Raw genomic sequence first — 72,089 nt, forward strand, 5'->3', positions numbered from 1 at the left:
GGACATTCCACTCAAATATTCAGTGTACATATTTATTTATTTTAATTGATTTTATTTTTGAAGTACATGATAGCAGAATGCATTACAATTCTTATTACACATATACAGCACAATTTTTCATATCTCTGTATATAAAGTATGTTCACACCAATTCATGTCTTCATACATGTACTTTGGATAATGATTTAGTGTACATATTTAAAACATTATATTTTCCTGAACATTCAAACTATAGTGATCAACAAATTAGCTATGTTTTCCTAACACTAATATTGAATCCATGTTTGAAATTTCTGCAGTTGTCCTTAAAATGTTCTTTAACACTGTTTTGTCCCAAACTAGGTTCTTTTTACTTCTTTTTATTTGTTCTTTTTAATTATATGTGACAGTAGAATGTATTTTGGCATATTATACAAACATGGAGTATAACTTCCCATTTGTGGTTGTACATGATGTGGAATTATACTGGTTGTGTATTCATATATGAACATATGAAAGTTATGTCCGATCATTCTACTATCTTTCCTATTCCTATATCCTCTCGCTTCCCTTCTTTCTCCTTAGTCTAAGCAAGTGAATTTCTATTCTTCCCTCCCCAACCTGTTATGTGTGTTAGTATCCACATATCAGAGAGAACATTTAGCCTTTGGTTCTTTTGGACTGGCTTATTTCATTTAGCATGATAGCTTCCATTTCCATCTATTACCAGCAAATACCACAATTTCATTCTTTTTTGTGGCTGAGTAATATTCCATTGTGTATATATACCACATTTTCTTTATCCATTCATCTATTGAAGGTCACCTAGGTTTGTTCCATAGCTTAGCTATTGTGAAATGAGCTGCTATAAACATTGATGTGAATGTAACTTTGTAGTATGCTATTTTTAAGTCCTTTGGGTATATACCAAAGAGTGGGATAACAGAGTTAAATGGTGGTTCCATTCCAAGTTCTCTGAAGAATCTTCATGCTGCTTTTCAGAGTGGTTGCACCAATTTGCAGTCCCACCAGCAATGTATGAGTGTACCTTTTCCCCCACATCCTCGCCAACATTTATTGTTACTTATATTTATAATTTCCATTCTGACTGAAGTGAGATGAAATCTTAGTGTAGTATCAATTTGCATTTCTCTAATTGCTAGTGATATTGAACATTTTTTCACTTATTTGTTGACCAATCATATTTATTTTTCTGTGAAGTGTCTGTTCAGGTCCTTTGCTCATTTATGTTGATTGGGTTATTTGTTTTTTTGGTGTTAAGTTGCAAACTAGGTTCTAATCCAGGACTATCTTTGCATCTGCTTGTTACAGTAAGTAAGGCCCTTTTATTTATGATGTTGACAAGTGGAAGGGAACATCCCATCTTATGGATCCATCTAAATGATTTCTTGTCATAATGTTCTTAGTTGACTCTTCTATGCCCTCTATTTCCTAAAGTGATAAATTAGATTTTAAGATTGGATTCAATTCAAGTTAGACATTTTTTTTAAAAAATTAGTTTTATATGGACACAATACCTTTATTTTTATGTGGTGCTGAGGATTAAACCCAGTGCCTCATATGTACTAGGCAAGTGCTCTACCACTGAGCTAGCCCTCAATTTAAACTTTTTAGCAAAGTTATACCCTAGGTGATACTGGGTACTTCATGAACCAGGGGATATATCTGATGATTCTACCATTAGTCATGCTAAGATTAACTTCTGGATTAGGTGTTGACAGTTTGACGCTTTCATGTGATTTTTTTCTTTTTCCTGTTGTAATCAGAGAAAAAAAATCTATGTGGCTGTTGTAGTATCATGCAAATTTCAAGAGATACATATTATCAGTCCATTTTTTAACAAAATATTAACAAAAATTTAACAAAATATCTGAGCACAAATAATATACAAAGAAAAGAGGTTTATTTATCTCACAGCTTTGAAAGCCAAAAGTTTAAGATTGAGTGGTCCCATCAGGTTGGCCTCCAGTAAGTGTCTTCTGGGGGTTGGCATCACAATGTGGAAATATGTGCAGGGGAGATCACAGAGTGAGAGAGGAAACCAGAGAACAGGGAGGGACCAGTTTTGCTCTTTTATAATAACCCAACTCTCAAGACCCAAGGCTCAAGGCCCCACCCAGTCAGTGAACTCACTCCAAAAGACTAGCATTAATCCCTTCTAAGGATAATGTCCCAAGGGAGTTAACTCCCACTAGAACACTAGATTCCACCTCTTAAAAGTTTCTACCATTGTATGTGCCCATTGCTGCTGGGGATTAAACCCAGGAGCTCCTGCATGCTAGGCAAGCACTTTACCACTGAGTTACCACCTCTTAATGCCACCACACTGGTGACCAAGCTTCCAACATAGGAACCTTTGGGAAACACACCCAGGCAGTATTAGTATTTTAGAGACACAATTGATCAAAAGAAGAAAAGGGGGCTGGGATTGTGGCTCAGAGGAAGAGTGCTTGCCTCACCTGTATGAGGCACTGGGTTCGATCCTCAGCAACACATAAAAATAAAATAGATATTGTATCCACCTATAACTAAAAAATAAATATTTTTAAAAAGGAAGAAGAAAAGGCAGGTACATTATTCAAGATTCTCCAAAGAAGCAGGATGTGCATATTTACCAAGAAATTTATTCTGAGGAATTTACTCACATGATTATGGAAGCTAGCAAGTCCAAAATCTGCAATGTGTGCCAGCAGGATGGAGATTTCCCTCTTGGTGTGTGTGTGGGGGGGGAACATCAGTCTTTTTTGTCTTGTGCAGCCTTTCAACTGATTGGATAAGGTCCACCCACATTAGGGAGAGTAATCTGCTTTGCTCAAAGTCCACTGACTTAAATGTTAATCTTAAATGTTAATGTCTCCAAAAACATTCTCAAGGAAATACTCAAAATAATGTTTGACCACACATCTGGGCACTGTGGCCCAGCCAAACTGACATATAAAATGAACAATCACAGTACAACTAGAGAAATGAAAAGTTGTGTTCCATTTGTGTACAATGAATCAAAATGCATTTTGTTGTCATGTATAACTAATTAGAACAAATTTTAAAAAATGAAAAAAAAATTAACAATCACAGTAAGGCTGAGATAGAACTATGCTCTGTTCTTACACAAATAATTTAATACTCAGGGACTGCATTTTTCTTTCTGTAGGAAAAGAAATGTGGGGGAACATCTCTAAGGTTTCTTCCTGCTCTAATCTTTTTCAATTTTTTTTTTGCAGCAAAATACACATAACAGCTGGGCACGGTGGCACACACCTATAATCCCAGTGGCTCCGGATGCTGAGGCAGGAGGATCATGCGTTCAAAGCCATCCTCAGCAAAAGAGAGGCACACTAAGTAACTCAGTGAGACCCTGTCTCTAAATAAAAAATATAAAATAGGGCTGGAGATGTGGCTCAGAATGCCTCTGAGTTCAATCCCCAGTACCAAAACAAAAACAACAACAACAACAACCAAAAACCCCACATAACATAAAATTTACCATCTCAACCTTCTTCTTCTTCTTCTTCTTCTTCTTCTTCTTCTTCTTTTTTTTTTTTTTTTTTGCAGGGGCAGGGAAGTGGGGGTGGTAGTGGGGATTGCTGAAGTCTTCTTTAATTGCTGAGACTGGCCTTGACTTTGTAATCCTCCTGCTTCAGCCACCCAAATTGCTGAGATTATAGTGTGTGCCTCCATACTTGGCCATCTGAATCATTTTTAAGTGTTCAGTTCCGTAGTATTAAATACATTCATGTTGTTTCAACCAATCTCCAAAATTGTTTCATCTTGCAAAAAAACCTCTATAGCCATTAAACAAATTCCCCATCATGCCCTCTCCATAGCCCCTGGCTCCCTTCAGGTCTTTTGGATATACACTCATAAGTGGAATGTTTGGATTATTACATTTCTTAAGGAATCTCCATACTGTTTTCCATGGTGGCTGCACTATTTGATATTTTCTCCAACAGTTCACAAATGTTCCAATTTCTCCACATTTTTATTATTTTCTGCTTTTGTTTTGGGGTGTGTGTATGTATTTATAGCAGTCATCTTACTGGGTATGAAATGATATTCCATTGCAATTTTTATTTGCATTTCCCTAGTGAATAGTTATGTTAATCAACTTCTCATATGCTTGTTGGTCATTTGTATACATTAAAGAGATGTCTATTCAAGTTCTTTGCCAATTTTTAAGTCAAGAAATTTTTGTTATTGTTGAGTTATTGGAATTCTTTATTTATTTTGGATACTAACCATTTTCAAATATATGAGTTAAAAATATTGTATCCTATTCCATGGTTTGCCTTTCACTCTGCTGATCATGTGCTTTGATGGACATAAACTTCTCTCAAACTGTGAAATTTGGAACTGCAATTCTTTCTCCCTTCTGTGGTCCATGGCTACAGCCTGAGGACCCTCTCTTTTCTCCCTTAAATAAATGGTATTCCCATTTTACTACCTCTTTGATGATACTTCCTTCAGAATTTTAAGTTCTTATAACTAGAATAGACCTTAGAGGGCTTGTATGACCTCATTTTACCCATGAAGAACCATGCCCATTGTTAGAACCGAGCTGGGCCCGCCTCTGAATCTTCTCCCTGTCCATCCAGTGTTCTTTCTGTTCTACCAGCACAGCCCTTCTGCTCGGAAAGTCTCCTGGTTGCTCTAATGACCTTGTTAGGAAACATAATCAATTACAGAAAAAGACAACCAGGCTGTTAAAAGGGAATTTTATTCTATTGAAACTCTGTTATGGAAGTATGCGTGTGTTTATCATGGGTCATCTACTGACATATTTATAAAAACTCTTTGTCTTCTTAAAGAGGTACAGACAGGAGGTCATCACTTTTATCTGCCAGCCTTTATCCCTCTTCTTCTGATTAAAGCACACACTGGTTTTCTTCTGAGAACCACTCCTTCCTCTAAATTTAGTTCATGTAGTTTGGGTGGAGTTTCAGGAGTGGGAAGATGACTCAGTCCAGAAAAATCAGGGCATTCCCTCCCCAGCCACAGGGACTGATTAGGAGAGAGGTACTTGACCACAGGTCACACAGGAGAACCAGTCCTAGGTCTTTTACTAGACTATTTTCTAAAGAGGACTTCTTTCCCTGGGTATTGCTAAACTGGTAGGTCATTGATGAAACTGCCACCTGGGAGGAGGCTGCTACTGTTGGAGCGTCATCGGGAGGGTCAGGCTGAGAGGTGGACACACTGGTTCCTGAAAACATTGTTCGATCTCGCCTTAAACCAGATTTTTTAGTTATATGAGCCAAAACATCTTTCTTTTATTTATGTCACTTTGAATTGGTTTTCCATCACTAACCATTAAATGAGACCTAATTATCCCAAGTTGTGTTTTAAGATATTCATATAAGTTATCTGGAAGATAGTATAATTGAAAAACAAAGGGTCGAAAGGGCAAATAGTGAGATGATATTAAATTATTTTAGGGCTGGGGATGTGGCCTGGCATGCGTGCGGCCCGGGTTCGATCCTCAGGCACCACATACAAAGATGTTGTGTCTGCTGAAAATACTAAAAAATAAATATTAAAAAAATTCTCTCTGTCTCTTTAAAAAAAATTATTTTAGTTAATAAAAAGTTGCCAGTTATGGTGGCACATGCCTGTAACCCAGTAACCCAGGAGGCTGAGGCAGGAGAATCACACATTCCATGCTAAGCAACTTCATGAGACCCTGTCTCAAGAGAAAAAAGATGTGTGCGCATGCGGGGGTGCTGGAATGTGACTCAGGGGTTAAGTGCCCCTGGGTTCAAACCTCAGTATCAAATAAACAAAAACAAAACAAAGTGAAATGGATAGGAATAATTCTGCTGGGAAATTCTATTTCATTTTTTTTTTTTCCTTTTTGGAGCTGGGGAGCAATCCCACAGGTTCATATATACTAGGCAAGCACTTTACTACCGAGCTACGTCCCCAGCCAGTTTTCTGCTGGAAAATTATGTAAAACTATATTAATAAGAAAAGTGACTGTGGTCAAGTTTCAGTGTAAGCAAGCAATTGATAACTCAGGAAATAATTTATATTGTTTATAGTATGACAAATTGTAAGGCTAAGAATGAGAGTCATTAAAGGTTCTTCAAGAACACATTGTACAAAGATGCTACTGTTGCCCAAACATATTACAAAAGCATAATAGAAATAAAACAGGTAACATGATGTCTCTTGCCATTGCATAGAACCACAGTGGTCCAGCCCTATTTGATCTTCCAGATCAATTCTCCACCTTCTCTCAAAGGATGCTCAGAACAGTTGACCTGACTATATCAGCCATTCCTGTTTCTGTTGACTTCTAGTGATGCCTAATGAAGTCCCCTAGCAAGAGATGAGAGGCAGGCACTTATTCCCCTGGCTCCCTCCTATTGGGGTTTCTTCAGAATGGCTGCTTCCCTCAACCAGAAGTCATAGAACTGGGAGCCCTCTCTATGTCACTTTTGAACTCTCATTTTCTGGGCTCAGGTCATCGCTGCCTCTCCTCAGATCTAGAGACATTAGTGGCCCTGTGTATCAGTACTTTTATTAATCTTTCTTCAAATTGCCTAATTTGCATGTGCCGATATGATGTGATGTAATATGTCATTATTCACATCCTAGGTCCACAGTCAGAAAAATCGCACTGCATTGTGGCCACTGAGCCTCACAAAGAATACAAGCAAAGTAGGACAAGTCTGAAGGAGACTAAAGTCTGAAGTGATCAAGAGGCCAGGGGTGTGGGGCTGGGGATGTGGCTCAAGCGGTAGCGCGCTCGCCTGGCATGCGTGCGGCCCGGGTTCGATCCTCAGCACCACATACCAACAAAGATGTTGTGTCTGCTGAGAACTAAAACATAAATATTAAAAAAAAATTCTCTCTCTCTAAAAAAAAAAAAAAAACAAAAAGAGGCCAGGGGTGAAAGTAAGAACAGCCATGCAGCACAACCAGAATGTGGTGCCTGAGTATGAAATCTGCAAATGAATAAACTTATAGATTCAACTACATAATAGAAAATCAGTAGTGGGAACACATCTTGAATCTAGATGTGTTGAAGCAAATAAGATGAAGTATTGGGATGAAGGTGTAGCTTAGTGGCAAAGCAAGTACTTAACATGCAAAAGGTCCTGGGTTCCTCAGCACCAAAAAATAAACAAAAAAATAATTATTATTTCATGCAGAGGATTGGATTGTATTCTTATGAAAGAGTGGTATGATCTGAAAGTAAAAAATCAGTTCCAAAATTGTTTAAATATACAAATGAAAGAGTTTTAAGGCACCAAGGGAAATGTGAATTTTGAGGCTAATATCAAGATATGAGAGAAGTCACTGAGCTGGCTAACATAAAACTGGCCAAACAAGTCTTATATTTAATAATCAAAAAAATCTTGAACATAAACTGCACACAGTGGGTGCACACTTGTAATTCCAACGACTCAGGAGGTTGAGGTAGGAGGACTACGAGTTCAAGGCCAGTCTCAGCAACTTAACAACACCATCAATAGTTAAGCAAGACCCTGTCTCAAAAATAAAAAATGAAAAGGGCTATGGATGTGTAGCTCAGTGGTTAAGTGTCCCTGGGTTCAATCCCAGTACCAAAAAAAAAAAAAAGAAGAAAAGAAAGAAAAAAATCTCGAACACAAATAAAACTTGGAATAGCTTTACATTTTTCTACTTTACTTGACCCTTCTGAAAACACATATCTTATAAAATTCTTTTGCCTCTTTCATTTGAATTGCAGACTCCAAACTACCATCTATTTGGAGCTTCATAACTTGGGTTCATGGACCCAAGATATCTATAGATAAAACTCTTTTTAAATACAGTTTATTTGTTCTGCGAATAAATGAGACTTATTTTCTTCTACAATTAATAATCAAGATTCTGAGAGGTACACAGGCTTTGCCAGACTACCAGAAGAGGGGAGTGGCACAGGTAAGGTGACAGTTGCCTATGGACCAATCCAGCAGCCTGGGCTGGAGTGCAACAAAGAAGCACCCAGTGTCTGCTGCACATGTCTTATGAGGATCCTGGCTACCAGTTCACTTCTTACTTTGTGGAGAGGCAAGGGTCCTTCTCTACTTTGGTCTGAAGGCAGAAAGCAGAGGAGATGGAGTTGGACCCAAACTGACAGGGCCTTCACATCCCAGGGTCCTGATTGGTAGGGTGAAGCTGAACTGGAGGAACTGTCTTCTAGGTAGAACACCAGCTGTCATTTTTCTTCTTTGCTTGCTGCTAACATAGACTCTTTTTTTGCCTCCATTCTCTGATCCCATCCTAGATTACTGGATGCACTTTTGGACCATCACACCAATGGTTGAGCCTCTTCATCCTTACCATGCTCTTTGGAAGATACACAGCCACTAGCCCACTTGGCCAGTCATTGTTTTGTCCTTAGTAATACTCCATGGCATGCCCCGCCACCGACTCATTGCTTAGACTATTGTCATACATTAGCCAATAAATAAATATGAATTATCTTTAATCTTTTATATTAATTCATGATCATTAGTAGATACAACAATAGAAAATAAAGCTAACAATTTCTTAAGTTAAAACATTTTAATTGTGGGCTGGGGTTGTAGCTTAGTGGCAGAGTGCTCGCCTCACATGTGTGAGGCACTGGATTTGATCCTAAACATGACATAAAAATAAATAAATAAAAAATAAAGTACATCTACAACTAAAATATTGCTTAAAAACATTTTAATTGTACATATTTATGGGGTACTATGTGATGTTTTGATACAGGTACATATTATATGGTGCTTTAATCAAGTCAAACATTTCTTAAACATTCATGGTTAAAACATTAAAAAATCCTTTATTCTAGCTTTAAAAAGGTACCTTGGCATTATCTATAGCCACCCTAAAAGAAAAAAAAGAAAGAAAACATTTTAACGTGTTTTTAACCAAAATTTGAAAGTAAAATCTTGACGAAATTTAGGCCTGCAATTTTTGAGTTGGAAAATTTGGACTTGATATAAATAAGGGTCATAAAAGAAAATCAGCAGCCAAGTGCTGTGGTGCATACCTGTAATCCCAGAGGCTCGGGAGGCTGAGGCAGGAGGATTGCAAATTCAAAGCCAGCCTCAGCAAAAATGATGCACTAAGCAACTCAGTGAGACCCTGTCTCTAAATAAAATGCAAAATGGGGCTAGGGATGTGGCTCAGTGATTGAGTGCCCTGAGTTCAACCCCTGTACTCCACCCCCAACCCTGCAAAAAAAAAAAAAACCCATAAAAGAAAATTAGCAATTAGTGTATCAATCAAGATACTTTCAGTTGCAAGGAACAGAAAACTATATTGTCTTCAAAAAGGGAGAAGGAACCAGGCACAATGCCTCATGCTTATAATCCCAGAAACTTGTGAGGCTGAGACAGGAGGATCACAAGTTCTAGGCCAGCCTGGACTACTTAACAAGAACCCTGTCTCAAAATAAAAAATAAAAAGGGCTGGGAAATGTAACTCAGTGGTAGAGGATCCCTGGATTCATCCCTAATACTAGGAGAGGGAAAAAAAAAAAAAAAAAAAAGAGGTGCAAGGGAAGGGATAGAGGGAAGTGTTTTAATGATTTGTATAACTGTAAAGTTCACCAATAGATCTTAATTTAGTTTTTGTGGCCACATCTACAAATGGCTCTGTCCTTAAACCAGACTTTCTTCATGTCAGCAAAATGGCTGAAGTGTTTCCAGGCTTCACATCTTCATACCACACTATTCGAAGGAAGAGGTGGGAGATTTGCTTTCCCAGAATCCCACTAAGTCTTTTTCCAGCGTCCATGGATTCATTTAAGTCCTGTTTCTTCCCTGCAATCAAAAATTTTCTGATGAGGCCTAAGCTATGGTCCCTACTTTAGCCGGGGATGTAGCTAACTTTCTTCAACACCCCTGGGTTTCATGGTGAAGATGTGGTTACTGGACAAAAGTTGAGGTGTCACCAGGAATAAGGAAATGTATGTTGGGGTGCGGGGAGCAACTCTAAGGTCACCTAGCATGGCAGGATCTTAAGTAAAATTTGATATAGATCTGATACAGATCAATCAATGAGGCAAAACTTAGTTTAAAAGTGTAAATTTTAAAAAATGATTTCAAAAAAATGATTTCAGTGAACAATATTTCAGTTAACCAAAAATAAAAATGGATAAAAATGGAAATGTTTCAAATGAGTGGCATGGAAAGACGATGAAGGAGTTAAATTTTAGTGGGGTTACTTTCAGAAAACACATTCCCAATGAAAGTAATCAATGTTGGTAGAATTCATTTGAGATATTTGGGTTGAAATCCTCCTTGAGGACAAAACAGTAGAGATCAATCTGTTCTCCAGCCCCTTACACTGACTCCAAGAACCCCCGCCTCTGTGGGGTGCACATGAACATCTCATTAATAATCCATTTTGGTTCTGGGCTCAATAAACACAATGGCTTGTGGGTTGAGGCATTGAATTTTTTCACTGTTTTGAAAATCATAGTAAGTGCTTGCTTCCAGAGCACATGTCTACCCTTTAGACAATGCCTGGAGGGCAATTCATTTGCAAGTCTCCCCATCCTCTGGAAAATAATTTGGTCTGGTTGGATTCCTGGAATTCATGTAGAAATACTGGAGAGATCTCTTGCAATTTTTTCTCCCACCGTGGGTTGCCTTTTCCTCCAGGCGTTTCAGTTCTAAGAACATTCCCTTTGACATGACAGAGAAAACAGAAGCAAAATACGAATTTTGAGGAGTTCTGCTTTCTTCGTCACCCACCAACATGACAACATTGACCGCAAGCAGCGTATTCCTTTTTTGCTTTGAATATGACTTTATGAAGCCCCTCACAGGCCCCAGTTCCTGTGTGGCTTTCACTTTCTCAGAAGCATGATTGACATTCATTCCATCTTCTTAAGTTCATTTGGGGTCATGTGTCTGTTGGGCCTACGCTCACTTTCTCTTCCAGTCAAAGAAATAGCATCTGTAACCAGGTGTGTTCTTTAAGCCTCTTCCCTTTTGTCACTTGTGGGAAGCCATTCTGACATGTGATTGGGTGGCTCCCGTTAAGGGTCTGAGGCGCTTTGGCTGTGTCGAAGCTTTCCCGGGCCTTTCCTGATGAGAGAGCCCATCCGTGTTGGGGTGTGCCTGACCACTGACCCTGGGGACCCAATCACTGACCCTGACCTTGGAGTGCAGCCCCCCCCAACCTTCATTGGATGGAATTCTCCCCTGAATCTCTTGTTCCCCAATAAAAGGCTACTCCCAGGCGTGTTCAAACTCTCTCTCTCCTGCTAGCCCGGAGTAATCCTTGCTGCCCTGCTGGGCGGTTAGAGGAGGGAACCAGAGAGGGGAGCCGTCTCGGACCTAGCAATAGAAATAAGGTAACTGAGTCTGTGTGTTTTATTTCCATCTCTTCCAACTAACTTTATGCCTAGAATCTCATTAATGAAACCATTGCGCAGGCCGCATGGTACAGTCACTGACTGACCATCTCACAGATAAAAAGAGTGTCCTAGGAAGTTACTAAGGCTGGATGGGGATGGAGCTCAGTGGAAGAGCACTTGCCTAGCATGTGCGAGGCCCTGGGTCCAATCTCCAGTACTCAAAGAAAAATGTAAAAAAAAAAAAAAAAAGTAACTAAACTCTTGAGCATCTTTCTAACATTTCAAGCTGAACTATTTTCTTTTACTTGTTAAAAATCCAATGAATGTGTCTTTCACTATCACAGGCTTCTTCAGAAGACAGTTGCTTTCTCCCAAGCTTCCTGTCACTTCCACTCTGCCAACCAATTCCTCCTTTTGGCCAAATTTAGGTTCAGAGTGACAGTTCCCCTTATTACTTCCTCTGCTCTGTGGCAAATGATATTGTCAGCAAGCAATAATAATAGCTAACATCAATTTCGTTCTTACTGTGGGAAGGACAGGTGCAGAGCTGCAAAGTACCTTGCTCAAGTTCATCCCTCTGGTGGGTGGAACAGCATGAACATTGCAGCCAGGATCTGACTCCAGAGCTCAGGCTCCATCTCCTGTGATGAGCACCTGTCTTAGTCTGGTTTTAGTTTCATGGATTTGCAGCAGGCCTGAGGATGTCAAGGTCTCTTATCAGCCAATGGAGATCTCTGGTTCTGGACCATTTTTGAGATTTGGATGGGGGAGGGGGTTGTGGTCTGTGTCTTGCATCTGCATGGGAATTCTAGTAATGCCCACCACAGCATCCTGTCTGATGTCTCTCTCTCCTTCCCACCTCAGCTTTCTCTTGTGATCTATGACCCAGCACCCCCTCTACTCCTTGTCGGTTTCCTTGGTTGCATCCCTGGGTATCCTTCGTCCTCTTAGCTGATGATTCATGATGACAAACTTTTCTTAAATCTTTTCTCCACCTGCCTCTGGATCATTTTAAAGACATGTCTGGCAAAAAGTGTACTTCTAGGGACCCCTTGATTAGTGGAAGACCTGTTAATCCTTGAGGGCCCCCCAAATGGTTGTGCTCTTTTTAATTCTCCTAAAACTTGATGTTTGGGGAGTGTCACACCTTTTGGGTTTCTTAAGTAATCTTGTTTCAACTAAATTGCTGCCCAAAGCTGCTTTTGTTCCCACAGTCATCGGGAGTACATCAGAGGTTACCCTAAGTTACAAAAACTCCAACAATCACAAGATGAATGATGAGCACTTATTGAGCTTTTTTTATTTTTGTACTGGAATTGAACTGAGGGGCACTTAACCACTGATCTACAGCCAAGCCCTTTTTATATTTTATTTTGAGACAAGGTCTCGCTAAGTTGCTTATAGCCTTGCTAAGTTGCTGAGGCTGATTTGAACTCAGGATTCTCCTGTCTTAGCCTCTCAAGCTGCTGGAATTACAGGCATGTGCCACTGTGTCCAGTTTATTGAGCTCTTAATAGGTGCTAGGCACTGTTCCAAGGGCTTACTATGTTAATTCATTTAATTTTCATAACAGGGCTATGAAGAAGATACTGTTATCAATGGTTTACAAATGTGGAAACTGAGGCACAGAGTGGCGATACAACGTATCAACAGGTCATTTCTGCTGATAATTATCCATTTGGGGCCTAAAATAGAACAAAGTCTATACAATCTGTTCTTTTCATAAACTTGAGAATGAGGTGATCCTAGATGGAAAGTTTATTTCATGTTTCAAATACGTCAGGTCCTCCAGCTTTCTCTAACATTCAACTCCTCTTCGAAATGCTTTCATGTCTCAGTCTCACTGAGTTGTTTAGTGCCTCACTAAGTTGCAGATGCTGGCTTTGAACTCACGATCCTCCTGCCTCTGTCTTTGGAGCAGCTGGGATTACAGGTGTGCACCACTGAGCCCAGCCTTTCTGAAGAACTCTATCATTTAGGTGACTCAGTTCCCTCTGGATGGTAGACACATTTTTACTTTCGACAGTTGAATGGCAGTACTCATTTCTCTGAGGGTCTGGAAGCTTTGCTCATAGCTGCAGGCAATGTAGTTTAATTTGAGCAAAACAGATAGCTATCATTTCTTTTTTTTTTTCATTTTTTTCTTACTTTTTTTTAAAAAGAGAGAGAGAGAGAGAGAGAGAGAGAGAGAGAGAATTTTAATATTTATTTTTTAGTTATCAGCAGACACAACATCTTTGTTTGTATGTGGTGCTGAGGATCAAACCCGGGCTGCACGCATGCCAGGTGAGCACGCTACCGCTTGAGCCACATCCCCAGCCCTATCATTTCTTTTTTTAAAAATATACATACATTTTTAGTTGTAGGTGAACACAATACCTTATTTTATTTTTATGTGGTGCTGAGGATTGAACCCAGTGCCTCATGTGTGGTAGGCTAGCGCTCTACCACTGAGCCACAACTCCAGCCTCCTGATAGCCATCATTTCTTTCCACTAATTCTAGAAAAAAAAAACTTTCCAAAATCCAAATCCTCCAAATTTTCCAAATCCCAGTGCCTTCTGCCTTCCTCAGTCTCATCTTTTCCTCATCACCTTCCTCAACTTCAAGGAATTGTTTGCTCATTTATTTTTCCTACTTGAAGGGTTGGTTTGCAATTGCAAGCAATAGAAAGTGGCTCTGGCTCACCTAAGCAGGAAAGGAATTTGTTGGACAGATATTGGGTAGATGCCAGGTGAAGGATGGACAGCTAGATGATCACACGGGCAGCACCAAGAGGAGGTGGGCAGTGTAACCACAACCACAGTCAAACCAAGGGGATGGCCTGGTTGGAATCCTTTATCACTGTGGCTGCTGAACACTGTCTCCGGTACTTTTGCCACTATTGTCTGAGACACTAGAGACTGCTGCTGCCACCACTGAAGCCAGTCAGCATATTTATATCACTTACTCCAGATCCATGTTCTTGGCACATATTCAGGAGGTTGAGCCTGGATTATGCAACCATACCCTAATTTCCAAGGGATATGGTTGTGTTTCCCAAGACCACACAAGAAAATGCTCCCCTAAACAGTAAAGGGGCTTAGATGCTGAATATACCCCCAAAACAAATATTATCAGCAAATACTTCCTATTATAGATCCCAGCCCAAGACACATAATCCTCTTTTCCCTAAACAAAAAATGGGAGTCATTTTTGCTCTCAAAGGAATAAAAGCACCTTTCTCCTTAATAAGGAATATCAACTTCCTAAAGTTTTCTGACATCAATAATGTATAATCAATTTATACAGATCACAAAAAATTATGAATATTTAAATATTTACTATATTTATATATTATAGTTATATTTAATACATTATAATAATATGAAATATATACTTTGTTAATATAGTATAATATAAATAATGTATATTAATGATCCTCTTAGCAATCATCTCCAACAAGGGATTAAGGACAACTGTATTTTAGATAAGGAATCTATAGCTTCAAAACATAATATTTAAAACATTTAAACAGTTATCAGAAGGACAGACTTCAATAGCAGTGGAATATTTTTACTTCAAAAAGCCAAATATATATTTTATGAAACACTCAACAGCAACAAAGAGAAATACTGCACAACTTCAAATAGTGAGGTGAAATTGGGTGTGGTGGCTCATACCTATAATTCCAATTATTCATGGGAGTGGGAGACGTAGGATCACAAGTTCAAGATCAGCCCAGACAACTTAGTAAGACCTTGTCTCAAAATAAAAAATATTAGGGGCTGGGGATGTTGCTCAGTGGTAGAGCACCCCTGGGTTCAATCCCCAGTACCACACACAAACAAGAGGTTAATATGTTGTGTCATTATTTAAATAGCTTTAAGATGCTGCTAGTTAAACATCAAGTTTTCTCAAGGTCATATATCTAATAAATGGCAATGCCAAGGGGGGAAGAAAAAAAATGCTGCTTGTTGCATTAATATACCATCTGACTTAAATTCTAATAGTTGGGCTCTTTCTTTCTCTCACCTTCTCCCATTTCCCCTGCTCTATAACAGACACTGAGAAAAGACCATGTGAGGACACAGAAGGTGGCCATCAGCAGCTAGGAAGGAACTCTCACCAGAAAATCAGCTGGAACCTTGATCTTGGACTTCCAAGTCTCCAGAATTTGGTGAGAAGTGGCAGGGACCTGTGGAATTCATAGCAGCTGCTAGTGGCATGGAACACCTCAGAGACCACGATGTCTCCTTTTCTGTTTGGTCACCAGCAGCTTGGGCTGAAGCCAGGGGACATCAGGAGCAAGCCCTTCATTCCTGATGAAGGCACAGAGCCTGAGGGTATTTTCTGAGCCAGGTGGAGAAGGTGAGCAATGAGGAGTCCCGTGGAGGAGTTTGCACACTACGAGCCAACATGGCACCAGGATCTGGAAACTTATGGCACCTCTGTCTTCTGGAATGCTGGGGGCCTCACATGTCTCCTTTGCCAGTGATGCATGCAGAAGACAGGGAGAGCTGGCCTTATCACACTGGGATGCTCTGCAGCCTTGAATTGCAGTCTAACTTTTCTTACAAATGTGTGGAAACCCACGTAGGCGTATCAGCTTGATCTGGAGGTAGACTTGAGGCCAGAGAATTTGCTCTGATGTCTCAAAATTTAAATTTAAATTACAGTAAACTTCTAAAGCATATGTAGAGCATGCACTCATCTGGTTTGTGGTGTCAGGAGCACTTTAAAATTTCGTTTGACTGGGGCCACCCTCGGGCCCACCCTCCTTTCTGTCCTTACCCCACAGCTCTCACCAGAAAAACATATACTGACTATAGTTTGGTAAATTTAGGACTAACCTTCCCATTTTATAGATGAGGAAATATAGGCTTAAGAACTTTAGATGAGTTGCCAGAAACCACACAGCTGGCAAGTGGATCCTCTCTATGAGCATTTCATCTTAAAATCCAGTTCTTTTCCACAAAGAAACGAGTGGAAGTTTACTCAGAGTGAAATATGCTTACACACTGCAGAGAGCTGACAAAGAGAATTCCAGGCTGTCAGGAAAAGCAGAGGATGGGGTTGGGGGCTCATCTCTCCGCTCCTGCTTCTGACACCAATTCTGAGATCCAGGAAGAGTCCCCTGCCCCCCAGGCCTACCTCACTTGTCTGTAAAATAAGTTTGGATGTCGTGGTCTGAGCTATGTCCCCCAAACTCACATGATAAAGTTCTAACCTCAAATGTGACAGTATTTGGAGATAAAAGCCTAAAGAGGTTAAGTAAGTTAAAGTAAGGTCACTAGAGAGTTCCTAATGCAATCTGACCAGTGTGCTTTAAAGAAGAGGCGGTTGGGGCTGGGGTAGCGGTTCAGCAGTAGAGCACTTGCCTAGCACGTGTGGGGTCCTGGGTCCTCAACACCACATATAAATCAATAAAATAAAGGTATTGTGTCCAAGCATAACTAAAAAAAAAAAAAAAAAGAAGAGGAGATTAAGCACTGACAAAAACAGAGATACAACCTAGAGAGGACACCGATAAGAAGGTATCTGTAAGCTGAGGAGAGAGGCCTTGGGAAAAACCAGCCCTGCTAACAGCTCTACCTTGGGCTTTAGTCTCTAGCACCAGGAGTGGATACCTTTCTGCTGTAGAAACTTTCTGTTCTGTGGTTCTTTGTCATGCAGCCTGAGTAAACTAATGTAAATGAGCCAATTCCATTGTGTGGATTTCCACAGCTGGAAAACACCATCCATAGAAAGCTTGCTGCTCATCACTTCGGACGCTGTGAACTATCCACGGGTCAGTTAGCTGGAACTTTGAACAAATCAAGCTGGGTCTTGCAAGGTTTTGAGCCCGAGATTTTAGAATTGATTTTGGTCCATTCTGGAGACTCACTCTGTTCCCCTCCTTCCTCACCACGATGCTGCCCTCTCAGAGGCATTCCATGGGAGCTGGTGGCTTCTTCTGTTCCAAAGCACTCCTTATGCTATCAGGTTTTGTCTGATGGTCAGGTAAATAGGGCAGAAAGGAAAACACAGCCACTTACGAAGTAGTGTTGAAAGAACGAAGAGAAAAATTGGCACGATTTTCCTGGGAGACAGAAAGGGAAATGACTGTCCTCTCCCAATTCCCATGGGTGCAGAGACAGGAGCTTTAGGGTCACCTAGTCCAGATGATGTGTTTTACAGGTGGAAATGAGGCTAGAGTGGGACAAAGCTCTGCCCCAGCCCAAGCTGGTTGCCTATATTCCCATCTCTTGATGCTTGTCACTAGACCAGACTCATTCCGGGAACAGGAAAGGGAAAAAGATTCTCTTGAGATTTCAGAAGTGCCCTTTGGGGAGAAGTCTTCTCTGAGCACCATGGCTCCTGTGAGTTTGGGTTTGTTAGTACTTTCTTCATCCTTTGTTGTCTGAGGAGCTCTTAGAGGCAAGCTAACTGCTGTCACCCATCTATTGTGTCACAACTATGAAGGGCAGAGAGAAACATATATGCTCACCTCAACCTTTCTGGAAATACCCTTACCACTGGCATTGTTTATGTCCCTCGCAGGACTGCAGAGCCAATTATACTTGTGCTTTTTTTGGTTGCCAAGGTGATGAGCACGGAGGACAGAAAGGAGGGTGGGCAGCCACTGTTGCCGATGGAAGATCAAGTGCAGCACTCCTCAGCCTTGGTATTTGCTCCTAGACTGCAGAGCTGCAGCCTGCGTCTTTCCACTATAGTGTGGTTTCCTGGAGGCAGCCTGCTCTGGGGTCTTTCTCTGGAGAGACACCACTACATATAGACCATGTTGGTGTCGCTTGACAGGCCCTCGAACATGGTTCCACCACTGATCAAACTCCCTAGAATTTAGAATGGCTCTCAAAAGATGATCTGAGCTGCGCAAGATGGCGCACGCCTGTAATCCCAGCAACTCAGAAGGCTAAGGCAGGAGGATCATGAGTTGAAAGCCAGCTTCAGCAATGGCGAGGTGCTAAACAACTCAGTGAAACCCTGTCTCTAAATAAAATACAAAATAGGGTTGGGGATGCAGTTCAGTGGTTGGGTGGCCCTGAGTTCATTCCTGATAAAAAAAAAAAAAAATGGTCAGATAAATGGGCCTCATGACATTTGTCAAATGGGGGTCTCACTAAGTTGCTAAGGCTTGTCTTGAACCTGTGATCTTCCTACCTCAGTCTCCCAAGTCTCTGGGATTTCAAGTGTGCACCTCCTCACCTCACCCAGCTACATTTGTCAAATGGAAGCAAGAACAGAATGATGAGAGTAGGCAGCTGCTGAAAGCCACTTGGTTCAGTAAGTTAACAAATATCAACCCTTGATCATTGGGCATTTATGGAGCACACCATGTCTCTGGGGCTTGGGGACCAGCATGCACAGGGTGACACAGCCAGGAGGGACTGAGTTGAGATTCATAATCACATCTGCCCTAGTGCAAAGCTGAGCCCTCTGCATTGAACCACATGTATCCAAGTGTCTCCCAGAGCCATGGTTGTGTAACATTTGGGAGGTCAAGGAGGGAAAGCAGGTTTCTGAGAAAATTTAGTAATTAAGTATATGTCTTATTAAAAAGAAAATAAAAACTATTATAAATTTAAAATGCAGAAGAGTAAAAAGAAGGAAAAAAACCAAATACCTACTATATTTTCACAACTAGAAGTTAGCTCATTACTTTTCAGCATATTGTTTTACTCTATTTTCCACTACACATCAGTTTTCTCACAGAGTTGTAATTATCCATTGATTGTAGCCTTCAGCAGACAAAAACTTAAGTTTTTCTCATTTTCTATTTTTATCACTAATACCTGTATAGTGCTCTGCATATGGATGGTGCTCCATAACAGGTTTTAAATACATTTGTAGAATAATAAAAAATTCTAATAGTTGGAAAATATGGTGACTTACATAAATGTATTTCTAGGTAACTAGAGAGTGTCAATTTAAGTACTAATCTTTTTCATTCTCTTTTTGAAATTTTAAATAAATTGTACATTTCCCTTTCTTACATTTAAGATACTGGTCTATGGGATTCTATTATTTCCTGGTTTGAGTTTAGTTATTTATGTATAATACCTTTATTGAGATATAACTCACATGCCATGAAATTCACACATTTAAAGTATACAAGGCAATGTCCTTTTTAGCATGTAGATAGAGTTGTGAAACCCTCAATACAAGTTCAGAATATTTTCATCATCTTACAAGGAAACCCCATACCCATTAGCAGTTACTCCCCAAACTCCCAGACTTAGGAAATTACTCATCTTTCTGTCTCTATTTGCCTATTCTAGATATTTCACATACAAAATAGAATCATACAGCATGTGACTGTTTGTGAATAAGTTTGTCCATGTTGTAGCATGCATCAGAATATTGTTCTTTTTATGGTGAAATACTATTCCACTGAGTGGATACACATTGGCCTTCTATTATCTGAGGGTTTCACATCTGTGAATTCAACCACCCAAGCATAGAAAAAAAAATGTTTTAAATTATGTCTGTACTGAACATGGACAGATTTTTATTACCTAAATAGTACAGTATAACAATTATTGATACCACATTTACATTGTATCAGTATTATAAGTAATCTAAAGATTATTTAAAGTATATGGGAGGGTATGTGTAGGTTGTATGCAAACCCAACATATTTTGGATGGGGGACTTGAGCATCTCTGGACTTTGATATCTGAGGGGAGCCTGGAATCAATTCCTTGAGAATGCAGAGGGATTACTGTACTACTGTATTTTATCCATTGATCAGTTGATGGATATTTAGGTTGTTTCCAATTTCTGGCTGACATTAACAATGCTTCTATGACCATATGTGTACAAGTTTTTGTGTGGCCATATGTTTTCATTTATTTTGGGTACCCAGGAGTGGAATTAGTAAGAATTATCATAATTCCCAGACTGTTTTCCAAAGTTTCTGCACCACCTTACATTCTCACCAGCAGCATAAGAGTCCCAATTTCTCCACATCTTCGCTAACACATGTTATTACCTCACTTTTTTATTCTAACCATCCTGGTGGATATTAAGCGGTCTCTCATTATGGTTTTGATTTCTATTTCCCTGATGATGACTGATATTGAGGATATTTTCTGTGCTTCTTGGCCACTGGCAAGTTAATCTGTTCTTGAGGATACTTTCAAGCATAAATGACCAAGGTTGTGAAAGGAAGGGACTCTCATGGAAAACCTGTAGTCAGCAAAACAGAGCTGTCGGTAAAAACAAAGAAGCAGATAGGATATGTCATATATTTATGTATTTAGATTCTTCTCTCTCTCTCTCCTATTGACCCTTGTTTCCACAGTTCTAAATATGTATTATTGTCTATGGATTAGAGGCTCAGCTTCTCCCATGAATCAAGTGCCTGGGTTTTAAGACAGTTTTCTGCTGTGATTTGGGCACCTGGAAGTTGCCAGGAGTCTGATCTCTGGAACAATTGGGTGGCATTTTACCTAGAGATGGTAGATTGAATAGGGTGGGACCACTTACTGCTTGGGGCAGGTTTGCCAAGGCTACGGTGGGAAACTAACAGAGAGGAGGAGGTTCCCAGGCCCGTGAACTGGAGAGTGGGGTGGGCAGTGGTCAGTACAAGGAGAAGGGATACACAGGATGAAGGGAAGTCATCGCATTGTTGGTGTGAGTGACCCTGGTAACTAGGTGGGAAGCAACAAAAGAGGAAGAGTGCATCTCAGAACCCTGAAGGGGCTAATTCAGCCTTTGCACTCTGAGGGCAGCTGCTGATAATAATTGGTTCTGATTGGCTCATCTTCCTCTGGTTTGTTGGTGTGAAGAAAAAAAAAAAAAAGAGTACTTCTCCCGTTTCCGCCTTCCCAGCACCCTCCCTGCGGACCCCACCCTGCCCCCAGCTTGTGGCTAAACTGCCCAACTGCCAATGGAAACCCAACTTCCCAGCGTGCCTTGCACCGCCCAGATGCCCCAGTCCCCTGCGTTGCCCTCGCTCCTCAGTTGAAAGGGGCGCTAGCAAATCGCCTTCCAGGTTCAGGGTGTCCACCGCAGGGCCTCCTGCTCTCTGGGGGCCTGCGCCGCCACCTCCCTTGACTGTGGCTGAACCTGCTACCACTTGACAGCAAACCACACTACGCAGGAAGGAGGGGCCCTTCGCCCTGGGCCTCCAAAATCGGCAGGGCGTGCTCCCGCTCCCACCGCAGGCTGCTACAGATCCCTCCCCCTTCCTTCCTCTCCCTGGGTCTCAGGAGGCCCAGCAGGGGCCCCGCTGGTGGTCTGATCCTGACCTGTAGAGCTTCTGGGGGTAGGTGGGTGCGAAATGCATTTGGGAGCTTTGACTCTTTGTGGAAGTTTGCACCTTGCCCAACTGCCAAGGCCCCTCTGGTCTGTCACCGACACTTCCTCCTTCCCATGCATTTCCTCACTTCTCAGGAACCTGCAGTTGACCCCCAGGCCTGCACCCCTCCTCGTTCCAGGAATCTGCCACCACTTTTATTTGCTTCCTTCGCCTCTCTGAGCAGCCAGAACCTTGCCTTTCACTCTGCTGCCACTCTAGAACCGCCACAGCTGTTGGGAAAGGCGGTCAGGCGGTGGAACATGGCAGGTTTCAGGTCCTGAGATGAATGTTTTTTCAGAGTTTTTTCAAAACTCTGAAAAAACTCTAAAAAACAAAGTTGGTTTTGTGTGTGTGTGTGCGCGCGCGCGCGCGCGCTTTTCTTGATTTTGGCACAAACTCATTTAGTTGCAAAACGAAAAGTGGCAAAAGGGCTGTTCTGTTCACTTTGTCCACTTAATGTTAATATTCATGTTTATTGCCAAAATATTAACGTGTTAATGTTGGGGAATGTTTCAACACCCTGGTGGAGGAATTATATAAATATGTTACATATGCACTGTGATACCTCTGTAAACCACAGAAAAAGTGTGACCTTTGAAACCCTCCGGCCCCCTAATTTTAGGATAAGCGATTTTGGATCTGCACCGTAATACCACTCAAAAGATGACTGGATAGTTAATTATAGGCATTCATGTAACAGAATACTATGGAGTTAATAAAAATCATATCTGAAAATTTAAGGATATGAGAAAACAATTCCATGTTATTTGCATATTGTAAATTATACATATGAATTTACAAAAGAGGGTACAGAACTGATTCCTTTTTTTTTCTGGTACTGGGGTACTTAATCCCCCAACCTTTTTTTTTTTTTTTTTTTTTTGTGGTGCTAGGGATTGAACCCAGGGCTTTCTGTATGCTAGGCAAGAACTCTACCAATTGAGGTATATCCCCAGCCCCACCTGACACTTTTTTATATTTTATTTAGAGACAGGGTCTCCCTGAGTTGCTAAGTACCTCACTAATCTGCTAAGGTTGGCTTTGAATTTGCAATCCTTCTGCCTCCTGCTTCAGCCTCACCAGTTGCTGGGATTACAGGCATGCACCACTGTGCTGGACCCTGATTCCTACTTTATATATCCCTATCTATCTGTCTATCTATCTACCTACCTATCTATCTGTCCATATTTCTATCTATCCATTCATCCTTGCATCTGCTTGGGAAAAGCTTGACAAACAGTACACCATAATGTTAATAATGGCTTGGCTCTGTGTTGTGGACCTATGATTAATTTTCTTCTTTTTAGCTTTTCTTTACCAGTAGCTATGTAATACTTTTATAATCAGGAAAAAAAAACATAAATATTACTAAAACCAAGTTGGTACTGACACTTTCTACTGTGTGATCTTGGGCAAATGACTTAATCTGAGCCCATATTTTCTCTTCTGTATACTGGGACTATTAATACCTACCGAGCAGAGTTGTTGAGGAATAATGTGTGTTTATGGGGCAGAGAGTGGGCCCCATGTCAAACTCTGCTTTATCCTCTGCCAGGCAGGACTGGGCCACTCACTGTTGTTATAAAATAGTGTAAACCCAGGTGCTACACTTTGCTTGCTATTTTCCAAGTGGATCCTTGCTGATGATCAGGAGGGGACTTTCAAGTGTCTTTCCCCCTCCCTATCACACTGCCTTGATTTCATCCCCACATGCAGACAGTTTTCTACTTTGCCAAAGCTAAACCCCATTTTATGGACACTCAGTTACATCTCTATTTATCTCTCCCTGACCTATTCTGACAAAGAAAAGAGGTAAGTTTATATGGTACTTCCTATTTTTCAAAAGGTATTCACATACTGACTCTTCCCTTTCTTATTTGTTTCTTGCTTTCTCTCCTCCCTCGCTAACCCCCTTTTCTTTCTTTCTCTTTTTAAAAATTTTTAGTTATAGATGGACACAATATCTTTATTTTGTTTATTTATTTTTATGTGGTGCTCAGGATTGAACCCAGTGCCTCACATGTGCACGGCAAGTGTTCTGCGACTGAGCCACAACCCCAGCCCCCTCCTTTCTTTTTTTAACAGATGGGATTTCATTATATTGCCTAGACTAGCCTTAAACTTCCAGGCCCAAACAATCCTCCTGCCTTGGCCTCCTGAATATCTGGGACTATAGGTATATAGGTGCCATACTGCTTGGCTCTTACCTTATTCTTGAAAGGACAGTTGTCCTTCTCTGTTTACATCATTATCCCCATTAATTTATATATCTACATCTATATCTATCTATCTATCTATCTATCTATCTATCTGTATCTATACATCTATCTATCTACCTATATCTCTATCCCGAACACTTCTAATTTTTTTACTTTTGAGATAGGTTCTCACTAAGTTGCTTAGGGCCTTGCTAAGTTGCTGAGGCTAGCTTCAAACTTGGTGATCCTCCCACCTCAACCTCCTGAGTTGCTGGGATTATAGGTGTGTAGTCACCATGCCTAGCTCAGAACCCCCATTTACCAATCAACCAATACATGTAATCTAGTTCCTAAACCTACCACTCTACTGAAACTGCTCTTTGAAAGATTATTCATTCAATCATGTAGTCCACAGAAATTCATAGCTCCTAGTCTATGTCAGGCTCTGTTACAGGCCTATCACACAATCTAGTTGGGGAGGAAGGACAGATTATATATATATATAAAATATATCAGGCAGTGACATAAATTTAAAAAATGTGGGGAAGCATAGTAAGAAGAAAAAAAGTTTTGGAAGCATGTGCTTTTTTTTTAGATGGTGTGGTCAAGGAATGCCTCTTTGAGAAGATGACTCTGGAGCAGAGGCCTAAAGCAAGTTATGGAGCAAGCTATCTGCTTATCTAATAGATCTGGCTGAGGAAGGAGGAAATGGCTTAACCAGGGAGCTATGAAAAGAACTTTATGCTTTGAGTGGAGTTAAGTGGGAAGGAAAATGGTGGTGTATGAAATCAAAAGGAGCAGAGAAAGGATGTGGTCATAGGGCCTTGAGCCCATGGTAAGGACTCTGTGATTTACATCAACTATGAAGAAAAAAAAAAAAGACTTCTCAATGACCATCAAATGGCTTCCCAAGTCCTCAATCTCTCTAACTGCTCTAAAGCAAATAACATCAACCTTCATTCAATAAAGAAAACTTTGCTAGAAGGTGCTAGACTAAAGACTGCTTAAGGGAAACACAAACCGTAGTCCTAGGCTACAAGGACTCAGTATCCTGGGGGAAATGTAGAGCTGTAACAGAAGATAGTGATTCCTCACAGGAGTACTGGACAGAGACATGAACAAAGTCCTTTAGAGGGACAAAGAGATGCCATCATCCCTACAGTCTGTTCTCCTTATCCTGACTCTTCATCCTCATTAATTCTTTAATCTCTGGTGTTCAGTCCCATCTCAAGATGGTCCAGTTCAGATCTCCCACCAGTTGTGCTTGCCTCCTCCGATGAAGCTCTCAGCATCTCCTTGCTTCTGATTTGCCATGGTCCTCTTCCATTCTTCCCTGACCTGAGATGTCCTTAGTTATGTGAGTTTCTTCTCCTTGCTGTCCACTGCCAGTCATGCCCAGGCATTGACAGGATTCTTCCATGACCATCTTGTTATCTTTGTACATAAATCTTGAAGTCTTTGATCATATGTTGATTGTCAATGTTTCCAGAAAGGTGGCAATAAACCCACATGATTCAGTCATTAGACTTAGTGCCTGAAGGGAGGTCATGGGCAACATGGAGAAAGAGGAGCTGACCTTGGGATAGGAGACCCATCCCTTCCCCAAGAAGGTTAGAGGAGAAAAGTGAACATTTCAGGAAGGACCCTCCATCCACCCTCCCCACTCATATTGCCTAACCCCTATGCCCTTCCAGGACTGGCATCATGAGGCATTGAGTGGTACCAGCATGGGCGGTGGCCTCTCTTCTTTCCGGTTTTCATTTTTGGTTCTTAAAAACTCCATTCCAAATGAAGGAAATGAAACTTTTGAAAACTCTCCCCCAGTAACCAGCTGATGTAAGGCAAGAAAACAATTCCCAATTAAGGCCCCAAAGGAAATCCCCTCCCTGTCATGTGCTGAGGCTGGGAGAGGAAGGGGAGGCATCAGCTCTGTGCTTGGCCAGGCCCGGTCACCAAGATGATGCACTGGGACGAAAGGGCTGCCCTGTCTGTGGCAGCCCAAAACAGAGAGGAAAACTTTAGAAGCAAGAGCGGGAGGACCAAGATCATGGGCCTGGGTGGGTGGCCAGGTCTATTTCCTTACCACTCCGTTTCCAGGTACAGTGGACTGTTCTTCTCTTCCATGGAGCTGGCTGGAGGAGGGAAACTGAGCTTTATTTATCCCACTGGATCCCTTGCAGATGTGCCCCCTACTCAGAGGAGTCTCCCTTGACAGTCTACATTGTAGCCCCCTCATCTCTGCCCCAATTGTGTCTGATCATCTGGTGAAGCAGTGGAAGCAGAGGGCAGAAACCAAAGCTCCTATTGATCTCTTTAGGAGAATGAAAAATTTCACAAATGACCAACTATTATGAGGCTTAGCTGAAAAAAAGGGAGGGAGGGACAGGAAGAGAAAAAGGAAGAAAGGAATCTTTGAAGGCAATACTTACAGGTAGGTTTATTGTCTTCTTTCTTCCTTTCTTCTTGGAGTAAATATTGACTGAACTTTTTATGTGCATTGGACATTATGCTTTTTGTTATAGCACATGGTCACCAATCTCAAAAGTTGATAATGTAGTTGGGAAAACAAGACTGAAAACCAAAAATATAAATCACAACACAAGAGCTATCAGGAGGCTGTGGGTGTTGCAGGCACTGGGACCCTGTGTTCAGAGGAAGAAGTACAAATGGGGTGGGGAAGTCTTCACAGAAGAGGGAGAGCCCAGCCATTCTTTGGGATGTGGTAGGCAGAGGAGAAGCTATCCCAAGCAAGGAAACCCTCTGATGGAAGGAGCACAGAGTGGGGAGCTTGGTCCTCTGCCTGGGGAAATAACAAAAAGACCAGACTGGCTGAAATGCACTTGTAGACCTGAGATGAAGTGTGGAAGAGACTGAGGCTAACTTGGTACCTGATGGAACTCTTTTCCTCCCTCTGGGATCTGCCGGTTCCTTATTTTCACCTCAGATCTCCTCCATATCCTAAGGCACACAATTTGCTTAATTTCTGTTGAGCAGGGAGTGGGTACAAAAAGGACAGCACATGCCACAGGCTCAAATAAAGAAGCATATAGTCCACGAGACTCTCATGGTCTCATGAAGTGACATGCCAGGCTGGGAGGGCAGGGTGCACTCTGGGTCATGTTGGAGAGGAAGTACTTTGATCCCCTCAGCCTAGAGCAGCACAGTTGGGAGGGAGCCTAGAGCATCCAGCCAAGCTGGAGAATCCTAGCTGAGTTGACAGCTCACAACCCTGCAGGCATGAGGAATGTTCTGTTTTCAGCTACAGATCTTCCCTGGTTTCAGTTAAAGTGTTAGGGTTCCTGTGCTGAGCCAGCTTGCTGCTAGAGAAGAGCTGTTGGTGCTGTTTTCCAACAAACTGGTTTGTCTCTATACAACCACTAGGATCACTGGTGGCCGGGTGTGGTGGCACACACCTATAATTCCAGTAGCTCGGGAGGCTGAGATAGGAGGATCAATAGCTCAAAGCCAGCCTTAGCAATGGTGAGTTGCTTAGCAACTGAGACCCTGTCTCTAAACAAAATACAAAATAGGGCTGGCGGTGTTGCTCAGTGGTTGAGTGCCCCTGAGTTCAATCCCTAGTACAAAAAAAAAAAAAAATCATTGGATTTTAAAATTTTGTTGGGGAGCCAGGCATAGTGATGCAGGCTTATAATCCCAATGGTTTGGGAGGCTGAGGTAGGAGGATCACAAGTTCAAAACCAGCCTCAGCAATTTAGTGAGACTTTGTCTCAAAAAATAAAAAGGAATGGGGATGTAGCTCAGTTGTTGAGTGTCCCTGGGTTTAATCCCTGGAACCAAAAGAAAAAAGAAAAAAAAAAAAATCTTGAGGTGTAGCAGCTGCCTTTCTTGAAAGAAATCCTATAGAAAAGGCCAATGTGTAAAACATATGAAAGTGGAAGAGAAGGGGAGAATTTAGGCCATCAGTGAGGAATTTGAACCTGCTGAACCTGGTTTTAAGCTCTGATCCAGTTAAAGTGATGCAATGGCAATCATAAAAGGGGTTTAAGCAGGGAATAAGATAAACCAATACCAATTTAATGTTTCCACACATTCTGCATTGGAGAGACAACATTAGGAGCAAGGAGCCAGTTGTCAAAATAATCCAGATATGAGTTGGTTAGTCTACACCAGAGCAGTGGCCCAAGGATGAAGAGTAGATTGGATTCAAAAAACATTTCTAGGGGCTGGGGTTGTGGCTCAGCAGTAGAGTGCTTACCTTGCATGTGTGAGGCACTGGGTTCCATCCTCAGCACTGCATAAAAATAAATAAACAAAATAAAGGTATTGTGTCCATCTGCAACTAAAAAAACATATTTAAAAAAATTTGTAACTTAGAATCAGCAAAAATCGGTGGCTAATTTAAAGTGAGGGGTGGAGTCTGAGAGGGCTGGGCTGCCTAAATTGAAGCATGCCATCAATGATGACTGCCCACAGGAAGAAAAACCAGTTGGGGCAAAGGATAAGAGTGCTGATTTGAACTGGGCATGGTGGCACATGCCTGTAATCCCAAGGGCTTGGGAGTCTCAGGCAAGAGGATCACAAGTTCGAAGCCAGCCTTAGCGATTTAGCAAAGCCCTAAGCAAGGCTCTGTTTTGAAGTTTAAAAAGGGGTAGGGGCTAGGGATGTGAGGAGGAAAAAAGAGACTTGTGTTTGGGATATATTATGTTACAGTGATAATAATAGTCTGGGACATTGAGAAGTTGATTAATCAGTAATTAGTTAAAAATACAAGTCTGAATCTTATCTGTTAGAAGAGAATTTTGGAGCTAGAGATTAATATTTGGGAGTTATCAACATATTGGTAGACACGAAGGACATGGGAGTAAAGAGTGTATATAAAGCAAGAATCAGAAAACTTGGTTTGTGACAATTTGATTTTTACTTAGTTGTTTTCATTGGTGTCATCATTATTACCCTTACAAGTGAATATTTTAAAGAACAGAGAAAATTTGCTGGATGTTTGAAGCAGAAAGAACTTGCTCCTGTACTTTTAGGATGGACACGGCAAGAATAATTATGCTGTACAGAATCCCAAATTGCCACACTGCAAGAGAGGTGACTCAACCCTGGAGGATGTTCAAGGTCTACTGCAAAACTGGAGAGCAGGGTTGGAGACCCCTTCTCCACCCTGGCAGTGTGACGGACTGCATCACTCCTTCACCGTGTAGCAGGTGCTTTGCCTTTTGCACTAGAAGTGAAGCTCCTCAGAAACAGGAGCTCAGAGAAAATGCACATCAAGTTCCTAACAGTGTCTGGCACCCCTTTGATGATGATTATGTATTTATATATTTAGGTACTGGGGATTGAGCCCAGGAGTGCTTTACCTCTGAGCTACATCCCCACGGCTTTTTAGTTTTTATTTGAGACAGGGAGGATCTTGCTAAATTGCTAAGGGTCCCTCTAAGTTGCTGAGGCTGGCCTCAAACTTCTAATTATCCTGCCTCAGACTCCTGAGTTCCTGGGATTACAGGCAGCACCACTGTACCCAGCATGATGGCTATATTATTAATTTGCATTATTCTTTTGAATTTTTGGCAAGAGCTATTGGGAAACTGTGTATCATTCAGCTATAAGAAACCCATCCATGCGGACTATTATCAAGAAGCTCATGATACTGACAATCTACCACACTGCAAGTTCCATTTCTTTTTCTTTTTCAGAGCTGGAACCATAAAAGATTATTAATAGGTACTAGCTATGTGTATTAAAAGAAAGACTAGAGAGTGGATAACTCTTCCAGATGATGGTTTCTCCCCTTTTTCAGATGGGAAGCATGTGCCACCACTTCCCAAAGTCTATCCTAACTTGGTCCTTGGATAGAAGGACCTTGGAGAAGAGTTCCTGGGATAGCAGACCTCACACAGGCAAGGACCCCCAGCTACCACCTCAGGAAAAACACTAAGGTGAGGAAGTCTTAAGAGAAGCCTGCTAAGTATTGCGGCAGATCCCTAAAAATCCACCTCGTTGGTGACTACACCCCATCACTTTTGCAAGGGACGCAGCTCGCCGCCCTCTCCCATCCCCCGCGCCCCCCGCGCGCCGCAGTTCCCTCTGAGATGGTCTGTGTGAGCCTGGGTGCTGAGTCGCTGAGCTGCTCGCTCTCCATGTGACTTCAGTTTCCGTCCGTTCCTTCCGCAAGTGCTAAAATAATCTGATGCCCCAGAGAGAAGGCAGCCCAGCGCCGCGTTTGGCTGCTCTCGAGGAGGAGGCAGAGCCTGGGAGACGATGCGCCCCGCGGAGCCACCTGGGCCTCCGGGAGCCGTGAGTATTTCCTGCACTGGGGACCTCCCCGCCCCGCAGCCACCGCCCTTCTAGGTGGGCGAGTTCGGGTCAACTTGGTCGGTGGGAGGTCAGCGTCCGTGGTCCACTGTTGGTGGCTGATCCGGAAGCTGTGGCGGGCTGCTCCCAGCCTCTGCGCAGGGTTTGGGGGCTACAGCTCTGGGTGTAGGTGGACATGCATCCCGCAGGAGCGCTTGGAGTGATGTGAGGTAGTGGAAACAACCAGGGCTTCAGAATCAGATGTGTTTTTGATTCCTGGTTCTGCGGGGGAGAATGTGAGCAGGTCAGTGAGAGTTTCTGAACCTCGGTTTCATCATCTACAAAATGGGAATGGGAATGCTCCCTCCCTGGGCTGGATGATAGGATGTAATGAGACTATTCTGTGAACACTCAGAATCCGCGGGGTGCTTGGATCTCCTTTCCTGCCCCACAACATAGCTTGAGAATCAGTATTTCATTGATAAATCCGTGGTGACTCATTTACAGGAACACATATTTCCATCGGGAAATGGAACACATATTTCCAAGTGCCAGGATGTGTGTTCACCATCCTGGGGATGCAGCTGAGAAGACTCACAAAGCTCCTTCCCGCCACCCACAGAGGCTTTGTCCTGGGGAGGTTCTCTGGGATTCTGTTTCTTGGACTCTTTTACTAGCGTCAGAGGAAGACTAGATCTCAGGCTCTTCTGATATTTTGTCCAGTGCTCTTCTGTAGCCCTCGTGGCCTGTCCATGTGGGCTGGATTCTAGGGATACATATGTATGTGTCTGTCAGGAAGAAGTACTGCGCTCGGAATGGGTGGTGAGCTCCACCTTAGGACGGGGAGAAAGCAAGCACGTGGGAGATCATTTAAACATGGCCGGGACTGAGAAGGCTAGGGCAGGGTTCCTCTAACTACCCGCAAGAATGTTTCCAGGGAGAGTGAGGGGACCTCACCAGAGATTTCTTCTATGATGGGCACAGTCTATTAAAAGTTTGGGTAGTAGAAACATCCAGAATCTATGGAGCTGGCCCTCCATTTCCCCTGCCCATTTATCTCCTGACTTGGGGAACAAGACTGTTCCCTCTGTTGGCAGGTTGCTGCGCTCTATAGCCTGGAGACTTATTTTTCTCAGACCCCCCACAGGTTTGTACATGAGAGCTCCTAGGGGAGATTGTGGAATCATGGGCCCTCGCCTGCCTTGAGGTTAAAAACAAAACCTTCACAGAGGTGCTTTCATCTAATGGGTGCCCTCGTGGGATCCTCATGAACACCTAGATAAACTCCATCCCCCTAGACTTTAAGCCTTCATGAGGGAGCCAGAACATCCCAAACAGCAAGCAGGCGCCCAGTGTCTGTTCTGAGGTCTGTGTGAGGAAGGCGCTGGCCTCTTTCTCTGGTCTTCTAGACTCCTGCAGAAGAGCTGTGCTAGTACTCATTACAACCCCATTTGGGCTTGTCCCCCCCACAGAGCTGAAACTAGACTCTTGCATGGAAGATTAGTGCTCCTTACACCATGCTCAGAGCCACACTATAGCCATGTAAGTTAGGAGAGGGTGGCCTCTCACGACTGACAAGCGCTGTCTTTCTCAGGAGCTGTTTGTTTACACTGTAGTTCCAGGGGTCTGTGCTCACGTGTGGTCGCTGATATGTCATCTAGATACTTATTTATAATTTTTTTTCCTTTGATATAATTTCTATATTATACTAATTCCCCACACCCACCCAGCATTCTTCTCAGCTTCATCATTGAACAAATGTCATGTGTTAATTGTGTGTGGGGGGGGGCATTCTGGGATAGGTTAGATGATTTTGTTTTGTTTTGTTTTGTTTTAACTTAGGGGTGCTTAACTATTGAGCCACATCTCCAGCCCTCTTTATATTTTATTTAGAGACAGGGTATCAGTAAGTTGCTTAGGGCCTTCTAAGTTGCAAAGGCTGGCGTTGAATCTCCATCCTCCTGCCTCAGCTTCCTGAGCTGCTGGGATTACAGGCATGAGGCACTGTACCTGGCAGTTGATGATTTTTGAAAGCTCAGAGAGATAAGGAGAAGGGAGAAGAACATTAATGCTTGGATCTTAGAGTCTCATAAAATTCTAGACTTAAGTTCAGGGGTCTATTAGATAAGATTTAAAAAAAAAATTTTTTTTCTTACTGCAGATCAAACCCAGGGCTTCACACATGCTAGGCAAGTGCTCTACTACAGAGCTATAACCCTAACCCTGGATTATTTTATTGTATTTGTTTTATTTATTTTTAGTGTTAGGGCTTATACCCAGGGCCTCACATGTGCTTGGCAAACCCTCTACCATTGAGCTGTATCAGGAGCTACATCCTTAGCTTTAGATAAGATTCTTCTAGTTATAAATGACCAAACCCCGACTCAAATTGGATTCAGGAAAAAAAAAAAAAAAAAGAGGATTTATGTTTCATGCAACTGTAAAGTTTTTAGGCAATTGTTTCAGGCGTAGCTGGATCCAGGTGCTCAAAAACATTTGCCAGAAATCCATCTGTGTTCATCCTTCAGCTTTGCTTTCCCCTGTGCAGGCTTTATTATCAGGCACATCTTGTCATTGGTGGCAAAGATGGCCACCTGTGGCTCCAAGTTAATCCTCACCAGTTTGGCATCTGGAGCAAGAAGACAAGGCCTGCTCCCATTAGTTCTAGCAGCTATCCTTGTATTGATTCTCATGGACTCAGCTTCTGTGATGTGCCAATCAGTGCAGCTGGAGATACAGGATACTGTAATAAGTCTACCCTCATTCAAAGGCCCCATCCCGGAGCCAGAAGTTGGGATCAGACCAAATAAATTACTTCTTAAGAAGGAAGGGAACCAGGCAAGGTGGCACACCCCTGTAATCCCAGTGACTCGGGAGGCTGAGGCAGGAGGATCACAAGTCCAAAGCAACTCAGTGAGGCCCTAGGTAACTTAGTGAGACCCTGTCTCAAATTAAAAAATAAAAAGGGCTGGGGATGTGGCTCAGTGGTTAAGTGCCCCTGGGTTCATTCCCTAGTACCAAAAAAAAAAAAAAAAAAAAAGAAGAAGAAGAAAAAAGAAAGAGAAGGGGATTTGTTGCTCAACAATAAGATGTACTCAATAATACTGAATTGTACACTTAAAAATGGTTAAGATGGGGCTTAACCATGGGGTTGTGGCTCAATGGTAGTGTGCTCATCTAGTCTGGGTGAGGCACTGGATTGGATCCTCAGCACCACATATAAATAAAGAAAATAAAAGTGTTGTGTCCACTTACAACTAAAAAAAATTGTTTTAAAAATGGTTAAGATGATAATCTTACATTAGCATATTTTATCATAATTAAATTCTAAAAAGAAGAAAAGAAGGTGGTGGTCCCCCCCAAAGAGGGATTGAGGAATTGTTATCATAAGGAGGAGAAATGTATGTTAGAAGGCAAAACCAACTGATTTCCAGAGCAATTGAGTCAGGTGCTGAGACCAAAACCACGTGTCTTTTCTCACTTTAATGCGTGAATGACTTCAGACTCAATGTAGGGAATAAAGAAGGAAGTAGAACTCTGCCATGATTCTTACCAGCGAGATGGGCATGAGGCGCACGGCTGGTACCAGCTATGGGCTGAATGTGGCCACAAAGCCCTGTGAGGTCACGGGGACTCCCCTCTTCCAACCCCAACCCCAAAAGTCACCACAGGCAGGTGCTGTGCTGTGTGCTTGTGCCCCGAGCAACTTTCTGCTGCCATTTCCAAGAAAGATAAGAATCGGTTCTCTTTGGGAGATAGCGCTTGGGGCGTTGTCTTCTCGCCTTGACTCCTCTCAGGCAGCACCTAAGTACCTGCAGCAGTCTAGGTCTCCGCTGCCTTCCCAGCATCTCCCTCAGGAGATGAGACAAGGCTGAGCTGTCCCTCAATCTTTAGGCTCAGGGGCCGGCTGCTCCTTACTTTCCTGGCCCTGAGCCACTTCCTTCAGCTTCAGTCAAGTTAATGGTGTCCCTGTCATTGCCCTGCCTGGCACTCTAGGACCTCCTCATGGCATTCCCTCAGTGGCCTTTCTCTTCATCTGGGTTGTTGGGCCCTTTTTCTAGTGCTTAATTATTTTAGCTAATAATTCTGGCCTCTTATTTCCTTCTAAATTCCCAGTGTTTTCTAAGATGTCTAGCTCCTTTGGCAGCACCTCTAACACACCTCTGTCCTAACTTACCCTTACAGAAGATCATGGTACTGTGTGACACAGGCAGGGCTGCTATTCCGAATATCCAAGACAGCATGGCACTGATCAGAATGGGTGCTCTCATCAGAAGCAGGATCCTGGGGGATCAGCTGCTACCTATTTGGTTGCTGAATCATGGTTAGGGTCTCTGGGAGTTCCAAGAGGGGCCAGGCATCTGGGGTGAAGGCTCATGGGGTAGCTATTTACTAGCAAATATGTATCTGCACAACTCCAGCTGTATATTTGTAGGACATATGTCTCCCAGAGAGGTGAATATCCATCTCCTACTTGGGTCTGAACTCACTTCTAGATTTATGCATAGTCTGTGTGACTTGAACTTGGACCTTTTGAGTCTTGGATTTCTTGTCTGTAAAATGGAAATAATAAGCAGGGACTTGAATAGGACATGCGTATACCCATGTTCAAATAGAGCAGCATTATTCACAACAGCCAAAAGGTGGAAACAACCCAATGTCCCACCAACTGATGGCTGGATAAACAAGATATATATACCACCATTAGTTTACAAAGGGGTGAAGTTCTAGAATGTGCTGAGCATGGATGAACCTTGAAAACATTATGTTAAGTGAAATAAGCCAGACACAAAAGGACACATATTATTACATGATTCCGCTTATGTAAGAACTTAGAAAAGGCAAACTCATAGAGAAAGAATAGTGGTTTCTGGGACTGTGGACAGGTACAATAGGGAGTTTCCATTTGATACATACAGAATTTCAGTTTGGGATGATGGAATGTTCTGGAGATGGATGGTGGTAACTATTGCATGATGTGAGTGTAAATGCCTCTGAATTGAACCTCAAAAGAGTTAAAGTTGTAACTGTTATGTATATTTTCTCACAATAAAAAGTGGGAAGAATGTCTATTACATATAGCAAATATTAAAAGGATCAAAGGTCTGTAAAAAGACTTTGTATCTTTCAAGTATTATTATTCTTGTTGACTAATAGCATTAAGTTTTAACCCAACTCTCTTGGCTTTATCCAAGAATTTCCCCCAAATTATTATTTTTTTTTATGGAAAGATTTTTTGTTGTTATTGTGGTGATGGTGCTGGGGATTGAACCCAGGGCCTTGTGCATGTGAGGCAAGCACTCTACCAACTGAGCTACATCCCCAGCCCCAAGATTTAAAAAAAAAAAAAAATCATATGGCTCCCTTTCCTCTGTCAATTCACATAACTTCTAGAGGGGGGGAAAAATCAGCCGTAGTACAGGTTGCCAGTATAACTAAAGGGAATTTTAAAAGGACAAAATTGTCCTACATATTATCCTGAAAGAATACCATGAATAACTACATTATTATTTTTCATCATTACATGTATAAATACTCATTCAAGGGCAGTGAATTGGCTGGGGTGCAGTGTTACTTGCCTGTAATCCCAGCAACTGTGGAGGCTGAGGCAGGTGGGTGCTAGTTTGAGGCCAGCCTCAGCCACTGAGCAAAACTCTGTCTCAAAATTTAAAAAAAAAATACAAAGATCTGGGGATGTGGCTCAGTGGTAGAGCACCCCTGAGCTCAGTCCCCACAACTGCAAAACTACATACATACATACATGAAAAAGAGCAGTGCATTGGTGCATTGAAAAGGATATCAGTCATTTGCACTTCACTGGGAGCTGCTTTCCTTCTAATTTTGGCTGAGAACACTAAGGCAGTGGTTAAATCCATTTTTTTTTTTTTTTTTTTAGCACAGAGACATCTGTCTCCATCCAAAGTAAAACAAAGTAAGCCTCTGACTTTGCAATTTCAGGATGCTTTTCAATTAAATTGATCCAGAAGATTGAAAAAGCAGGAACATTTTTAAAAAGTTAAAACATTTGATATATCTTCTGAAGTACTAAAGGGGGAAGTGTCCTGTTGACTGCTACCTATTTTGAAATGCATCAACAAATAAGATAAACTGAAGGATGACTAGATGGATAGTTAGATGGATAGATATATGATGAAGCAGTTATAGTAAAATGTCCAGAGTAGGATCTTGGTGGTGGATATACTAGTGATCACTGTTAAATTTTTTTTTCAATTTGGCCATATGTTAAAACTTTTTCATAACAAAATGTTGGGAAAAAATTACTAATAATATGTAGTATCTGCTCACATTGCTTTTCAACAAATTAATAATTAAAAAATTTAAAAACTATAGAAACTATAACTACCTATAATATACTATCATGTCATATGGATAATTGGATTATCATTCAGCTGAAATATCAGACTATGGTAAGGATTGATACATGCAGTGGGCCTTGAACTCTGAACAGGTGTTTGGTAAAGAAGATCAGTGAAAGGGTCTTTCCCACAGATGAAGCAGCATGTGAAATGTGTGATTTTGTCAAGGATACCAAGTATCCCAGAGTGGCTGAGGCTTGTGGTATTGAGGTTGAACTGATACAGAACTCAGAGGCCTGAATTTGAATCACAGCTCTAACATTCTCCAGGTGTACGACCACACCCCCGAGAGCCGCACTCTATTGTGAATGCAACAGGATAAATAATCCTGCCAGGATTTTGTGAGGATTATTATATGTAAAGCACTTGGCATAGAACTTATTCCACGGTGAGCACTCAATAAACTTGAGCTATTATATTTAAGATCCTGGAAGGAATCTGAGAACTCTTCTGCACACCTTGAATTCTGTTCTATTGTGCAGGTCCATGTCAGGAATCTGTATCAGCCACTCCCCAGTTGCAAAAGAGCTTGCAAAAAAATTTTCACACCCCTGTTGCTCTTCTGCAAGGAAACCAAGTTGGGAGGGGCCTATATTTTCATTCTCATTCCAAGCCCAGCAATTGGCCTTAGTTATTGCTATGATCCCTGCTCCAGTACTCCACAGACTCTGAGTGGTCTCGCCTCCACTGCATGTCCCAAGGTCTACACGGCACTTCACATAGACAGGACATAGTGTAGGCATTTTGTCTTTTTTATTTCAACACTAACTCTCTGTTTGCAAGGGTGACTCTGCTTTCCCTTTAACACACCCAATCTCACTGTAGGAAATGTCTGCCATTAGGGGATGGAATGAGGGGTTTTCCTTCAAGCCTTGGAGAATTGGTGAGAGTCCCCAGCCTCCTGCACTTGAAATGAAGCCTGAAGCATCCCTTTATATTGCCAAAATTTTACTCCACACTTTCTCTCATTTAGTCTTGACACAATCCTTGAAGGTCAGTGAGGCAATTAATATTGTCACTCATGGTCATCACTGGAGTGAAAGAGCTACACTGGTCCACATCTCTTACCCCCATCTGGGGCTCCTTCCTCTGCTCATCACTCTTTTAGAAGTGACCAGAGATTATAAACCTGTGATACCTAAAGGGTAGGGCCTATCTGTACAGATTATGTGGGTCCCTCATATACAAAGATGACACTGGGACCTCCTCCCAGCCACAACAAGACATACAAAATCAAGGTGTTATCTCCCAGTGGGGGCAGATTTGCATTTTCTAAGACCTGTGACCAGATGCAGCCTGTGGCTATGGAATAGGACAGAGCGAACTGGCCTCTTTTGGTTGTGATGGGCTGGCCCTGACCACATAGGGAAACCAGTTGACTCATCTGTGGCCCTGAGAGAATGAAGTTTGAGCAGGTAGTACTCAGTGTGGGGCTCCTCACACTGAAGTTGCAATGGGAAGAGCTCCAGGGAAGAACAGCTGCAGTGGCCTTAAACCTTTGTCCAGGCAGAGCTGAGCCTGAGCCATTCCTAGACAAAACCTTTCTCACAAGCCTGGTCAGAGCCCTAGTTGAACAGGAGTGCACTGCTTAGGGTGGGACTCCTGACCAGTGCTTGGAAACCATTGCAGGGCATTCCCTGAGCACCTTCTATCGCTCTGGCCTGAGTGTTATCACATCCAAAATGGTGGGCTAGTCCTTAGTTATTGCTATCATCCTTGGAGAATTGGTGGGGGTCCCCAGAAACTGCTCCAGTTCTTTTCAAAAGGATGGTCATTTTAAGACATTTGAATGAGGATCACATGCAACAGAACTGTCCTTTCTCAGACAAATTCTCAGGACCATGCTTCAAGGTGCCTTCCAACAAATTCAAATAATACAACTCTTTACTTGTTCAGGCTGAAAGGGGAATCCAAGCCCCAGAGGCCAGTGTGAGGAGGACCCAGTAGTTCAATCAGCTGCTTCCAAGGTAGTGATTTCCTACTGTGGGTGAGTGTGAGTGCAGGCAGGTTGACATCCTGCAGGGATGCTGTAATAATGACAAAGACTATTTTTTGAACATTAAAAAAGTAAAAAACAAAACCAAACAAAAAAACTTGTCCTAATATTGCAGCAACCTGCATCATAGGCACTGTAATTCCCATTGTACTGGGACGAAATTAAGGCCCAAGGTCAGAGTCAGGCTTTGAACTCGTTCCATCTTTCCCCTTGGCCTGGTTCTTCCTTCTCCCTTGACAGCTGCCTTTCCAGGGACTAATTTGCCAACATAAAACCCCAAATCTAAATCCTCTTCACCCTGAAAAGGAAAAGTGATGTCCATAATAAAACTTTTCTTGCTGGGGATGTAGCTCAGTTGGAAGAGTGCTCGCCTCGAAAGCACAAGGCCCTGGGTTCAATCCCCAACAATACACACACACACACACACACACACACACACACACACACACACACACACAAATAAATAAATAAATAAATAAATAAATAAATAAACTTTTCTTAATCATTAGTCAATGTTACTTTTTCCCACTAACTCTAAACAAAATCATTTGAAGCACACTTATAATAATTTCAATTCTAAGTATCTATAAGAAATTCTCTATGTCAGTGATATTTATTAGGTTCTGATTATGATGCATATTTTAATTTTTAAGTTATAACAGATTTATTCTATTCTTTTAGAACTTCAAGTCGATTGTTGGAAAAATAGAAAATACAAAGAAGGAAAAATATACAGATGTAGAAAAAGTAAACAATGTACAATTCTCCCATGTTAAGATTCTGATGTGTCTCTTCAAGAATTTTATTGAAAATATACAGATACATGTAAAGTTTAAAAAATCTTGGAATTATATTTTGTTTGCACGTTCCTTTTTTCCTAATACTATTCTATTAATATTTTTTTCAGGTCATATATATATCTACCGATTTTTTTTTTCATTGTAGCACACGAGTCCTGTCATATAGTTGCATCATAATGTATTTAACCATTCTTTCCATTGTTGGACTTCTGACTTATGCTGATTTCCACTCTTTTATTAACATTTTTTTTTTGGTACCAAGGATTGAACCCAGGAGTGCTCAACTACTGAGCTATATCCCCAACCCTTTTTATATTTTATTTAAAGACAAGGATCACTTAGTTGCTTAGGGCCCCACTGTATTGCTGAGGCTGGCTTTGAAATCATGATTATTCTGTCTCAGTTTCCTACACTGTTGGGATTATAGCTTTGAGCCACCATCTGTTTTTTTTTTTTTAATATCTTGAGATAGGGTTTTGCTTAATTGCTCAGGCTAGTCTCTAACTCATGATCCTCCTGCCTTGGCCTCCCAAGTAGCTAGCGTTACAGGTATGCAGCACTGCTCCCAACATCAACTTTTTAATTATTATTACTAATGTTGTAATGAATATTCATTTAAATATTTTTACATGCTTTTAATTTTTAAGAATAAGTTCCTGGAAATGGAATTATTGAATCGCAAAGAATCCATGCTTTATATTCATTTGAATATTTTTACATGCTTTTAATTCATAAGAATAAGTTCCAGGAAATGAAATTATTGAATCACAAAGAATTCATGCTTTCAAGTCTTTGATAAATTATGCCAAATTGTCCTTCAGAAAAGGTGTGCCAACTTGCTTTTCCACTTACAGGGGGGCATAGGATGATTCTTAAGAGAAGAAAACTCAAAAACCATTGTATTGCTATATTTTTAAAAATTCATTATTAAGAGAAAGTCAGAGAAATGAATCACCTGATTTGAATTCATATGTCACAATTCTAAATGCTCTGTTGCCTTAACCCTCAATTTACAAGTTCTTTTTTAATGCACCCAGCATTTGAATATTAGCTATTTGTAAAACATAGAAATGCATTATTTTATGAGAGTATATAGCTGGTTCTTTTTATTTTCTTTTACATGTAATTCCAAAATCTACTTTAAAAATTTTGGATTTTAAGAGTACACATGGACATATCTCCAAAGATACAGAAATGGTCAGTAAATACATTTAAAGATTCCCAATGTCTTTAGTCATTAGGGAAATGGAAATAAAAACACAATATATCCTACTTCATACTCACTAAGATGACAATAATTAAAATTGACAGATAATAATGGCGCTGGAAAGGATATAGAGAAATTAAGAACCCTCTTATACTCTTGATTGAATGTAAAACAGAGCAGCCCCTTTGGAAAACAGTCTGGCAGTGTCTCAAAAAGTTAAATAAGGCTGGGTAAAAAATAATGGCTTTTGCTGGTAAATGGATGAATCTGGAGAAGACTGTTATGCTAAGTGAAATAAGCCAATTCCCCCCAAAATAGGGGTCAGTTGTTCTCTCTGATATATGGATGCTGACACACAACAAGGGGGGAGTGAAATGAAAGTTCAGTAGATTAGACAAAGGGGAATGAAGGGAAGGGATGGGGTCAGAATTAAGAAATATGACTTAACTTTCCTAGGTATATATATGAATACGCACACTGAATCTGCACATCATGTACAACCACAAAACTGGGATCCTAATTAGAAGAAGATGTACTCCATGTTTATATAAATACATCAAAATATACTCTATTGTCATGTATAACTAAAAAGAACAACAACAAAATGTTAAATAGGGCTGGGTTATGGTTCAGTGGTAGAGTACATAAGCAAGGCACTGGGTTCATCCCCAGTTCCTTAAAACAAAACAATTTCAATAATTCTGCTCCTTGGTATATACCCAAGAGAATTGAAAGCATGCCCACACACAAACTTGAACATGAATGTTCATAGTAGCATTACACATAATAGCCCCGAAGTGGAAACAACCCAAATGTCTATCAACTGATGAATGAAACATAAACAAAATGTGGTATATTCATACATACAATGGAATTTTAGTGGTATTTAAAAGAAATGAAGTACTGATTCTTGCTACAACATAAATGAACTTTGCATTATGCTAAGTGAGAGAAGCCAGAAATAGAAGGTCACGTATTGTTTGATTCTATTTATATAAAATCTTTTTTTTTTTTTTTTTTTGTAGTGGGGACTGAACTCAGGGACACTCAACCACTGAGCCACATCCTCAGCCCTATTTTGTGTTTTGTTTAGAGACAGGGTCTCAGTGAATTGCTTAGCTTCTCACTTGCTGAACCCATGGTCTTCCTGTCTCAGCCTTCCAAGCTGCTGGGATTACAGGTGTGTGCCAATGAGCCCAGATAAAATGTCTTTTTTTTTTTTTTTAATGTTTTTTAATTGTAAATGGTCACAATATCTTTTTATGTATTTATTTATTTTCTTATGTGTGGTGCTGATGATTGGACCCAGTGCCTCACATATGTGAGGCAAGCGCTCTACCACTGAGCTACAGCCCCAGCCCATAAAATGTCTTGAGTAGTCAAATCCGTATTCAGAAAGTACACTAGTAGTATTCAGGGGATGGGGGAAAGTTGGAAATGGGGAGTGACTGCTAATAACATGAGCTTTCTTTTGGGGCAATGCAAATACTCTGGGATTGCATAGTATTGATGATTGCTCAACATTGTGAATAAACTAAACTATACATTTTTAAAGAGTAAATTTTATGGTATAAGCATTATATCTCATTTTTTCCACATTTTAATTGGTATATTATAGTTGTTCATAATGATGAGATTTGTTATTACATTTTCATACATGCACACAATGTAACCGTCTAATGTTGCCAATATCACTCCCCAGCACACCCCCCCTCCCTCCTCACCTCCCACCCTTTGGTCTCTTTCCTCTACTGAACTCCCTTTGATTTCCATGAGATCTGCCCTCGCTGTTCTTTCCCTTTTTCCTTTCTAACTCCTGCATATGAGAGAAAACATACATCCCTTAACTTTCTGAGTTTGGCTTATTTTGTTCTCTAGTTCCATCCATTTTCCTGCAATGACATAATTTCATTTTTATGGCTGAATAAACTCATTTTTTTTAAAAGCCCATATTGTGGCTTATTTTTAGGGAATAGGACCATATGGTATCTTTTTTAAAGTTTTAAACATTTCAGATTTAATAGCTAATTATCAAAGTAATTCTAATCTCACTTATCAAAAATTAAATAGTTTTTGGGTTGGGGTTATAGCTCAGTGGTAGAGCACTTGCCCAGCCCTTGCCCAGTGTGAGGCACTGAGTTCAATCCTTAGCACCACATAAAAATAAATAAATAAAATAAAGGTATTAAAAATTGAATAGTTTTAGTGTTAAATTAAAGTTTGAACCAAAATGTCTCTCTGGCTTTCTTACTCCTTCTGTTCCTCTCTTTGTCTTTTCTTTGCCAGGTTATGTTTTAAGCAGTTAATATATTTTGTTAAGATATTTCCCTGGTGTAAATATATATCCAAGCAAAAATCTTGCAAATAAGTTTAGTTTTATAGACAGATTTGTGTGTGTGTGTGTGTGTATGTGTGTGTGTGTGTGTGTGTGTGTGTGTGTGTGTGTGTGTGAGAGAGAGAGAGAGAGAGAGAGAGAGAGAGAGAGACAGAGACAGAGACAGAGACAAGGTCTTGCTTAAGTTTCCCAGTCTGGCCTCAAGACAGTCCTTCTGTCTCATCCTCCTGAATAGCTGGGATACTGGCTTATGCCAACACTCTGGCACACAGATTTTTTTTTTTAACATTATGATGTATCAGTATTCAAAAGAGGCCATTTTTCATGTGTTACATAAATGTAATTAGTATTAGAATGCATTTTTTAAAAACATTTTGTATTTTCATGAGTTAATTTTTGGGAACTTATATGTAAATTTTTTGATTTTTAAAATTTGTTTTAATTAGTTATACATGACAGTATAATGCATTTATGCTTGACATATCATACATAGATGGGATACAATTTTTCAGTTTTCTGAGTTGTACATGTTGCAGAGTCATATTAGTCTCATAGTCACATATATACATACAGTAATAATGTCTATTTCATTCTACTATCTTTCCTATCCTCACATCCCCTCCCTCCCCTCCAGTCACTTCCTTCTACTTTTCTAGGGTAATGCTATTCTTCCCCAGTGCCCCACCCCCCACCTTATTGTGAATTAGTATCCGAATATTAGAGAAAACATTGGGACTTTGGTTTTGTGGGATTGGCTTATTTCACTTAGCATAATATTCTCCAATTCCAACCATTTACTGGCAATTGCTATAATTTCACTCTGAGTAATATTCCATTGAGTATATATATTCCACATTTTGTTTATTTTTAAAGAAATTTCAAATGCAGAAAAGTTGCAATTAAAAAGGACTCAGACTCTTCATCTAGATTTAACATTTATTAACATTTTGTGTGTTACTTTTACTTTTTCTCTCTACAGATATAGATATTTCAGTGCACATTTCCCAAGAAGGACAGTTTCTTGTATAACTACAGAATAATGATAAAGTCTGAAAAGCTAATGTTGACATAACACTATTATTTCATCCAGTCTGTATTCAAAGTTGACCCAGTAAAATTTTCAAAATTGAATTTTGGAAACATTCAAAAGTGCCTAGTGATGCCTCTATAATAATTTGAGCATTTGGTTGAGGTATCTCCTGGTTTCCCCACTGTAAGTTTCCATTTTTGCCTTTGTAAAATTAACAAGTAACCAGTAGGGACATGCTTTAAAATTACATTAAGGGGCTGGGGATGTGGCTCAAGCGGTAACCCATTCACCTGGCATGTGCGGGACGCTGGGTTCGATTCTCAGCACCACATAAAATAAAATAAAGATGTTGTGTCCGCCGAAAACTGAAAAATAAATATTAAAAAACATTCTCTCTCCTCTCTCTCTCTTTCTCTAAAGAAATATTACATTAATATTTTATTTCCCAACATTTTTTCACCCTCCAGTTTTAACATCTCTGGTTGATTACTTTTTTTTATACATTATTTTTTAGTTGTAGATGGACACATTATATTATTGTTATTTTTTAAATGTAGTGCTGAGGTTAGAACCTAGTGCCCCACATATACTAGGTGAGCGATCTACCATTGAGCCACAACCCCAGTCCCCTCTGAGTACATTCTTATCTGCAGAATGCACTTTGAAAAATGCGGTACCAGATGCAGATTTTAGGCAATTTATTTAAATGTTCAGGTAACATCATAAATATTTCACCTACTTTTTTGGAAATATTATGAACAGATTTGTACTTTGCACTTAGGTTTATTAACCCATTTTATCTCATTATCTCAGATGTGGGACACCTACAAAAATCCAAATTGAGCAATAAATATACGATTATGTAACTTTGAAGTAAAATATTATCTTTTTAAAGTTGTATTCTTTTGAGAAAAGTAATAGGTGAGTGATGAGAGTGTTTGAAGATATTTTTAAATTCATTGTGAAATTGGCATAAACTTTGTGCAAAAATTACTTTTACTAAATGTTGAACTGAAAAAAATATTGCATACATAAGTGATATGTGATATAAGAAATGTATTCATGAAAATATTTTCTAGAACTTGGTTATTATTTTATTTCAAGGAATGCACTATATTTCAAATTATGAATGTTCAAAAGTAACTGTCCTGGGGGCTGGGGATATAGCTCAGTTGATAGAGTGCTTGCCTCGAATGCACAGGCCCTGGATTCAGTCCCCAGTACCATACACATACACACACACACAAAAGTAACTGTCCTAAAAATAGGGCCCAGGGACAATGTATACTGCACTGAACTGCTGCCTGACAAAATCTAATGTGTTGCTACTCATGTTCTTTTGTTGACCAGTTGTGACCTGTGTTTTTATACTCCAAAGAAGATATTAGAGAAAACACTTTTCTGAATGCTCAAGAAAATTATAACATCCCAGTGACCTATTTATAGAATCTATAGATTTTAATTTCAAAACTATTTCAAAACTATTTTCAAAACTATTTTAATGCACCTGTGTCAATTTTGTTGAAATATTCACAGAATGTGAAAACTTGGGACTTTGTGGGTCCAAATTCTATTTTAGTTCAGTTCTTTTTGTTTTCAAGATGCAACATTTGAGCCAGCTCTTTTTTTTTTTTTTTTAAAGAGAGAGAGAGGAGAGAGAGAGAGAGAGAGAGAGAGAGAGAGAGAGAGAGAGAGAGAGAGAGAGAGAGAGAATTTTTTTTTAATATTTATTTTTTAGTTCTCGGCGGACACAACATCTTTGTTGGTATATGGTGCTGAGGATCGAACCCGGGCCGCACGCATGCCAGGAGAGCACGCTACCACTTGAGCCACATCCCCAGCCCTTGAGCCAGCTCTTGAGGACAGGGGTAGAGGGATGTTTATCAAGAGAAAATATGACACTTGTAAATGGCCTTGGCCTTGGAAAAAACCCCGAGGCATCAGGAGGCAACCTGAGCCCATTCTGTCCGCCCTCTCTCAGCTAGCTTGGTCAATCCTCCATCATTCTTTTTATTCCAACTTCTCTGTCCTCTGTTGACTGTTTTATTCTTTTCTGTCTATGTGCCTTGTTATGTACCTCATAACATCTGCTTCCCCATGGCAAGATCTCTGAAGAAGTCATCTACCTTCTCCCTCTGTGCCTTTTAGCTCTAATCTACTGCTAATGACCTAATTCTCTTCCTTGTCTTTGCACCAGACTCATTCACAGGGTGCCGCTGTCAGGTAACGATTTACTACTTATGTTCAAGTGCTTCCCCAAGATTCTGGCAGCTTGGTGTGGTTGATGGTACTGTCATGTGATTCTTCTGAGGGCTGCCCCTCCAGAGGAACTGTGGGTGTGCTAGTCAGAGCAAACCACCTGGACAGGGGAAGTTTTGTTTGTGCATCAAACTGTATTTCCTGAACTACATCAGGACATGTGCTCTAATACCTCAGTGCTTCTCATAGGTATAAAAGATCATTTGGAGCTGGATATGGTGGTGCATGCCTGTCCTTCCAGCTATTCAGGAGGCCAAGGCAGGAGCATCACAACTTTGAGGCTGGCCTGGACAACCTAGCATAGATCCTGTCTCAAAATAAAAACTAAGAAGGGGGCTGGGGATGTGCTTGCCTGGCATGTGTACGGCCCGGATTTGATCCTCAGCACCACATACAAACAAAGATATTGTGTCTGCCGAAAACTAAAAAGTAAATAAACAAACAAACAAATAAATAAATAAATAAAGATATAATGGCCTTCCAGAGAGTAAAAAAACCAAAAAAACAAAAACCTAAGAAGGACTGGGGATGTAGCTCAGTGGGAGAGTGACCCTGGGTTCCATCCTCAGCACCACCCCTCCAATAAATAAATACATCTGAAAGCTCTAGTTTGAATGCCAAAATATTAAAACTTTTAGAATATCTTTAAGATTATGTGTGTATTGGTTTTTTAACCTAACAAACGTTTACTGAGCCTCTTCCTGACAAGAATATTGAAAAAGTCTAATAAAAATACCTGGAAATTTATGGACAAAAAGGTTACCATAATATTTTCTCCCCCTTTAGGAATTCCAACAACAAAAAACTTTTTATTTTAAAAAATTTCAGATGGGCAGAAAAGTTAAAGCCCAGTGCTAGATTGATCAGTTAGTAGTTTGCTTTAACTTTCTCTATTGAGTCATTTTTAAATAATTTACACAAATTATAAACACCACTTTACCTCTAAATGATTCAGCATGCATTTCCTAAGAAGAAGGGCACTTTTTATTTTTTTTAACACAAACAGGACATTATTGTCAGAAAAAATAGCAATAATCTGCTATTATCATCTGTAAATGAAACCATCTTCATTAATATGTATTTAAATCATCCACTCCAAGTGTCTCAAACTTTTTCTTTTGGGTATTTTTTTTTAAAGTCCAAGATGCACTCCAGATTCATGAATTACACATGGCTAATTGGATGATTATTAGTCACTTGTAATTGAGAACAGACATTGCTACCCTGCCCCCTCCCAGCCTTTCTTTGTTTTTCAAGCCTGATTTTTGGAAAATCCTGTCTTGTAGGACATCATATAGCCTGGATCTATTGGAGGTGTCCTCATGACTAGATTCAGTGCACAAGTTTTGGCAAAGGGATGTTCGGGATGGTACTCTGTGTTCCCAGCAATCCCAGCTGGGTTCTGAGGGGCTCTTACCATGGGAGATGCTTCAACCTTCCTTGATTTTCTGCGAAGAGTCAAAGGGACCAAAGCTGCTCGCTTGGAGCTTTCAGATGCTTCTTGGTAGTAGGAATGGTTTGGAGGGGTCACAGACTGGGGTTTTTGCCTTTCTTCTCTGTAGTCTGTGAACAGCTGCTTTCGCTTTCTCCCAAGGTGGCAGGTGGGATTGGCTCCTTACTTTTAAACAAACGCAGACCCACTTTCTTGTGGGGCCCTCCATCTCATAAGGTAGTTACACCTTTTGCATATTCATGGATATCACCGGTACACATTATGACATACTCCTGCCTGCTCTGCTTCTGGAGATTCCTTCCCCCAAACCAATCTGTCAATACTTATCCCTAACACAGATACCTTGAGAGCTAACTGCTTTCTGCATAAGCCTTCTTTCTTTAAAGCTTTTTCAGCCTATTATTTTGAGGAGAGAATTATGTGGTAATATATGTATAACACTTGCAGAAAGCTCTTGGGGCAAAGAGGTTACAGTTCTACCCAGGCAGCAGCTGCTGTAGTAGTAGCAGTTGGGGGTTGGGGAGGAGGAGGGGAAGCAGTCCTGTGCACCTGGGAGACCGCATGGGATTTTCCAGTGAGATATTGAGCTGTTTCTCTTGGACTCTTTGCAGTGCTATGACTCTGAAAAAACCTTTCATAGTCTAGAATAGTGTTTCTCAATCGGAATAGCTACTATTCGAAAGTCTTCTGTTTCTTTTTAGAGTCATTGCATCTTTTTATTTAGCCCTGCTTCAAGGCCATTCTCACGTATATTATTGGATCAGCCAGGGGCCAATCAGGAAAGAGAAATCATCTAGATTATTTAAAACAGAGGAAATTTAATTTAGGAAACTGGCAACAAATGACAGAGGAGCCTGAGAAGCCAAACAGACAATAGACAGACCACCCAGAGAAGAGCAATTTAGGAGGCTTTGACCTGCCCTCGGTAGGTGAAGGAAAGAAGGAAGGAGTGATGATACCAGAGCCTGAGGGTCACCAGGAAAGGCTCAAGGATATCTCTGTTCAAGACAGAGACAGAAATCCCCTGAACTCTTTGCTCGTTCTGCTTTCTAGCCACCCACTAGTGTCCCCCTTTGGCCAAACCTGCAGGAGGCCAGCTGACAGCAGAGTTTGGGAAGCAGGGCCTTCAGAAGCCAGCCCTCGACCTTACAGAGCAGCAAAGCAGGGGAAAGCATGGTTCTGAGGACAAAAACTCCACCAGCATAGTCATTGCCCCTGGAGTAAATCTCTTTCTGGATTACTAATATATAATTTTAAGCCAATCTTCCTGTATACCTTTTATGCACTTAGTTAATGTAATGATATAGTCATCCTTTCAGCTGAATTATGCACTGTTTTTTTCTGCTTTGTGTAGTGTGGGATTCTTGGAAATTATGCGTAGCAGTAGCAACAACAGCTCATTGGTGTTTGGAACTCATAAATAATAATTATATTGTTAATTACATTTACCGTTCATGAAGCACTTTCACATACATTATGCTGTGTGATTCTCATAAAACTTTTTGAAATGTTAATATTGTTCCCAATTTACAGAAGTATTATCTGAGTCTTGGAGACTTTATATAAATTGCTCAAGGACAAACAGCAAGTACCTGAGTCAGAATTTAAACTGGACTGTCAGGTTCCAAACTCCATAATCTTCTCATGATATTCTGATGTTTCATTCCAGAAGTTGCCCAGGGGGCATAGCAAGATTTTTTTCTTAGCTGGCTGGCTGAGTTTCAGAAGAAGGAGAGGATACATTTTTTAAATTTGAAAAATACTTGTTGACCTAGAAACTAAATTACCTTCCTGGGTATAAGTGACACCAGAACTATCTGGCATTCTAGTCTGGAGAGTTATGTTGTCCCTGAAGAACTACACTCTTGCCGTGCATGCATCTCAATTTAGTATTTCAATATACAGGATTGGCTCTTCTAGAGAGATCAGAGACCTTGCAGCATGTACGAGCTCAAGCCTTATAGGAGGTGGAGAAGAAGCTAATATGTCTTCCCATCTCTCAACAATAAAATACAGGACATCTAATAAAATTTGAATGTCAGATAAATAAGTTTTTGGCATAAATACATATCTGACACTCAAGAGGTATCTCAGCATTTGCTAAATCTGGCAATCATCTCAAGACGAGATGTGATTCCAAGGTTTCGGGGGCATTTTTGTGTGCGTGGCAGGGGTACTGGGAGGATACTGGGGACAGGAGCCCATATGGCCCTGCATTTGCCATCTGTGCAGGCCATGAGGTAATTATTCCTGCACAGGTGCAGAAGTGGAAAAAAGGGTCTGGAAGGGGATCCCCAGTGTCCAGCATGAATTCTGAATTGGAGGTTCTCTGTGTGGTAAGGAGAAGTAACCCAGTCAGAAGTCCAGGCTGAGGTTGATTCACTTGATTTCATGTAGGTTTTCTGTTAGTCTTCTTTTACTGGTGAATATTCAAATCTGAACAGAAAGTTAAAATTAGTCTTTGAGATGAGTAAACTTACTTGAAGAAAGGATAACAGGAAGGGGCCAAAGGTAGTAGATGTGTCAGCAGAAAAGGCTATGAATGGCATGGACTAGGTAAGGAGGTTTGCATTAGCGGTGGGCCAGGAGGAGACAAGGGCTAACCTGCAGTCCTTCCCAAGGGTGCCAAGGAGGGGCTGGGGTAGATGAAATGCTGGGCCAGGCACTTGCCTCCCATTCAATGCCAAGCTGGGAGGGGATGCCACCAACTGTCAACTCTGGAAGTCAGTCAATGCAATATACAGAGAAAGAAATTACCTAGTTACTCATCCTGGAGCTCTGAGAGGGACCCCTTGCCACTCAGTCAATCTGGAACCTTGAATAGGCTATTATTATTTCAGGGCCTTTGACTGTAAAAATGTGATGGTGGATGATATAATACATACCCTTTATGGTTCCTCTTAGTTCTAAAATTCTTCTCCTGGTATATGTATGATTGATATATATATCAATCATTTTATATATATATATATATATATATATTTTCTGGGGATTGAAACAAGGGACACTTTACCATTAAGAAACATCCCCAGCCAGCCTTTTCACTTTTTATTTTGAGACAGGGTCTCACTAAGTTGTTAAGGCAGTCTTCAAATTCACAATTCCCCTGCCTCAGCATACCAGGTCTTTGGGATTACAGGCCTGCACCATCACCCCCACACACCAGCATGGCATATGTATAATGTTAAGCCCTCTTATGTCTGCTGTTCTGTGCACTAGCCAGGCAAGAGGACTGATAACCATACTTCATTATGTAATCTTTATTACATCTGAAGATTGCTCATTGTTTTAGTCAGTTTTTTTGCTGCTGTGACTAAGTTTATTTAAGGGGTCACAGTTTCAGAGGTCTTAGTCCATAGAAGAGCGGCCCCATTCCTTGGGGCCCGAGGTGAGGCAGAACATCAAGGTGGAAGAGTGTGGCAGAGGGAAGCAGCTCACATGGTGATCAGAAAGCAGAGAGAGAGAGGGATGTCTCCACTGGCAGGATACAAATGTATACTCCTGAGCCTCGCCCCAATTCCCACCTCCTGCAACCACACTCTACCACTTCAGTTACCACTCCATTAATCCCTATCAGGGGATTAATTCACTAATTGGGTTAAGACACTTACAACCCTGTCATTTCTCCTCTGAACCTTCTTGCATTGCCTTACACATGAGCTTTTGGGGGACACTACATCTAAACATAACACTCATTCATTTTCCCATCAAGTTTTTTCCTCTTCCAGGTAAAATATCAAAATCCTTTTTTCAAAGGGCTGTATTCAAATGAGCTGACCATTGAGATCCACACTTTTCTAAAAGCCTCAGTCAGTGGTCCTGAACTGGCAAACCTCCTGCCTGAATTTTCTGTGCCACTGGGATTGTAGGTGTTTGTAGCCATCCTGACTCATGTATTGTAGCTTTCTAAATGCTATTAAGATGGATCAAAGTGTCCTAAGAATAAAAATGCTAATTATATAAAATAATGCATGAGTTAATTAGTTCAAATTAGTCATTTCACCTGTATGTACACTTTAAAACATCATGATGTATATGATAAATATAAAAATTGGTCACTGTAATCAATTAATAAATAACAAAAATTAAAAACATTATAAAAGGGCTGAGGTGGTGGCTTAGCAGTAGAGCGCTTGCCTCACACGTGCAAGACTCTGGGTTCCTTAGCACCACATTAAAAAAAATAATAAGTGAAATAAAGGTATTGTGTTCAACGACAACTAAAAAATAAAATATTAAAAAAATTATAAAAAAGCCTCAGTCAGCAAGATAAGTAGGAACTTATCTTATAGAGCCTGAGGCTATGAGTAGTATTTCAGTCCCAGTTTACCCTTCATTGGTTCTTTTATTCATTCAGCACTTATTTCTTGAGTTTCTGCCATGCCTCAGCAGAGTTAAACTGGAGGGTAGAAAACTCCAGCAGAATTACAAAGCTTGGGAAATACCCAGTGACACCTGATTAAGTCCTTTGCTGCTTCTTCAATGCTGGACTCTCTGGAGTTTCAGAGTTCAGCCACTTGTCCATCAAATGGTAGAGGCAAAGTGAAAATGAGCTGTTGTTGAGGGTTTCAGTGAAAGGTTGAAAGTGTTGGTTAAATTGAGGTATTTGAATAATCTGTGGGTTTCACCTCCGTGTAGCTGCTGGCCTCTAAGACCAGACAGAACTGGGAACTGGCTTCTTCTACCCAACGTAGAGCAACCTTCTGGAATGCCCTTGCCTTACATGCTGCTTCTTTTCCTCTGTCCACAGTGCTGCCCTTGAGATGGAGTTGCTGCCCCTTTGGCTCTGCCTGGGTTTTCATTTCTTGACCATGAAATGGAAGAATGGAAGTGGGATGGCCATGGTGGCTTCCCAAGGGGGTTGCAAGTTGGTGAGTTTCCCCCATGAACTCTGACTTGTCTCCTGCTCTTGTCCCAACCTTGTCCTGACTGATAGATTGTTAGACAAGGAAGAGTGTCTGATCACTCTGAATCTGCCTCACTCAATGCCCTGTGTAGCTCTTTAACTGAAGGTTTTAAAGATAATGTCATCTTTCTCATACCAGGTACTGCCAGAGAGGTTTTCATGTTTTAACTCATTTAATCATCACAATAACCCAGTGTTATGGAATTATTGATAGGTATTATTATTACTTCTCTATTTTATAGATAGTGGGGGCTATAGCACAAAGTGGCCCCAGTGTCACCAGCTAATCAGTGGTGGGGCTGGACTTTAAACCTGATGTCTAAGATGTGGTATCACATACTTGTAATCCCAGCAGTTTGGGAGGCTGAAACAGGAGGATTGAGAGTTCAAAGCCAACCTCAGCAATTTAGCAAGGCCCTAAGCAACTTAGTGAGACCCTGTCTCTAAATAAAATAGTCTGGGGATATGGCTCAGTTGTTAGGCATCGCTGGATTTGATCCCTGGTACCAAAAAACAAAACAAAAATCCGGATTGGTCTGACTCATAATCCCTATACCATAGTGGAGCATACTCTAGACTAGTGGTTAGAGGTTACTGCTAGTGGTTCAGAACCATGACAGTTGGAGTTTTAAAGAATATAGCATGAGGGCTGGGGTTGTGACTTAGTGGTAGAGCGTTTGCTTAGCATGTGGGAGGCATTGGGTTCAATTCTCATCATCACATACAAATAAATAAAGAAAATAAAGGTCCATCAACAACTTCAATAAATAAATAAATAAATAAAAGAAGAATAAAGCATGGCTGCTTTTTAGGGTGCAGGCTAGACTCTCTGCCTGACCCTTTGGTTTGGCCGTCAGAAGCAGGAATTCAGCTGCCAGGAAGCTCAAAGAATGGACTTCCCATGACTCTTACAATTTGAGGACTGTTTGCAAATCATTACACTGGCCATTTGATGTTAAAATGAACTGGACATGGTAAGGATTTCCGGGGCTCTGGTGGCCATGTGTTCCTTTGAAGTGCTTCGGTGGGTCCACAAAGAATTGCAAAGGTCTTTACTACAGCAATTGTGGTAGGACAGGGTCTCACAGCTTGAGGAAAGCCCCTAACCACAGCACTCTTCAGAGACTCCCCATGAAGCCAGGAGACCAACTGCTTACTCAAATATAGAAAGACACCTTGTCTTGGGGTAGGGGAGGGGGGCATTCAATTCTGTAAAAATGCAAGTTCTCCCCCAAATTATGGATAATTATTATTATCCATAATGGTAAAATGGTAATGAAATACCAATCAAAATTCCAAAGACTTTTTTAGGGGGAGTGGAAGGTGTGGAAGGGACCTGACAAATTCATTCTAATATCCATCTGGAGATTTAAAAACAACTCAAATGTTCAATAATGGGGGATTAATTAATTAGATGAAACAAATAATTATTACTAACTTTGGGCATAATAAATGCGTTTTACATAAGCAATCATACTCAATCCTAAAAAAAATAAAAAATACAAGTATAATTTTCACTTTGCGGGCAGGGTAGTAGAGTTCTACTGATGAGGTAACTATCCCAAGATCACCCATTTGATAAAAAACAGAGTCAAGTACTGGGGTGTAACTCGGTAGAACACATGCTTACTTATGTGAGGCCCTGTGTTCCATCCTCAGTACCAAAACAACACAACAAAACAAAACAAAAAGAAAAAGAAAATTAGAACCCAAATGAAGTGAACCTTAGAACTCTTGTCTTCATCATTGCTATTCATGCAGTGTACTAATATAGTTCCTAAAAAGAAATGTGATCAAATTTATTTTTACTGCCAAAACAATATGTCTATCATGCATTATTGGGAATGGAGTAGATTAATGAACATCTTGTAGAGTTTGTTATCATTTTTTTTTGTAAAAAGGATAGGTAATATCTTTAGAAAAGAGTGAGAAAGAGATATAACAAAAAGTTAGTATGTGTTTTTCTGAGGGAGAGTCTGAGGTTACTGAAGAGTTTAGTTTTCTATTTTTCAATACAGCATCAATTTTTAATTATCAGAGGATGTTGCTTTTAAAATCAGATAAAGAACTTGGAAGTTCAGCCGGGCACCGTGGCGCATGCCTGTTATCCCAGTGTGACTCAGAAGGCTAAGGCAGGAGGATGGCAAGTTCAAGGCCAGCCTCAGCCACTTAGCAAGACCCTCATCAGCTTAGCAAGACCCTGTTTCAAAATAATAATTAAAAAAAAAGGACTGGGGTTGAAGCTCAGTGATAAAATGCCCCTGGGTTCAATTTCCAGTACCAAAAAATATATATAAGATAAAATAACTTGAAATTCTAAGAGATTAGTTCCTTGCCCAGGGTCCAAAGTTAAGAAGTGGGAGAGCAAGTTTCCAGCTTGAGTGTTAGCTCTCCTAACTTGGACTTCTTCTTACCCAGGACTCTTCTTCCCTGTTCCATTTGCCCTCAGGGATGGGGTCCACAATTTTAGCCAATCATTGGCCTTGTTTTCCAACCTATAGAAATTACCATTTTAAACTTTTTTCACTAATACCTAACTTACATCTTATATTTTTGCCAATTCTATAAAACATCTGGTTGAGTTAAAGAAGGCTTTATATGATTTCTGCTGTGACATCAGGGTCACCCTATTCCTCTGTCTTCTTAAAGTGCACAATCAGTAGACCTGCTACCATATTTACTTGATACAGGTATAGGGGAGCTTCCCAGGCAAAAATATTTTGGGTGAAATGAAGGTGCCACAGTACATCTGGTTGTTGGGCAATGGCGCTGTAGATACCCAACTATTATGTCACAGTGCTAACTGTGCAGTGTGAACCATTTACCCTGTACCGACTATGTACCTGGCACCATGCTAAGCTCCTCATAAGCAGCCACTTTAATCTTACAACAACCCTTCTAAATAGGTGCCACTTTTTATCTACATTTTGCAGAATAGACTGAAGGTTAAATTATTTTCCCAAGGTCACATAGAACATAAACAACAGAGGCAGAATTCAAATCCAGGTAGAGACCTGGTCCTCAACCCTCAGAGTTAAAACCAAACTTCAAATACAGTTGTCAATTCTCAGCACTTGATGTCAGATCTTCTCTGACACCCTGTTTTAAGTGAGGCCTGGAACTCAACTCTTGGCTGACTATTTTAAAGTGTGAAGGTAAAGAATATTTTCCTGTCCTATTTCAAAAACTCTGATCTCCAGAGTCATTTCCAGTGGTTTCAGGGACAGTCTGATGAATGAACCAAGTATCTGTGCATAAATCTGTACTTTAGAGATGTCTTTTCCACTGACCCATGTGTTTTGGACCTAGGGGGATGGCGTTGCCGACTGCAGAGGGCAGAACCTTGCTTCAGTGCCCAGCAGCCTCCCGTCCCACTCACAGACACTCATCCTGGACGCCAACCCTCTCAAGACCCTGTGGAATCATTCCCTCCAGCCGTACCCTCTTCTGGAGAACCTCAGCCTGCACAGCTGCCACCTGGGACTCATCGGCCTTGATGCCTTCCAGGGGCAAGGCCACCTGCACAATCTGGCTCTGGCTGACAACTGCCTCTCTGAGAACTACAAGGAGACAGCAGCTGCTCTCCACACCCTGCCAGATCTGCGGAGGCTCGACTTGTCAGGAAACTCCCTAACGGAAGACATGGCAGCCCTCATGCTGCAGAACCTCTCTTCACTGGAGGCTGTGTCCCTGGCGAGGAACACCCTGATGAGGCTTGATGACTGTGTCTTTGAGGGCCTGGAGCACCTCAGGGAACTGGATTTGCAAAGGAACTACATCTTTGAGATTGAGGGTGGTGCTTTTGATGGCTTGACTGAGCTTAGACGCCTCAACTTGGCCTACAACAACCTCCCCTGCATTGTGGACTTTGGTCTCACGCAGCTACAGTTTCTAAACATCAGCTACAATGCCCTGGAATGGTTCCTGGCTGCCAAGGAGGAGGCTGCCTTTGAGCTGGAGACGCTGGACCTGTCTCACAACCAACTGCTGTTCTTCCCTCTCCTACCCCAGTGCAGTAAGTTGCATACTCTCCTGCTACGGGACAACAACATGGGCTTCTACAGGGACTTGTACAATACCTCGTCACCACAGGAGATGGTGGCCCAGTTCCTCCTTGTGGACGGCAACGTGACCAACATCACCACTGTCAGCCTCTGGGAAGAGTTTGCCTCCAGTGACCTGGCAGCTCTTCACTTCCTGGACATGAGCCAGAACCAGTTCCAGTACCTGCCAGATGGCTTCTTAAAGAAAATGCCCTCCCTCTCCCACCTGAACCTCAACCAGAATTGCCTGATGATGCTCCACATCCGGGAGCATGAGCCCCTAGCCGCACTTACAGAACTAGACCTGAGCCACAACCAGCTCTCAGAGCTGCACTTGGCTCCAGGGCTTACAGGCTGCCTAAGGAGCCTCCGCTTGTTTAACCTGAGCTCCAACCAGCTCCAAGGTGTCCCTATTGGCCTTTTTGCCAATGCCAGTAACATCACTACAATTGACATGAGCCATAATCAGGTCTTACTTTGTCCCCAGCCAGCTCCCTTAGATAGGGCAGGACCCTCCAGCTGTGTGGATTTCAGAAATATGACATCTTTAAGGAGCCTCTCTCTGGAGGGCTGTGGGTTAGGGGCATTACAAGACTGTCCATTCCAAGGGACGGCCCTCACTCACTTAGACCTATCCAGCAACTGGGGGATTCTGAATGGAAGCATTGCCCCTCTCCAGGATATTGCCCGCACCTTACAGGTCCTATCTCTCAGGAACGTGGGCCTCAATTCTGGCTTCACAGAATTGGACTTTTCTGGATTTGGGAATCTGAGGGACTTGGATCTGTCAGGAAATTTCTTGACTAGCTTCCCGAGGTTCAGGAGCAGCTTGGCTCTGCAGACCCTGGATCTCCGTAGAAACTCTCTCACTGCCCTTCCTCAGAGGGCTGTGTCTGAGCAGCTCCTGAGGAGTCTGCAGACCATCTACCTCAGTCAGAATCCATATGACTGCTGTGGAGTGGAGGGATGGGGGGCCCTGCAGCACCTAAAGAGTGTCGCCGACTTGGCCATGGTCACTTGCAACCTCTCCTCCAAGGTCATTCGTGTGCTGGAGCTGCCAGGCGGCGTGCCTCAGGACTGCAAGTGGGAGCGGGTAGACATGGGCCTGCTCTACCTTGTGCTTATTCTCCCCAGCTGCCTCACCCTATTGGTGGCCTGCACTGTGATCTTCCTCACTTTTAAGAAGCCTTTGCTTCAGGTAATCAAGAGCCGCTGCCACTGGTCCTCCATATACTGACCTGGTGACATACCAGGTTAGAAATTTGGTCTGTTCAACTTTCTCTGCTGGATTTTAAGATCTGCTGCAGAGGTCAGGTGTGGTGGTGTATGTCTGTAATCTCAGTGGCTCAGGAGGCCAAGACAGGAGCATTGCAAGTTCAAAGCCAGCCTCAGCAACTTAGCGAGGCCCTAAGCAACTCAGTGAGACCCTGTCTCTAAATAAAATACAAAAAGAGCTGGGGATATGGTTCAATGGTTAAGCATTCTGTGATTCAATCCCCGAAAAATCTGCTGCAGAGGCCAAGTCTGATGAGTTGAGGTTTAAATTAAAAAATTTAAATATCTTCATCCTTTAGTCCCTCCAAGTCCTTCCTCCACCCTTGTGATTCATCCTCATCATCCAGATAAAATATTTATTAAGTGACATACTATGAAAATAAAAGACAACGTGTCTCAAATATTTTTTAAATGAAACACAGCTTGCCTTTTTTTTCTTTTTCTGATGTTCTTTTGTGTATTTTCCCATTATTGTTTTTCAGTTCCTTTCCCTTGGTGACATCCATGGAGATAAAAGAGTAGCAATCCAGTGCTACTCTACAGCAAGCACACCTCTGAGACCTTGTCCTAGGGAGGGTGAGAATCAGTGCCCTGGGGATTCGGCAAGGACAATGATTTCCAGGCACAGCTGGAGGGTCTGGCATGAGACAAGTCTCACCCCTGATGTTGGCCCTGTTGCCACTGCGATGAGAAAGGGCCTGTGGCAGGGCCTCTCCAGGGGCCTCCGATTCATATCTAGAGTCTCTGGCAGATGAACATGACCTTTCTATGGAAAAGCTAAAGAGAACAATAACTGTGCTTAGAGTTTCTCCAGTCAGTAAACTGAGCACTAGGAACAGTTTTTGTTCTGAGGGAAAGTAAAGAGAAATGCAAAAAGGCGTGAAGTGTGCTCATACTCTTCAAGAGGATCATGAATAACTTCTTAGCCAGTGTTCAGCATCTGTACTCACATCCTCTCTCCCTCCATTCCTTCAGTGAATGGTGAACAAGTCCTGAGCTCCTTTCTAGGAAAAGATAATAAAGACACAGCCCCTGTCTTTTTGGTAGTTGAGAATTCACACTATCTTTGAACTTTTTTTTTTATCTCTACTTATTAATCTTAAAGGGGTTTAACTGCAGTGTGGAAGAGGGAAACTGAGAGAGGACAGAACCCCCACAAACTGATTTCTATTACTGTGTAAACTAAATGTCAGAAATCAAAGAGGAAAAAAAAAGTGGCATTACTTTAACAAGCAGAAACTTCCCAAGGGAAGTTTACTGTCCTAGGTCATTTCATTCTGTGAAATGGCAGTCCTTAGATAGCATTAGATTTTGCCCTTACAGTAACCCCACGTTTCCTATCAACGTTTCCATCCTGGGCTGGGGATGTGGCTCAAGCGGTAGCGCGCTTGCCTGGCATGCGTGCGGCCCGGGTTCGATCCTCAGCACCACATACCAACAAAGATGTTGTGTCCGCCGAGAACTAAAAAATAAATATTGAAAATTCTCTCTCTCTCTCTCCTCTCTCACTCTCTTTTAAAAAAAAAAAAAATGTTTCCATCCTATAGTGGCCCCATCCAGTGCCATGGCTGTACCTCAGGTCGCCTTTGGCCAGTCCATCTTGGCAAGCTCCATCAGCCAATGCCCATAAGACCAAACTTTCCTGATTTCTTCCTACATGAACAAAATCCTTTGCCTGGAGCCCTGCTATTTCCCAAAGGGACAATTAGCTTCTTAGACAAGTGAATCTATCTGTAACTGATTTTGAGTTAATGTTTCACCCTTTGTATCAGTCAGTGTTCCCAGTTTCTTGCAACTGAAGATGATCCTGTCTGATTTAAGCAGCATGGGGATTTAATACAAGGATGCTGGGAAACTCTAATCTCTCTGGAAAGGCTGAGGATGAGGCTCAGAAAATGGGTAGGGATAGGGGATGCCACCCAGCAGTTGGAATCTCAGCCCACACTATGTCAAAAACAATCATTATGAGAACATTGCTGTAACCACTCTTTAATATTGGACACCATGGTTTGCATGGCTGTCACCACTGAAGGATTGCTACCACTGCTGCCACCCACTGTAGAAAATAAATGCCCCCAAATTCTGTTGTGTCACTCATTAGCTAATGCACAATCTGGAGAAAGTGTATGGTCATTTGACCTTAGGTCCTGTGCCCCTGCCTGGCTCCTGGAAGAACTGGCACAGCACATGCTGTACCCCTCAGTGACGTGTTTATGATAGCTGGGCTCTGCTTCCTGCAAATACTCATAAGGGACAGAGTTATCAAAACAAAGAAGGGAAGCAAGATGTTGAGCAGACAAAAAGAATAACAAGCACCATGCCCTTTTAAACAGCATATACATTTTAGCAGAGGACTTCTGGAAACAAATTCATCATATAAAGGAATGACTCTAATGATGGAAAGTTAAGACAGAAACTCAGGTCTGCTGGAGAGATTATCTCTGGGGTATAGAAGGCCCTTCAAAGTTATTCAAGTGGCACCACATAGACCACCCACCTTTCCTGCTCTTAGGGCCCTGCCTAGCAGGGTCTTAGACTGAGAAATTAGGACAGAGCCCTACCTCTGCTGGTGATAGTGACTTCAGAAGGCTTTGGTCTCTCTTTACTAGTTTATTTTATCCCTAAGTTCAAAAGGCTATTTTCTGGATTTCTTTCAGTGTGATGAGAAGGTTGAACAGAGTGTGTGGATTTCTGCCTCCAGGCCTGAGCTACAGTTTCTGCAGCAGATTCTGTACCCTTGCCCAGCTTTGTATACTTTAATTCCACCTGCGGAAGAGAGTGTACTCTAATGTCCTCTCAGGGAGTACTGGAGAGGGAAGGACCCACAGAGCCTGATACCAGAATTCCTTGGTAGGACCAGGGTGGTTATCAGCCTAAGATCTCCCATACAGCCAGAACTGAGCACCAAGCAGTTCTTCCTCAGTGGGTGGGAAGTGGGGTCCACCCCCAGTCGCCACATGTCAGAATATTCACACGGGAAAATGTTCGGAATCAAAGATAAATGTCAGAGACTGGTCTGTTAACATGAATAACAACAATTCAGATATTGAAAATATGGTCAAAATAAAAGCTTAAGGTTTTATTAGAGACACAATATAAGTTATTAGAGCTTAGTTGATTTTTTCCAAGGACCCCAGTTGCAAGGAATTGGATAAACAATGATCCTTAGGTCATATCACTGGTCATCTGTCATCATTATTGATTCATGCATGACCCACTTTTACTTACTTAATGTGCCAGATAACTTCCCTTTGCCCCTCCATATTTCTGTTGCCATATTTCCATATTTCTGTTGCCCAGGAGGGTGACTTCCATGGTGACTTCCAAGGTGACTTCTCCCTTTCCTTCTGGCTTCCAGTTCTATCTGGCTAAGAAGAAGTCTTGACAGATTAGAGAAAGAGGAAAATGAGGTTCAGTTATTTACCCTCTTGACATTTGGATTTGTCTCAAACTGGTGAATAGGTACTATCAACCAAAAGATAACACTCCTCTCAAGGTGGCTCTTTATATATAAATCTCTGCCTCTGGGTCTAGGAACCACTCTTGGTGCTGGTCCCTCCCTCTGGGCTTAGGGTAGGTAACAGTTCTGTCCATCTGCCCTGTGTAACTGCCTTGTCCTTTGTTGGTTGCCTTTCCCTAACTGACCCTTTGTAAGTAGTCCCTTTATAAATCCTCCTTGAGTTATCTTTGTTGGAATGCACCATCTGGTTCCTTTTGAGACCCTTGGTGATGTAGCTGGTTATTTATTTAGTGATACTGTGATAGAAAATCCTAAAACTTGTATCAGGGAGAATGCTAAGAATGCAGCCAGAGCTAGGAAGGCCAGTCCCTTAAAGATGGCGTCCCTCTGAGTCACTGTGTGGATATGAGTAAGATGGCACATCTCATTGTATCACAAATACATTCAGATTTTACCCAAATTGAAGTGGGGAGAAGTTTCTATCCTTAAAGATCTCTAAGACTGGGTGTGGTGATGGCCAAAGGAAAAGATGGTGGCAGGGCTAGGAAAAATGTTATTAAAAAAATACTCCTTATTAACTAGTGTTCTTCTTATCTTTCGTTACCATTAAAGATTACCAAACTTTTTCTCTGTGTGTGCAAAATACTTTATATGGCTAACATTACTTAATCTTGGGGAAACCTAGGTTGAGAGCAGTTAAAATTTGCCTAAGGTCATAGAGAACTGTGGTCAAGATGTTATCGTTTTGTTAAGAAATATTATCATTATGTTAAGAGAAAGCAGCTTCGGCAACTTGACCATCTTTATCGAGTCCGTCAATCTAAAGGTGATAAGAAGTTGCTGAACAGAATGCATTTGCTGATTAAATGGGAAATGTGAAGAGGCTTCATATGGGGCAGGAAGACCAGCATAGTAGAAGATCCCCTACTGCAACTGAGACTGTTAAAAAGTCATCAGCATGGTGTGGTGATTTTCTGGAGGTAATTTACAACTGGAGGAATCTCACACAATTCCTTTCTCTTGGTGTGCAACATTTTCCTGCTGAACAATCTGGATGAAAGGCAAGAGGCCTCTGGTTTTCACCATGATTTTAAAGGTTCAGTGTGCATGTGGGGATTGATTAGAGATTAGAAAGTCTTGCCAGGGAGGAGGCAGTTTCAAGGCTGATCACTTGATCCAAGTCTTTCAAACATATAATTTTTAGAGATGCAGTTTCTCAGGGAAGAAAAATTCAGTTAAACATTAATAAACGTAACTAACTCAGACTTATGAGATGTTAAGACAGTGACCCATTCTGAAACTTGGCAGTTCTTGACTCTTGGTGTTACCAAGGAGATAGTCAAAAGGGACTAACTAAACCCCAGAAAAGACTTCAAAAGAGCTTGCAAGTACACTCCTTGACATCTCAGATGGAGTTTCTCTCAAATGATACTTCTCAGGACTTTTAAAAACTGTCTTTTTTAGTGACTGCTCTTGAGAGTTGCTTGTGTTTTTCATTTCAGACCCAGCTTTTGTTTTAATTGTCCATTAAATGCCAGTACAGTGACAATCCTTGGTGGTTATTAGGCTCTTGGACCTGTGTCATTCTTCAGCCTTGCAGTCCTGCACTCCCACCTTCCAGATCCTTTAAGATGTGAAACATGAAAACTAGATTCCCAACAACTGTCATATTTAAAATTTGTAATCAGTAATCTTCTGCTTTGCTTTTTTTCAAGGGTGTTAAGATTATAAAGGGCAATTCAGTCAGGGTTGGTAGTACATGCCTATAATCCTAGTGACTTGGGAGGCTGAGACAAGAAAATTGCAAGTTAGCAATTTAGCAAGGCCCCAAGCACCTTAGTGAGACCCTGTCTCAAAAAATAAAAGGGGTCCGGGCACGGAGGCACATGCCTGTAATCCCATAGGCACAGGAGGCTAAGGCAGGAGGATCACAAGTTCAAAGCCTGCCTCAGCAATTTAGGGAGGCCCTAAACAACTTAGCATGTTCCTGTCTCTAAGGGATGTGGCTCAGTTGTTAAGAGCCTCTGAGTTCAGTCCCTGTACCTGCTTCCCTCAAAAAAAAAAAAAAAAAAAAAAAAAAAAGGAAGGAAAAAAGGGCAACATAGCAAACCATTTTATGCAGAACATCCATAGCAATTATGACCTCAAATGAGTCTGAATCTCAATGGTTAACCCTGAGTAACTTTACACAATAGTATCTCAGATGGGACTGCGATTGAGAGAAGTCTCTTGCATAATCTCACAATCTTAAGAGGCGGACTAGAGATGTAGTTGGGTAGTAGAACACTTTCCTACCATGCACAAGACTCTGACTGAGTTCAATTCCCAGCACCACAAGTGAAACAAATGAACAAACAAAAAATCCTTAAGAGAGATGGTATTAGAAGATGACAATTTGAAAACAGTCTTTCCCACAGACCTTAAAAAAAAAATGCATAAGAAGAGGTCATGCGGAGCCATACAGCAGAACCAAGTTTCAATGGGGATAAAGTTGGCTTGAATACTGGCTTGGTCTGAACAGAGCAACCTTAATCGGGCCTCCTAGCCTCCAAGGAGGAGGGGGCCTGGATGAGGAGGACATGGGGAGCCATGGTGAGGGAGCCAGCAAGAGGGTCATGCTTTCTGGAGGGTGGGTGTGTTTCTCTTTTCCGGCTACTGTTTTCAATGTGGTGAGCACATCCTTCAGCTGAATGCCCTGGAGAGGAAGCCTAGCACTTCCTGTTGTCTTACCAAATGCTGCAAAATGCAAGTTAGAAATAAAGAAAAAAAGGGGGGAAAGGGAAAAAGTGGAAAACTCTGTTGGCCAGATCAGGGACACCAACCTCCAGGAAGAAAACTGCTCATTTTTTTCCTTGAGATATAGAGGAAGAGGCACATTCCATATGTCAATTGCTTCTCAAATAAATCAGGATCCAGAAAGTAATTTCTCTTTATAAAAAGGACCTTTTGAAAAACACAAGAATGGACAAGAAAGCTGGAGATCTTAAAATAAAGTATAAAGAGACGTTTAGGTTAATACTACCAAAGAAACAGACCTAACTGCTGCTTATTGCCCTTAAAAATTCTCAGTTATGGAACGTGTCCGACTGCTGGCTACACACCAGGCTGGTTAAGTCAAGAGACAAGGTGTTGAGGAAAGGAAGGTGACTTTATTGGAAAAGCCAGTTAGATGAGAAGGTAGAGGACTCATGTCATGAAACCCATCTTGCTTGGAAAACTGAGTGAGGAGTGGTTTACATAGGTGGTTAATGGGTGTTCCCAGTCCGGTGGGTGCCTGCTGACAGTGGGTGGCCAGATGATGCACATCTGATTCTAATCGCCTCGTCACAAGATGATTTTCAGTTCTGCAAATCTCAACAAATATCAATATTTCCTGTAGCTAGTCTTGTCACCGATTAGTTTGCCCATATGCAGTTCCTGACAAATGACAAATTACACATGAGACAGGCTAGATTGGGTAGCTGTCCGAAGGTCCTCTGGATAATAGCCAAACTCATGATAATGAGATAAAACATACTTTATCTGATTATTGTGGAAGACAAAGGTTACGTGAGGTTAAACAAGAAATCAAGAATGAGGTCCAGTCCCAATGCTTGACTTTATCTCCATTCTGTGAGTCTGTTCCACAAAGTTTTGCAGTGTTGGAAAGAATCACTTTTATGTCAGATTTTGTTTTATTGTTTTACTGCCGTGATCATCCTCACTATCTATGAGATACTTCATGGGATTTAGAGGAAATAACACCCTGCCCCCTGAGGTCAAATCCACAGGTGCTGGTGACACAGGTCATCATGTATTTATTTATTTACTGATATCATTATAATCAATATAAATAACTTTATTGTCTATATCACTGAAGAGTTTTATCTCTTGCCAAAATAGATTACTCTTAGCTTGTTTTATACTGACAAACTTTTTTGTTTGTCAGTATAAAGCAAGCTAAGAGTAATCTATTTTCTTCAAATGCCAATTTTATCCCAGTTAAAATGTTGTTTGCCTGCATTCCTTCACCCCTGCCAAAGTCCTCTTAAATATATCTTTGGAACATCTGTGGAAAGAACTGTTTACAAACAGGGATTTGCTAATGATCACCTCTCCTAAAATTTGGAGTGTGTGAGCGCTTCTCTCCAACTTTTCAGGCTAATCATGACTTCTTGAACTAGATTGCTTGAACAATATGATCTTCCTCTATTTTCTGTGTCTCTTTTTGTAGAACATCCTTCCTCAAAAAGAGAGAACAACAAAAGTTCCACTTTGATCATAATTGTAGATTAGAAAAGGAAATACCTCCAATTTTCTTTCTGAAAATGTCATACTTTCCTCTTAAAATATGGGTAAATTTTACTTCCTCAACTCAATTTCCTACAGTTTTCCTAACCGGCAACTATTGATGACCTATTAGGTGAGGATAGAAACAGAAGCTCAGTCACCTTTGTTGTTATCATTGCTTTAGGTTCTTTCTTTTTACATACAGTTTTGTTACTAAAGATAATGTTTTTTCTTTTTTTAATATTTATTTTTTAGTTTTAGGAGGACACAATATCTTTCTTTTATTTTTATGTGGTGCTGAGGATCAAACCCAGTACCTCATGTGTGTTAGGCAAGTGCTCTACCACTTGAGCCACAACTCCAGTCCCCCAGTGCCAATAATGTTTTTTCTATTTCACTCTTTTTTACCAGAAGTTCCAATTGCATTTTCATTATTTTCTGGACCAATTTTTGTAAAAAAAAAAAAAATTCTGCAATATGTATCAGATCCCAGGGAAATGGTCAGTTTGTATCCAGTAACAACCCAAAGCAAAGAAGCAAAGAAGATCTATAGAGGAAAAAAAAAGATCTATACAGGAAGCTGCTCAGCATTACCAGTGGGCTCTCCTTGGTAGCAGGGAATACTATAACAAAAATTGAATTCAGTTCTCTTTTCTTTTTCACTGTTGATTAAAAACCCTGCATTCATTGACAAGATGGCTATAAACTTTACTGTGACATGAATCAGAACAAATACAATGCAAATATTCATTAAGAAAGGGGAGACTGGGCTGGGGATGTGGCTCAAGCGGTAGCGCACTCGCCTGGCATGCGTGCGGCCTGGGTTCGATCCTCAGCACCACATACCAACAAAGATGTTGTGTCCGCCGAGAACTAAAAAATAAATATTAAAAAAATTCTCTCCTCTCTCTCTCTCTCTCTCTCTCCTCTCTCACTCTCTCTTTAAAAAAAAAAAGAAAAAGAAAGGGGAGACTGCTGGGCACAGTGGCCCACACCTTTAATCTCAGAGACTCGGGAGGCTGAGACAGGAGGACTGTGTGTTCAAAGCCAGCCTTAGCAAAAAACAAGACATAAACAACTCAGTGTAGACCCTGTCTCTAAATAGAATACAAAAAATAGGGCTGGGGATGTGGCTCAGTGGTCGAGTGCCCCTGAGTTTAATCCCCTGTACCCTCCCCTCCAAAAAAAAAGAGGAGACTACACAAGTATAACCCAGGAATTGGGAACTTAAATGATGGTGATATAAAACAGATTCGACATTCTGTGGTTTGCACCATATGAGGAATGACAAATTATTGAGCTACAGCAGTCTTTTTACTGAATTCAGAGAATGGATGTGTTTTCTTGATATAGAGGAACCAATTACCCAAGATAAAGCAGAGATACAGGACTTTACAATACACAGTTAATGCCATTTGGATTTGGGTTTAGATGAATGAAAAAATTACACATTGAAAAAAAAGAAGAGTCCATAAATGCAAAAAGAAGAAATGTCATCTTTTTAAATATTAGAAGAATAAAACTTAATAGCACAGTAGAAATGCAAAATATGCAAAAGATAGAAACAGTTCAGTTGAGATATTGCCAATAAGGCATATTATATAATGGGGGGGAAAGTAAAAGGAGGACTCCCCCCAAAAATTGAGTTTGTAAAGACATTTTCATCTAGAAATGAAATAACTGTTTGCATAAAGTATGTGTTCACAAGAAGAAATGCCTTTACAAAGTCTGTGGCTGAAATACAATCTTAGTGAGTCAGGGTCCCACTAAGTTGTTCAGGCTGGCCTTGGAGTTTTGATTCTCTTGCTTCACCTCTTTGAGTAGCTATGTTGTTCATTCTTTTTCTTTTTTTGTACTTAGCATTGAACTCAAGGGTGCTTAACCACTGAGCCACATCCCAGCCTTTTTTTTTTTTTTTTTGTATTTTATTTAGAGACAGGGTCTTGCAGAGTTGCTTAGGGTTTTGCTAAGTTCTGAGGCTGGTTTTGAACTCATGATCCTCCTGCATCAACCTCCTGAGCTGGGGCAATTACAGGTGTGGGCCGTCGTATCTGGTGCATCGTTCATTCTTTTAAAGTTGATTCAGACTGACAGTGAAATCATTTAGCAATTTGATTTGTTTTGTTCTGATGGCTATTAACTTGAGTACTCTCTCCTTTGAGCATTTAAAATCTTATAAATAGATACCATGCATTTTTCAGGTTTCAAAGGAAGAGGGGGAAAAGCTGATATTTTGAGAAGCTCCTCCTGGAACCTGATATTGAATGCCATTATCTCATCACTGAATTTACCATTTTGTCCCTTCCAAATTGCACCTGCTCACTCCCTTTTCTTACATTTTTAGATGCTCTTCTTGAGTATATTTTTGTGAATTTAATAGCAAATTTTAACTTTTTAATAATATCTTTATTTTACTTATTTATTTTTATGTGGTGCTGAGGATCGAATCCAGCGCCAGGTGAGAGCTCTCCTGCTGAGCCACAACTCCAGCCCCCAATTTTAACTTTTTTAAGAGGCTTGCTTTTCTAATGTTGATTTCTTTACCCATAAATACCTATTTCTAATGCTTACAAAATGCTGCACTTTATTTTTGTAGTTTATAGTTTTAATCCCTGTATCACTTTGGGAACTGAATTCCTCCTGTTGCCTGCTAACCAAGATGACAATTGTCATAACCTGTTTGTTAAGACTTAAGTGGTGCCTGAACTTTATTGTCCTGATATCCTGAGTTGTGTTCATTCTTTGAGGACAATTTAATTTTGAGTTGCTTACCAAAACTTATCATATTGCAAGTTTCAATATTAAACTCTAGATCCTGCTTAATTTCTGGTGGTGAAAGACAATGCTTATAACCTCCTTTGAGAAGATTAAGTATAGCTTTTTTTGGTTGCAGGGAGTGTTGAGAGAGTGTTGCTAATTGAATAATTCCACTCAGTTGAGTCATCAGAGGCTCATACTTTTTTTCATATTTTTATTGATGAATTATATGTTATACATAACAGTGGGATTCATTGTCACATATCCACACATGCACACAGTATAACAACAAAATTTGGTCAATATTGTTCCTTAGTAGGTCTTTCAATTTTTTAATGTGACATATTGTCCTTTCCAATACCAAGCTACCCTTTTCTAGATACATTTTTTTTTTAACTAGGGATTGAACCCAGGAGCACTTAACCACTGAGCTATACCCCCAGACATATTTCATATCTTATTTTGAGATAGAATATCACTAAGTTGCTTTAGGACCTCTCTAAGTTACTGAGGCTGGTTTTGAACTTGTGATCCTCCTGCTTCAGCCTCCCCAGCCACTGGGATTACAGGCATGTGCCACTGCATTTGGCCCAACACTTATCTTATTGTGTATAACTGTGAACTTTAGGTCTGTGGGGAAACTCTATGTATATATGTGTTTTAGATAGCTCAGACTCCAAAAGTCCAGTAACCCTTCTAGACTGGTATGTCTCAGTTCTAGGACCCACTTGTGGGATATTGACTAGGAATCTTTCTCTTAAATTCTTCTAAAATGAACTGAATTCCCCTCCCCCAGTCCCCAAACAGACTGACAACAACTGAGGAGGAGAGGACTAAGGAAGGATTAGAGGTTCCTGAGCGTGATGTAGGCACTCCCTGAACTGCCCACAGATTTCTTGATATCAGTCAACAGAACTTAAAAAAAAAAAAAAAAAACCGCTTCATTACCCCACTCCACATCCTCAAATCTGATGTCCCAACCAGGGAATTACAGTTCAGTCTCTTCTCTTGTGATTTTGACATCAAAACATTTTAGGTCTTATTTCAAGTCTTAATGCACAGTCCCATGTCCTTCAGTGTCCTATACAGGGAATGGCCATTTATTCATTTATTCAGCAGCTATTCATAAAGCCCCTGCTCTGTGCCAAGTATTAGTTGGCTCTGGAGATATATAAGATACCTTTCCTCCCTTTATTGGTTGGCATTCTTACTTTTCTTCATTTGCATCTCCCAGTCCCTCCTGTGTTGTTGACTTTCCTCAGTACCCTTGAGAACTGAGTACTGAATTACTCTGGTTAGTACGAGACTGAAGTACTCTGTACTCTGTTTGGGCAATTACAGGAGGGGTGTGTGGCACATGTGAAATATAAGTCCTTCTCTGCATCAATAGTTATATTTTAATGTGCTCCTGAGAGGGGAATCAGTTTCTGTTCTTATATCAATCAGGCCTTTGGTACATATACAAGGCAATATCCCTTTTTGGTTCTTGGTTTCAAAGCTGGGTGACATATAACATCAATCGGCCACAGTTCCAGTCACCCAATACACACATTAGTCCAGGCTCTGAACTCAGAATCTTAAAGAAACTGGAAAACATATTAACTGATATTGTAAGAGGGACTTAGGCTTACTTTGCTAAGGGCACTGACTCTTTACCTGGCCTGTGAATGTCCCATGGGTAGCCAAAATCAGGATAAACTGGCATCTCTGCCTTCTTTTTGAATCTGTCTCCTTTATTACCTTAAACTTTATGTTCCCTGCTTAGTTCTGCATGCAAACATGTTAATTATTTAAAGAATGCTCATCTAAAAATTTGTAATCCAAGATTTATTAACCCTAAATTTACCTAACCTAATTTAACTGAGACAAGACTTTCAGGGACATTCTGTTAGCTTCAAAAAGACCCCTGGAGTGGGTGCCTAGAAGTGTTTAGTCTACACCTGATAGCACAGAGGGAGAGAGGTTAAAAAAGTACTAGTGATCAAAGCCAACATTATATTTTTAAAAATCACACCTTTCCATGTGTGTATGTATGTATGACATGTCAAAATACACTCTATTCTCAGGTATACCTAAAAAGAACAAATTTTTTTAAATCACCAAGTTTATTCTAGTAATACAAGATTAACATAACATTTGAAAATCAGCTAATGTAAATTTAACATTAGCAGACTAAGGGAGAATAATTGTAATCATCTCAATATGCAAAAAGCATTTGACAGAATTCAATACTTGTTAATGTAATAACACTCTACAAACCAATAATACTGAGAAACTTCTTTAACTTGATAAATGACATCAATCTGCAAAAAACCTATAGGTATGATCAAACAATGATAAAAAATTGGGAGAAAGGAAGAAAGCTGTCATTATTCACAGATGACATGATGATGTACATAGAAATTCCGAAAAAGTCTGTAAATAACTATTAGAATTCATAACTGAATTTAATAAGGCTGCTAAATAGAAAGTTAATATACAAAACCAACCCTATTTCTCTATGCTTCTACAATCAGTTAGAAAATGAAGATCTTTTAAACATCATTCATAACATTAAAAAAAAAAAATCAGGTATAATTGGGCATGGTGGTGCATGCCTGTAATCCCAGCAAATTGAGGTTGAGGCAGGAGGATTGGGAGTTCAAAGTCAGCTTCAGCAAAAGCTAGATGAGACCACATTTCTTTTCTTTTCTTTTTTGGATTTTTTCATATTCTTAGCATTTATTACTTCAGTAAAGTCTTTATAGTCTGAGAGTAGAATACTGACATTGAAATTCTCCCAATAGTCTACTATAGTTGTCAGGCAATTGTTGCTTCATTTCTGATATTATTCCAAAATCCAAAACCAATTTGTCTTAGATGAAGATCCAATAAAATTGAGTTCTTTCTTCAATGACAAATGTGTCTGGCCTTTGGTAACCACAATCTGTGAATAGCAGATTGTTAAGCATCTCCTTGTCCTCCCTGTACCCTCTACACTATGTTATGAAACCATAAGTTTTTATATATTATAAAACTTTAAGTTATTATCTCTTGGCTTCATATACCATTTCACATTCTTTCAATCTGGTCATCAAAGAGGACAAGTAGCCCTTTTTTCTTTCCTTGGCTTTCTCTTGTAGCTAGCAACACTAGTATTATTCTGGAAGACATACAGACCTTGATTCGTTTTTTGAACATAATTGTAGTTCATTGTGTCAAAGAAATTAGACATGACCAAAATTTAGTGTTTAATAAAAGCTAATAAAATTTAGCCTTGAGTGATTTTTACATTAATGCAACAAAATATATCATTACCTTTTATACTTTTTTTTTTTAATAAAATACAAAAGTAGGACTGGAGATGTAGCTCAGTGGTTGAGTGCCCCTGAGTTCAACCCCTGATCCCCCACCACCACAAAAAAGACAAAACAACAAACAACAACAACAAACAGAAAACATATCTAGGAATAAATCTAACAAAGGATGTAAAGAACCCTACACTGGAGCTGGGGATGTGGCTCAAGCGGTAGTGTGCTCACCTGGCATGCACGAGGCACTGGGTTTGGTCCTCAGCACCACATACAAATAAAAATGTTATGTCCACTGAAAACTAAAAAATAAATATTAAAAAAAAAACTCTCTCTCTCTCTCAAAAAAAAAAAAAAAAAAAGAACCCTACACTGAAAACTACAAAACATAAGAGAAATTAAAGAAAACATAAATGGAGAAATATGTAACATGAATGAATTAGAAGTCAGTATTATTAATGTATCAAGTCTCACCAAATTAATCTATAGATTCAATACAATCCCAATCAAAATTCCAACCAACTTTTTAAAAGAAATTGATAGGAAGAGCTGAGTATGGTGGCAGACAC

General features: G+C 40.8%; 1 protein-coding gene and 1 non-coding gene across 2 annotated transcripts; one reads left to right on the top strand and one right to left on the bottom strand.

The window, feature by feature from the left end:
• Nucleotides 1-29,848: 29,848 nt before the first annotated feature.
• On the top strand, nucleotides 29,849-58,161 carry Nrros (negative regulator of reactive oxygen species). The gene is made up of 3 exons (XM_005340289.5): nucleotides 29,849-30,066; nucleotides 52,271-52,391; nucleotides 55,736-58,161. Exons 1-3 carry the CDS (start codon nucleotides 29,960-29,962, stop codon nucleotides 57,704-57,706), a joined length of 2,199 nt encoding a protein of 732 aa, XP_005340346.2. The 5' UTR covers nucleotides 29,849-29,959; the 3' UTR covers nucleotides 57,707-58,161.
• Nucleotides 35,315-35,387, bottom strand: Trnav-cac (transfer RNA valine (anticodon CAC)). Its single transcript has one exon. It is a non-coding gene; the product is annotated as a tRNA-Val (tRNA).
• Nucleotides 58,162-72,089: the final 13,928 nt, after the last annotated feature.

This window comes from Ictidomys tridecemlineatus, chromosome 3 (assembly GCF_052094955.1).
Source record: "Ictidomys tridecemlineatus isolate mIctTri1 chromosome 3, mIctTri1.hap1, whole genome shotgun sequence".
NCBI classification, from domain to species: Eukaryota; Metazoa; Chordata; class Mammalia; order Rodentia; family Sciuridae; genus Ictidomys; species Ictidomys tridecemlineatus.

Coding starts and splice junctions, on each gene's coding strand:
- Nrros (XM_005340289.5), top strand. CDS start 29,960: ATGCCCCAGAGAGAAGGCAGCCCAGCGCCGCGTTTGGCTGCTCTCGAG. Junction 30,067..52,270: donor CACCTGGGCCTCCGGGAGCC/GTGAGTATTTCC, acceptor CTCTGTCCACAG/TGCTGCCCTTGAGATGGAGT. Junction 52,392..55,735: donor CCCAAGGGGGTTGCAAGTTG/GTGAGTTTCCCC, acceptor TTTTGGACCTAG/GGGGATGGCGTTGCCGACTG.